The sequence below is a fragment of a genome, unplaced genomic scaffold (genome assembly GCF_019419815.1).
Source record: "Pyrus x bretschneideri cultivar Hongxiangsu unplaced genomic scaffold, Pyrus_bretschneideri_v1 Contig20, whole genome shotgun sequence".
In the NCBI taxonomy this organism is placed as follows: Eukaryota; Viridiplantae; Streptophyta; class Magnoliopsida; order Rosales; family Rosaceae; genus Pyrus; species Pyrus x bretschneideri.
Window position 1 is genome coordinate 3394225 of NW_025999502.1, and position 69769 is coordinate 3463993.

At 37.4% G+C, this 69769-nt stretch overlaps 7 protein-coding genes and 1 pseudogene across 24 annotated transcripts in view; 6 read left to right on the forward strand and 2 right to left on the reverse strand.

Moving 5' to 3' along the window:
- Positions 1–2089: 2089 nt before the first annotated feature.
- LOC103955253 (disease resistance protein RPV1-like) lies at positions 2090–18490 on the forward strand. Of its 18 annotated transcripts, none has more exons than XM_048583860.1 (11): positions 2096–2750; positions 2916–4008; positions 4170–4457; positions 4549–5187; positions 5329–5823; positions 6037–6755; positions 6865–7034; positions 7154–7205; positions 17263–17373; positions 17456–17616; positions 17942–18490. In XM_048583860.1, exons 1-6 carry the CDS (start codon positions 2266–2268, stop codon positions 6670–6672), a joined length of 3636 nt encoding a protein of 1211 aa, XP_048439817.1. In that variant the 5' UTR covers positions 2096–2265; the 3' UTR covers positions 6673–6755; positions 6865–7034; positions 7154–7205; positions 17263–17373; positions 17456–17616; positions 17942–18490. The 18 variants fall into 18 exon arrangements, with proteins under 18 accessions (XP_048439825.1, XP_048439824.1, XP_048439826.1 ...); XM_048583864.1 differs by lacking the exons at positions 17263–17373; positions 17456–17616; positions 17942–18490 and adding exons at positions 7321–7431; positions 7514–7674; positions 7998–8244; XM_048583868.1 differs by having other exon boundaries at positions 2090–2750; positions 4549–5192; positions 5547–5823; positions 6865–7205.
- LOC103931503 (disease resistance protein RPV1-like) lies at positions 12487–16137 on the forward strand. The gene is made up of 5 exons (XM_048583746.1): positions 12487–13096; positions 13252–14344; positions 14506–14793; positions 14885–16018; positions 16129–16137. Exons 1-5 carry the CDS (start codon positions 12609–12611, stop codon positions 16135–16137), a joined length of 3012 nt encoding a protein of 1003 aa, XP_048439703.1. The 5' UTR covers positions 12487–12608.
- LOC125477080 (disease resistance protein RPV1-like) lies at positions 16111–16911 on the forward strand. The gene is made up of 3 exons (XM_048583890.1): positions 16111–16231; positions 16342–16737; positions 16806–16911. The coding sequence occupies exons 1-3, from the start codon at positions 16185–16187 to the stop codon at positions 16843–16845; spliced, it is 483 nt and encodes a 160-aa protein (XP_048439847.1). The 5' UTR covers positions 16111–16184; the 3' UTR covers positions 16846–16911.
- LOC103931502 (protein TPR3) lies at positions 16907–20234 on the forward strand. Its single transcript, XM_048583747.1, has 9 exons — positions 16907–16980; positions 17114–17143; positions 17263–17373; positions 18661–18680; positions 18789–18862; positions 18958–19053; positions 19141–19236; positions 19353–19480; positions 19584–20234. Exons 1-9 carry the CDS (start codon positions 16907–16909, stop codon positions 19849–19851), a joined length of 897 nt encoding a protein of 298 aa, XP_048439704.1. The 3' UTR covers positions 19852–20234.
- A 9903-nt stretch (positions 20235–30137) lies between these two features.
- On the reverse strand, positions 30138–31696 carry LOC103931486 (putative B3 domain-containing protein Os03g0621600). Its single transcript, XM_048583748.1, has 4 exons — positions 31540–31696; positions 31083–31447; positions 30681–30954; positions 30138–30572 (listed from the first exon to the last, which is right to left on the reverse strand). The coding sequence occupies exons 1-4, from the start codon at positions 31694–31696 to the stop codon at positions 30505–30507; spliced, it is 864 nt and encodes a 287-aa protein (XP_048439705.1). The 3' UTR covers positions 30138–30504.
- Positions 31697–31952: 256 nt separating this feature from the next.
- On the reverse strand, positions 31953–33226 carry LOC125477010 (annotated as a pseudogene).
- A 21205-nt stretch (positions 33227–54431) lies between these two features.
- On the forward strand, positions 54432–56213 carry LOC125477012. The gene is made up of 3 exons (XM_048583750.1): positions 54432–55558; positions 55630–56046; positions 56138–56213. The coding sequence occupies exons 1-3, from the start codon at positions 54432–54434 to the stop codon at positions 56211–56213; spliced, it is 1620 nt and encodes a 539-aa protein (XP_048439707.1).
- A 2938-nt stretch (positions 56214–59151) lies between these two features.
- The window catches only part of LOC108865430 (TMV resistance protein N-like), a 12281-nt gene continuing 1663 nt past the window's right edge, over positions 59152–69769 (forward strand). Inside the window, exons 1-7 of the mRNA XM_048583886.1 lie at positions 59152–59226; positions 62222–62757; positions 62895–63987; positions 64149–64436; positions 68226–68298; positions 68794–68873; positions 69400–69526. Coding sequence (XP_048439843.1) covers positions 59167–59226; positions 62222–62757; positions 62895–63987; positions 64149–64436; positions 68226–68298; positions 68794–68873; positions 69400–69526 — 2257 coding nt within the window. The 5' untranslated portion in view covers positions 59152–59166. The remainder of the gene's footprint in view (positions 59227–62221; positions 62758–62894; positions 63988–64148; positions 64437–68225; positions 68299–68793; positions 68874–69399; positions 69527–69769) is intronic.

Sequence of the window (69769 nt, forward strand, 5' to 3'; positions counted from 1 at the left end):
GAAGCACCGTGGACCTGATTGGAGTGTCTTTACCCTACTCTAATTGTTAAATGTTATTAAGCAACTGTATGTGCTCATTACCAAGAATCAAGTTACATTTTTTTTTTCCTATTGATAGAGAAATAGAATCAACAAGGAAAACTTACTTAGGAAATTCAAGAAATTAAGAAACAGCCGGATGAATATCTTTTTGTATTATATTATTGTTGTCATAATGATTTTGGATTCAATCACATGGCGTCCAGAAGTTTGTCTTGGTGATTAGAAATGCCATGGGCGGCGTACCCGCTTTCCTTTTTGCTTAATTTATCTTAAGAATGTTTGCATCCTAATACATAATTTAAATATGTTAATTTGTCCTATTTTCTATAAAATTTTAAGCAATGTGAATGTGAGTTATTCTCAATCTTTAGATGGTGATCATTTCACAACTTTTGCAAACATGGTTACTCAGCCTTTGACATATAGAGTTGAGGATGGGAGGAGCCAGGTGAGCCAGGATCAGGGTTTGTATCATTCTAAATCATTCGTTTAGTTACGAAAAAAAGATATGGTTGCCTAGTCCAGTTTTGTATTTTCAACATCTTAAACATTTTCCTTTGATATCGCTTCGTTTTGATTTGTAAACAAACTATATCTTTATATTGGGTCACAATGTGATGTTTAACGATTTAATTTCTCGGTCTAGCAATTTTTTCAAAAGCTTACTATTCCTGTTACATGCTCAAATATTATGTCTTCTACTTTTCTGTTTTCCCTTTTTTGTGTTTTTCCCCATGCAGTAAGCTGATCAGTTGAAACTATGAGTATAATACTGATGACACAATACAATCTACAAATGAACGTTTTCTTATAGCATGCTTCTCTTCTATTCGAAACTGATTTAAATTCACTTAATTTCTCACACTAAATATCATATCAGCTCGATTTACACAAGAAAATAAAAGATACATTATCTGTGGCATGGTATGTACATCTCATATTTTGCATAGAACAATAAATCAGTTAGTTTCATTGTACATGTCGTATTTTGCATAGAACATAAATCCGTTGGTTTCATTGTCTTCCTTCTGACAATACTACTTATCTCAATATAAGAAAGGAGAAGTATAATATTTCCATTTTATGCAAAGAATTTGTTGTACGCTTCCAAGAATATAAAACACCAATATAGGTTCATTAGGGACACTCAGTATTAAGATAGGGAATTGTTATAGGCTATTTAAAAGTTTTATTTTGCACTCCGAACTTTTTATAATTAGAAAGAAGAATAGACTTATAGGGAGTGTAAAATGAAATTTTTAGAGTGCTAATAACAGTTTCCTTAAGATATCATAATAGATGTAACTGTAGGCATGTTGCTGCCTAATGACAACGACAAAAGTATTGAACTTCTTACAATATGGTCAGTATGGTATTTGCCAAGAAATAACCATGTTAACTCTCAAGTATATACGCCCGTGAAATTTATTGCGTTAGTCTCCTCTTCAGACACAACTAAGTCTGTCTAGGCCCAATTGTGTTCAGGCCCAAAGGATTGAAGAAGTCGGTTCCCAAATGGCCTGATTTGCACCACCTCACGGTGTGTCACATGGGCACTGGTCCCACTGAAGATAATTGAAGAGCTCCAACATCATGAGATTTATTTAGACTCTTGAAAAGCATCCCGGGACATTACCCCTTGTGATGTGTGCCCCAGTTGTACTGTTAGGACTTGGGACCCACTTGTCGTTGTTTTCTTTTGTGCGTTGCATCCACTCGCCCATGCAGAGCAAATCTTTGTCCACCAATTTCTGATACTTTATAATTTTTATACTCTTCCTTTGTTGGATCATTTTCAGATTCTTTCATTTTCATCTATCAAATTCGAAAATCTAAACCATTAAAATTCAGTTGAACAGTTAAATTTATTATAATTTTAAAAATAAACCCTTTCAAGTAAGTTGAATTAAATTTCAATAACCCACGTTCTCAAACTTAAAGGATTATTCCTTGGATTCTTTCCGACCTGGATGGTCCCTTGCTTTTGCTTTTCATTAGTTTCTTCATTTTTCTAAAAGGTGATAAAGACAAGCACCTAGAAAATAGAAACTGCACCTAGAAAATAGAAACGCGTGATCTGGTCGTCATTGACTTCAACAGCTAGAAACGCGTGATGTGGTCGTCATTGACTCATTACTTCCTTTGTAGCTCAATGTGAAGATCAGTGTGAAGATCAATTGAGTGTTTCAGTTCATACATTACTCTTAGATACTAGATCGATTAATGGCTGCCGCTGCATCTTCTTCCTCTGGCTCTCCTTGGAAATACGACGTGTTCCTCAATTTCAGAGGGGAAGACACTCGCAGGTGCTTCGTCAGCCACCTCTACAAAGCCCTGAATCAGAAAGCAATCAGCACCTTCATTGATGCCGAAGGGCTGCGAAAGGGCAACGACCTTTCGCAGCTACTGACGGCGATCCAAGATTCGCGCGTTTCAATCGTAGTTTTTTCTCAAAAATATGCTTCTTCCACATGGTGCTTGAAGGAGCTCGTCCAAATACTGGATTGTATGGATAGAAAGAACCAGATGGTGGTGCCCGTTTTTTACGAAGTGGATCCTTCTCATGTCCGCAAAGCAGAGAGCAGCTTTGCGGAAGCTTTTGCCAAGCATGAAGGCCATTCTAACGCCGACATGGAAGAGGTGCGGAGGTGGAGGTCCGCTCTTACTCGAGCCACCAATTTAACCGGCTGGGATTCGAAAAATTGCGAGTAATTTTTAGCTATAGTAGTTTCATAATTTGGGATTTTTTATATTTTATTTTAACGTTTAGTTTTAATTCTTTGTCCTGTTTTCCTACCAAATGTATGACTATGTATACGGTTTGCGCTTGCTCTTGATCTTACTCTTACAATAATGTTTTTCTTATTCCACAGGGATGATGCCAAGCTCATTGAGGAAATTGTAAAAGATATTTTCCAGAAATTGATCCGCGCCTCGTCAAGTAAAGACGATGACTTGGTTGAAATGGATTCCCACATGCATGAAATGGACTTGCTATTACATCCTGCTCCTGAAATGGACGACATTCGTGTTGTTGGAATATGGGGTATGGGTGGTATAGGCAAAACCACCATAGCTAGAGCTGTTTGTGAGGAAATTGCTTGTCAATTTGAAGCTTGTTGCTTTCTTGACAATGTCAAGGAAGAGTTCTCCACTTGTGGTGCCGTACATATGCAGGAAAAATTTCTCTCTAGAATCTTGAACGAAAAGGTGCAGAGTTTAGGAACATTGGATCGAGGTTACAGAATGATTTTGAAAAGGCTACAGATGAAAAAGGTTTTGATTGTTCTTGATGATGTTGACGACTTATTTCAAATTGAAACCTTACTTGGAAAGCAACATTCATTTGGTGGTGGGAGTAGAATCATTATCACCACTAGAGATAAGCTAGTACTAAGTCGAGCTGATGCGATCTACAGCCCCAAGGTTCTAAGTGGTGATGGAGCTTTGGAACTCTTTAGCCAGTATGCCTTTAGAACAAAGCAACCCAAAAGAGACTATGACCCTCTCTCAAGCCGTGCTGTACGATATGCTCAAGGTCTCCCCTTAGCACTTAAAGTCTTGGGGGCTTTTCTTTATAACAAATCTGTGCAGGAGTGGGAGGAGGTGCTAGAGAAATTAAAGAAAATCCCGCAAAGGGGAATTCATGATGTGTTAAGAACAAGCTTCGATGGACTAGATGATTCTGAGAAGGACATATTTCTGGATATTGCATGTTTCTTTAAAGGAGCGGAAAAAGACAACGCAACAAAGGTTCTGGACAGTTGTGGCTTTTATCCCCATACAGGGCTGAGAGTTCTAATTGATCGAGCTCTTATAACTGTCTCACGGGAAACACTGGAGATGCATGATTTACTAGAGGAAATGGGTCGTGAAATCGTCCGCAAAGAATCTATTAAAGAGCCTGGGAAACGCAGTAGGTTGTGGAATTATGAAGATGTTCATCACGTGCTAACTCAAAATACGGTGCGATATGTTCATGACCTTCTTTTTCATATGTAAATATTTAGAGTAAACAGCTTTAACTTTGATCAAAATACAATTCATAGAAATATGCATTAACTTTATAATGTTAAATAAGATTCAGGATATCTAGAGTCACATAATTTGAACTATTTGTTATCCAGGCTACGGAAGCTGTTGAAAGCATAATCCTTGACCTTTCATTCTCAAAACCAGAAGTGGTATACTTCAGTTCCGAAGCTTTTGTTAAAATGACGAAATTAAGATTGCTCAAAATCCACGGCGACAATGGATATTCATGTGAGAATTTAAAGTTTGTTCTGCATGAGTTAAGAAGTCTCGTATGGAAGCATTTCCCCCTAAAGTCTTTACCGTCCAATTTTATTGCGAAGAATCTTGTTGAGCTTGACATGCAAAATAGTCTCGTTGAACATCTTTGGGAAGGAGCCAAGGTAAAAACTTCACTTGCGTATGTTTCTTTTAAATGGTTTAATTCTTAGATGCCTTACCATATAACTTGTTTTCCTTGATGTGTTATACCAGCCTCTAGAAAATTTGAAAATCATCAACTTAACAAGTTCTCCTCACCTGAAGAAAACTCCTGACTTCACGGAGGCAAAAAATCTTGAGAAAGTAGTTTTTGGAAGTTGTAAAAGTTTATTTGAGGTTCACCCATCCATTTCATATCTCAAAAAACTGGTTCTTTTGGATTTCGAATATTGCGGAAATCTTAAGATTTTTCCAAGCAAGATTGGTATGAAATCTCTTAGAACCCTTAAACTTTCATGTTGCGGCAGCCTCGATAAGTTTCCCGAAGTTTCACATGTTATGCAGGATCTACCAGAGCTTTATTTATATCGTACTGAAATTAAAGAACTGCCCTCGTCAATTAGTAATCTTACGGGGCTTGTTACCTTGAATCTACAAGGTTGCAAAAAATTTAAGAGTCTTCCAAGCAGCATTTCTCACATGAAATCTCTTGAATACCTTGATGTTTCTGGATGCTCAAAGCTTGAGAAGTTTCCAGAAATTTCAGAGGTTATGAAGAATCTATATGAGCTTTATTTGGATGGCACTGCAGTTAAGGAGCTGCCTGCTTCTATTTTAAATCTCACCAGTCTTGTTACTTTGAAGCTGAATGATTGCAGAGAACTTGAGAGTCTTCCAAGCAGCATTTCTCACATGAAATCTCTATCTTATCTTTATTTGGTTGGCACTGCAATTAAGGAGCTGCCTGCTTCTATTTTAAATCTCACCAGTCTTGTTACTTTGAGTCTGAATGATTGCAGAGAACTTGAGAGTCTTCCAATTAGCATTTCTCACATGAAATCTCTTGAATACCTTGATGTTTCTGGATGCTCAAAGCTTGAGAAGTTTCCAGAAATTTCAGAGGTTATGAAGAATCTATTTGAGCTTTATTTGGATGGCACTGCAATTAAGGAGCTGCCTGCTTCTATTTTAAATCTCACCAGTCTTGTTACTTTGAAGCTGAATGATTGCAGAGAACTTGAGAGTCTTCCAAGCAGCATTTCTCACATGAAATCTCTTAAATACCTTTATGTTTCTGGATGCTCAAAGCTTGAGAAGTTTCCAGAAATTTCAGAGGTTATGAAGAAGCTATTTAAGCTTTATTTGGATGGCACTGCAATTAAGGAGCTGCCTGCTTCTAATTTAAATCTCACCAGTCTTGTTACTTTGAGTCTGAATAATTGCAGAGAACTTGAGAGTCTTCCAAGCAGCATTTCTCACATGAAATCTCTTAAATACCTTTATGTTTCTGGATGCTCAAAGCTTGAGAAGTTTCCAGAAATTTCAGAGGTTATGAACAGACTAGTTATGCTCTATTTGGATGGCACTGCAATTAAGGAGCTGCCTGCTTCTATTTTAAATCTCACCAGTCTTGTTATTTTGAAGCTGAATGATTGCAGAGAACTTGAGAGTCTTCCAGGCAGCATTTCTCACATGAAATCTCTTAAATACCTTTATGTTTCTGGATGCTCAAAGCTTGAGAAGTTTCCAGAAATTTCAGAGGTTATGAAGAAGCTATCTGAGCTTTATTTGGAGGGCACTGCAATTAAGGAGCTGCCTGCCTCTATTTTAAATCTCACCAGTCTTGTTACTTTGAAGCTGAATAATTGCAGAGAACTTGAGAGTCTTCCAAGCAGCATTTCTCACATGAAATCTCTTAAATACCTTTATGTTTCTGGATGCTCAAAGCTTGAGAAGTTTCCAGAAATTTCAGAGGTTAGGAAGAAGCTATCTGAGCTTTATTTGGATGGCACTGCAATTAAGGAGCTGCCTGCCTCTATTTTAAATCTCACCAGTGTTGTTACTTTGAGTCTGAATGATTGCAGAGAACTTGAGAGTCTTCCAAGCAGCATTTCTCACATGAAATCTCTTAAATACCTTTATGTTTCTGGATGCTCAAAGCTTGAGAAGTTTCCAGAAATTTCAGAGGTTATGAAGAAGCTATCTGAGCTTTATTTGGATGGCACTGCAATTAAGGAGCTGCCTGCCTCTATTTTAAATCTCACCAGTGTTGTTACTTTGAGTCTGAATGATTGCAGAGAACTTGAGAGTCTTCCAAGCAGCATTTCTCACATGAAATCTCTTAAATACCTTGATGTTTCTGGATGCTCAAAGCTTGAGAAGTTTCCAGAAATTTGAGAGGTTATGAATAATCTATCTGAGCTTTATTTGGATGGCACTGCAATTAAGGAGCTGCCTGCTTGTATTTTAAATCTCACCAGGTAGGGCTGATTTCTGTATTTTTAATTAATGCGTTTTTGTTGGCACAATTGCTAATTATGTACTGATATACTGCGTCATTAATTGCTTTTGTGATGTATATTAGAGCAGGAATCTGGGGTTTTCTTCAATATGAAATATTTTGAGGATGAGGTGCATAATGGCAATTGGGATGAAGTTGAGAAGTACCTCTCCGGGTTCACTAAAATGGAAGATAACAGCTATTCCATGAAAATCTTTTTCGAGATAAGGAAGCAGAAGTATCTCGAGGCATTGGACAAGTAAGCTTACAGTGGTTCAATTTCAATTCATTGATAACTTTCATGGGTTGGATTGCATGGCCGGTCTTGAGGAATTATATGGTTGAATTACGTGTAATGTGACTGTGTGAACTTTATAGGCCTTATCTTTTTCGAGATAAGGAAGCAGAAGTACCTCGAGGCATTGGACAAGTAAGCTTACAGTGGTTCAATTTCAATTCATTGATAACTTTCGTGGGTTGGATTGCATGGCCGATCTTGAGGAATTATATGGTTGAATTATGTGTAATGTGACTGAACTTTATAGGCCTGATTGGTCCCAAGCCGTGGATATTCTAGTAAAGGATTTAAATTTTTTTGCCGCATTCGATGAACTTTTGGAGGAAATCGCTCAGCTCTCAACATTGGAGAACTTTAGGTGTGAGAATTCCATTATATGAATAGTCTCTGTAGAAAACAGTTGTAGCAAATGTACTAAAAAATGGTCTCTTGCATTATAGGGGGAGAATGAACAACTATCCAAGTGTGGAGATTCAAAGTCTGCCAGGGCAATCATGTCGGTTGAACTTAAGAAACTGATTGACCCAAATCCTTTATTCAGTGATAAATTGCAGTTCCCAAACCTAAAGCGTTCGAGGCTATGGACTCTCATTAACCAAGGGTAATTACTCTGAAACCACGACTTCAGTTATATAAGATTAGATGTGCACTTCATCGTAACTTATGGATGTTGCAAATACTGGTCTTGCTTTAATTTTTCCACATGGAATGAGTGCTTTTGTCTTCCGTTGCACTCAAATGACAATTTCATCAAGTTGATAGCACTAGCTAATGAGTTCATCGTTTACGTACATTGTCTATGTGGCTATAAAAAGGTGGTTATGGCTTGAATTCTGTGGAAACAAAAAGAAGTCATTAATATTGTTGCAATGCCTAAATCATGTGCCTGAGTCTTAATTTAGTATATGGTTCATTGCGACATAGCACAGGGGCCTGGTGACAGTTGTACATCACTGCTTGATTCCAGCGTCTGGTGTCAGGATTTTTTTTTTGGGTTCGTAACCAGTGTCATTCCACACACCAGGAACTATTATTTGTGCAAATTATGACCTTTCTGGTTCTGCTGAGAAAGAACTAATTCTCCTCCTGTAAATTGAAGCTTAAATTGGCAGCACGGGCTTTGTAAAAGCCCAAGTCCAAATCCATTAATAAAAACGCTTTATGTGGATCACCCATGTGGACAACCGAACTGTGCGCGGGTACCATCACCTGCAAACAACCCGCTTCTTGGAATCAAACAGGGGGCGGTCAAGATGTTGTCTCTGAGTATGGAGCTTGTGTTCCTGATCTTGCAGTTTCTCGATGAGGGAAACTGCAGAGAGACTATTCATAATTGACTGTTGATTGTTCTCTGTGATGCTTCATTTGGTACCAATGTGGGGATGTAGGGGACGTAGGCCTGCGGGAAGTTGGATCTAGGGAGCGACTAGTTGTAAGGAACTTCAAAGTATGGGATCTTAGTTCATGCTCAATGCTCCTGCAGGTCTTTCCCTTTCTATACTTGTTCATGTGACTTAAAAATTGTGTTGCAGATTTGGTTTTTTTTTTCAATTCTTCTTCTTCTTCTGGGTTGCAGATTTGGTTTTTTTTTTTTTATTTTTTTATTTTTTTTTTTATCTTTTTCTTCTTCTTCTTCTGGGTTGCAAATTCGGTTTTTTTTTTTTTTTTTTGTTCTTCCTCTTTCTTCTTCTTCTTCTGGGTTTTTTTTTTGGGGGTGGGGGGGGAGGGGATTTTTTTTTTTTTTTTTAATAACTTATGTTTTTTTTTAATAACTTTTATTTAATTAATTATTTTAATATTTTTAATAACACGTGGCGTCCAATCATTGTTCATATGGGAGCCACGTTATCACTTAATGGGAGAATTAACCGTTTAACTAACAAATGTACGAGACTATGTTTTTGTGATATGAGAATGTACTTTTTTTTCATTTCATATATTTCGTTCACCGAGATGACATGATTTGATAGTATGTTATGTATTTTTTTTTTTTTTTTTTAAGATTTTGTTGCGAATATTTTACAGTATATATTTTGAATAATTTTCTGGAGAGTAATCCTTAGATTTGAATGGTCTGTCGTTGCAGGATTCCTCTTTAAATGGTCTGTCGTTGAGACACTTTCATTGCAAGGGCAACTGAGAAGCATTCAGAGGCTGCTGCAGCTTACGTTGAGGTTCCTTCATTGTGTTATATTTGGATTTTGTTATTTTAGAAATATTTTTTCAGGAAAAAAGAAACTTGTTTTTTGGGCATTTTTATTTTTCTGAACACGTTTTCGCCATGTTGTCGTGGAATGAAGGCAAGGAAGCAACAACAGATACAAATGGAGCAGCTACAGCTATTGGAGCAGTGCAGTAAATTCTCATATCTGTTTCATCATGTTTTCCTCTCTTCATAACATTCCGAATCTTCAAAATCCTTTCCGATTCGTGTAAGTTTTAATATATGTTTCTATATATGTTTGTTTGATTTTGGTTTCTAGGGTTACAATCTCAATCAACAAGATGCAAAATGAGGAGGGAATCGTCACCGAGCTCTAGATCCCGAGAAAATGGTATACAATCGAATCTAATAGTATGTTATTAGGCAGCAACATGTCTACGAGTTACATCTATTATGTTAAAATGGTTTTGTCTGTTGTTTTACATTCAATTATTTACTGAAATTTTTCTGTACTGAGTATGGTCATTGATTTTAAAGGATTGTCATTCAATACAAGTTTACTTTTTTTTGTATATCAAGATTTTCTGATAAAATGGTAAACAATTTGACAAATAATTTTCATCATTATAGCAGTACGATGCTCATCCACATGATTGAGCATAGTAAAGAAAAAAAAAATTGAATACTTCTCATTGACAATTTTTTTCCAGGTGACATTGGGCCACAACAAAGCCAATTCAATAACCCCAGACCATCTTTCATTGTACAAAAGGTTTGGAATTTGTTTTTAAATAATTGTCCCAATACATTATTTTTTTTCGTTTGTGCTTTGGCAATTTGACTCATTTTATCTTGCCAAAAGATGTTTGTGAGTTTTAAGGGTTCAGGGATCCTCTTCTCTCCAGATTACTGGATCGGGCCTTATTTCCATATGTTGTTGAGTATTGAAAGCTGGTATGCATGAGAAGTTTAAGTAATAATTGCCATAAACAAGGAATCGATTATCTCATCAGCAGTTTCATTTTTATCTAAGAACGAATGTGATACATGTAGGTGTACATAGTTTAAATTGATTGTTAAGATGGCAATTTAATCACTTTTCAATATCCGATATCTCGATCTCCCAGTTCTGATTTTTACTTACTTGAAATGAATAGATTCTAGTCCTCTCATTTAGCAAAATGAGCAGTGGATAGTGCAAACTCCTTTTTCTTACATTCACAACAATATGGGCACTTTTTTTTTAGCAATATAGTGCTTAGCTTAAAGTCAAAATGTTATCCAATTGTATTGAATTTGATCGACTAACCACTGTTCTATTAATAGTTCATTTAATCTTAAGGTCGAAGGAGTAGATCTTGCTCCATGTACTGAGTTAGTATGGGTTACCTAGAAGAGTGCTGCTATGAATGGTTGCTCTCGTGCGATCGACTTTCATACATTAATGCATGGTGAAATTGGCCTAAGGACTTACAAGTCATTTATCTTAAGGACGTTTGCATCCTAATACATACTTTAAATATGTTAATTTGTCCTATTTTCTATAAAATTTTGAGCAATGTGAATGTGGGTTATTCTCAATCTTCAGATGGTGATCATTTCACAACTTTTGCATACATGGCTACTCAGCCTTTGACATACAGAGTTGAGGATGGGAGGAGCCAGTTGAGCCAGGATCGAGGTTTGTATCATTATAAATTATTCGTTTAGTTACGGAAAAAAGATATGGTTGCCTAGTCCAGTTTTGTATTTTCAACATCTTAAACATTTTCCTTTGATATCGCTTCGTTTTGATTTGTAAACAAACTGTTATCTTTATATTGGGTCACAATGTGATGTTTAACGATTTAATTTCTCGGTCTAGCAATTTTTTCAAAAACTTACTATTCCTGTTACATGCTCAAATATTATGTCTTCTACTTTTCTGTTTTCCCTTTTTTGTGTTTTTCCCCATGTAGTAAGCTGATCAGTTGAAACTATGAGTATAATACTGATGACACAATACAATCTACAAATGAATGCTTTCTTATAGCATGCTTCTCTTCTATTCGAAACTGATTTAAATTCACTTAATTTCTCACACTAAATATCATATCAGCTCGATTTACACAAGAAAATAGAAGATACATTATCTGTGGCATGGTATGTACATCTCGTATTTCGCATAGAACAATAAATCCGTTAGTTTCATTGTACATGTCGTATTTTGCATAGAACATAAATCCGTTGGTTTCACTGTCTTCCATTTGACAATACTACTTATCTCAATATAAGAAAGGAGAAGTATAATATTTCAATTTTATGCAAAGAATTTGTTGTATGCTTCCAAGAATATAAAACACCAATATAGGTTCATTAGGGACACTCGGTATTAAGATAGGGAATTGTTATAGGCTCTTTAAAAGTTTTATTTTGCACTCCGAACTTTTTATAATTACAAAAAAAAATAGACTTGTAGGGAGTGTAAAATGAGATTCTTAGAATGCTAATAACAATTTCCTTAAAATATCATAATAGATGTAATTGTAGGCATGTTGCTGCCTAATGACAACGACAAAAGTATTGAACTTCTTACAATATGGTCAGTATGGTATTTGCCAAGAAATAACCATGTTAACTCTCAAGTATATATGCCTGTGAAATTTATTGCGTTAGTCTCCTCTTCAGACACAACTAAGTCCGTCTAGGCCCAATTGTGTTCAGGCCCAAAGGATTGAAGAAGTCGTTCCCAAATGGCCTGATTTGCACTGCCTCACGATGTGTCACATGGGCACTGGTCCCACCGAAGATAATTGAAGAGCTCCAACATCATGAGATTTATTTAGACTCTTGAAAAGCATCCCGGTACATTAGTGTGCCCCAGTTGTACTGTTAGGACTTGGGACCCACTTGTCATTGTTTTCTTTTGCGCGTTGCATCCACTCGCCCATGCGGAGCAAATCTTTGTCCACCAATTTTTGATACTTTATAATTTTTATGCTTTTCCTTTGTTGGATCATTTTCGAATTCTTTCATTTTAATATATCAAGTTTGAAAATCTAAACCATTAAAATTTAGTTAAACGGTTAAATTTATTATAATTTTTAAAATAAACCCTTTCAAGTAAGTTGAATTAAATTTCAATAACCCATATTCTCAAACTTGAAGGATTATTCCTTGGATTCTTTCCTACCTGGATGGTCCCTTGCTTTTGCTTTTCATTAGTTTCTTCATTTTTCTAAAAGGTGATAAAGACATGCACCTAACAAATAGAAACGCGTGATGTGGTCGTCATTGACTCATTACTTCCTTTGTAGCTCAATGTGAAGATCAGTGTGAAGATCAATTGAGTGTTTCAGTTCATACATTACTCTTAGATACTCCATCGATTAATGGCTGCTGCTGCATCTTCTTCTTCCTCTGGCTCTCCTTGGAAATACGACGTGTTCCTTAATTTCAGAGGGGAAGACACTCGCAGGTGCTTCGTCAGCCACCTCTACAAAGCCCTGAATCAGAAAGCAATCAACACCTTCATTGATGCCGAAGGGCTGCGAAAGGGCAACGACCTTTCGCAGCTACTGACGGCGATCCAAGATTCGCGCGTTTCAATCGTAGTTTTTTCTCAAAAATATGCTTCTTCCACATGGTGCTTGAAGGAGCTCGTCCAAATACTGGATTGTATGGATCGAAAGAACCAGATGGTTGTGCCCGTTTTTTACGAAGTGGATCCTTCTGATGTCCGCAAAGCAAAGAGGAGCTTTGAGGAAGCTTTTGCCGAGCTTGAAGGCCATTCTAACACCGACATGGAAGAGGTCCGGAGGTGGAGGTCCGCTCTTAGTCGAGCCACCAATTTATCGGGCTGGGATTCGGGAAATTACGAGTAATATTTAGTTATTGTAGTTTCATAATTTGGGATTTTTTTTAACGTTTAGTTTTAATTCTTTGTCATGTTTTCCTAGCAAATGTATGATTATGTATACGGTTTGCACTTGCTCTTGATCTTACTCTTACAATAATGTTTTTCTTATTCCACAGGGATGATGCCAAGCTCATTGAGGAAATTGTAGAAGATATTTTTCAGAAATTGATCCGCATCTCATCAAGTAAAGACGATGACTTGGTTGAAATGGAATCCCACATGCATGAAATGGACTTGCTATTACATCCTGCTCCTGAAATGGACGACTTTCGTGCTGTTGGAATATGGGGCATGGGTGGTATAGGCAAAACCACCATAGCTAGAGCCGTTTATGAGAAAATTGCTTGTCAATTTGAAGCTTGTTGCTTTCTTGACAATGTCAAGGAAGAGTTCTCCGCTTGTCGTGCCGTACATATGCAGGAAAAACTTCTATCTAGAATCTTGAATGAAAGGGTGCAGAGTTTAGGCACATTGGATCGAGGTTACAGAATGATTTTGCAAAGGCTACAGATGAAAAAGGTTTTGATTGTTCTTGATGATGTTGACGACTTATTTCAAATTGAAACCTTACTTGGAAAGCAACATTCATTTGGTGGTGGGAGTAGAATCATTATCACCACTAGAGATAAGCTAGTACTAAGTCGAGCTGATGCGATCTACAGCCCCAAGGTTCTAAGTGGTGATGGAGCTTTGGAACTCTTTAGCCAGTATGCCTTTAGAACAAAGCAACCCAAAAGAGACTATGACCCTCTCTCAAGCCGTGCTGTACGATATGCTCAAGGTCTCCCCTTAGCACTTAAAGTCTTGGGGGCTTTTCTTTATAACAAATCTGTGCAGGAGTGGGAGGAGGTGCTAGAGAAATTAAAGAAAATCCCGCAAAGGGGAATTCATGATGTGTTAAGAACAAGCTTCGATGGACTAGATGATTCTGAGAAGGACATATTTCTGGATATTGCATGTTTCTTTAAAGGAGCGGAAAAAGACAACTCAACAAAGGTTCTGGACAGTTGTGGCTTTTATCCCCATACTGGGCTAAGAGTTCTAATTGATCGAGCTCTTATAACTGTCTCACGGGAAACACTGAAGATGCATGATTTACTAGAGGAAATGGGTCGGGAAATCGTCCGCCAAGAATCTATTAAAGAGCCTGGGAAACGCAGTAGGTTGTGGAATTATGAAGATGTTCATCACGTGCTAACTCAAAATACGGTGCGATATGTTCATGACCTTCTTTTTCATATGTAAATCTTTAGAGTAAACAGCTTTAACTTTGATCAAAATACAATTCATAGAAACATGCATTAACTTTATAATGTTAAATAAGATTCAGGATATCTACAGTCACATAATTTGAACTATTTGTTATCCAGGCTACGGAAGCTATTGAAAGCATAATCCTTGACCTTTCATTCTCAAAACCAGAAGTGGTATACTTCAGTTCCGAAGCTTTTGTTAAAATGACGAAATTAAGATTGCTCAAAATCCACGGCGACAATGGATATTCATGTGAGAATTTAAAGTTTGTTCTGCATGAGTTAAGAAGTCTCGTATGGAAGCATTTCCCCCTAAAGTCTTTACCGTCCAATTTTATTGCGAAGAATCTTGTTGAGCTTGACATGCAAAATAGTCTCGTTGTACATCTTTGGGAAGGAGCCAAGGTAAAAACTTCACTTGCATATGTTTCTTTTAAATGGCTTAATTCTTAGATGCCTTACCATATAACTTGCTTTCCTCGATGTGTTATACCAGCCTTTGGAAAATTTGAAAATTATCAACTTTACAAGTTCTCCTCACCTGAAGAAAACTCCTGACTTCACGGAGGTGAAAAATCTTGAGAAAGTAGTTTTTCGAAGTTGTACAAGTTTATTTGAGGTTCACCCATCCATTTCATCTCTCAAAAACCTGGTACTTTTGGATTTGGAATATTGCAGAAATCTTAAGATTTTTCCAAGCAAGATTGGTATGAAATCTCTTAGAACCCTTAAACTTTCATGGTGCAAAAACCTCGAAAAGTTTCCCGAAGTTTCAGATGTTATGCAGGATCTACCAGAGCTTTATTTAGTTTGTACTGAAATTAAAGAACTGCCCTCATCAATTAGTAATCTTACCGGGCTTGTTACCTTGAATCTACAAGGTTGCAAGAAATTTAAGAGTCTTCCGAGGCGTATTTCTCACATGAAATCTCTTAAATACCTTGATGTTTCTGGATGCTCAAAGCTTGAGAAGTTTCCAGAAATTTCAGACGTTATGAATAATCTATTTGGGCTTTATTTGGGTGGCACTGCAATTAAGAAGCTGCCTGCTTCTATTTTAAATCTCACCAGTCTTGTTACTTTGAAGCTGAATGATTGCAGAGAACTTGAGAGTCTTCCAAGCAACATTTCTCACATGAAATCTCTTAAATACCTTTATGTTTCTGGATGCTCAAAGCTTGAGAAGTTTCCAGAAATTTCAGAGGTTATGAAGAAGCTATTTGAGCTTTATTTGGATGGCACTGCAATTAAGGAGTTGCCTGCCTCTATTTTAAATCTCACCAGTCTTGTTACTTTGAAGCTGAATGATTGCAGAGAACTTGAGAGTCTTCCAAGCAGCATTTCTCACATGAAATCTCTTAAATACCTTTATGTTTCTGGATGCTCAAAGCTTGAGAAGTTTCCAGAAATTTCAGAGGTTATGAAGAAGCTATTTGAGCTTTATTTGGATGGCACTGCAATTAAGGAGTTGCCTGCCTCTATTTTAAATCTCACCAGTCTTGTTACTTTGAAGCTGAATGATTGCAGAGAACTTAAGAGTCTTCCAAGCAGCATTTCTCACATGAAATCTCTTAAATACCTTTATGTTTCTGAATGCTCAAAGCTTGAGAAGTTTCCAGAAATTTCAGAGGTTATGAAGAATCTATCTGAGCTTTATTTGCGTGGCACTGCAATTAAGGAGTTGCCTGCTTCTATTTTAAATCTCACCAGTCTTGATACTTTGAGTCTGATGGATTGCAGAGAACTTGAGAGTCTTCCAAGCAGCATTTCTCACATGAAATCTCTTAAATACCTTTATGTTTCTGGATGCTCAAAGCTTGAGAAGTTTCCAGAAATTTCAGAGGTTATGAAGAAGCTATTTGTGCTTTATTTGGATGGCACTGCAATTAAGGAGTTGCCTGCCTCTATTTTAAATCTCACCAGTGTTGTTACGTTGAGTCTGAATGACTGCAGAGAACTTGAGAGTCTTCCAAGCAGCATTTCTCACATGAAATCTCTTAAATACCTTGATGTTTCTGGATGCTCAAAGCTTGAGAAGTTTCCAAAAATTTCAGAGGTTATGAAGAATCTATCTGAGCTTTATTTGGATGGCACTGCAATTAAGGAGCTGCCTGCTTCTATTTTAAATCTCACCAGTCTTGTTACTTTGAAGCTGAATGATTGCAGAGAACTTGAGAGTCTTCCAAGCAGCATTTCTCACATGAAATCTCTTAAATACCTTGATGTTTCTGGATGCTCAAAGCTTAAGAGGTTTCCAGAAATTTCAGAGGTTATTAATAATCTATCTGAGTTTTATTTGGATGGCACTGCAATTAAGGAGCTGCCTGCTTCTATTTTAAATCTCACCAGGTAGGGCTGATTTCTGTATTTTTAATTAATGCGTTTTTGTTGGCACAATAGCTAATTATGTATATTAGAGCAGGAATCTGGGGTTTTCTTCAATATAAAATATTTTGAGGATGAGGTGCATAATGGCAATTGGGATGAAGTTGAGAAGTACCTCCCCGGGTTCACTAAAATGGAAGATAACAGCTATTCCAAGAAAATCTTTTTCGAGATAAGGACGCAGAAGTATCTCGAGGCATTGGACAAGTAAGCTTACAGTGGTTCAATTCAATTCATTGATAACTTTCATGGGTTGGATTGCATGGCCGGTCTTGAGGAATTATATGGTTGAATTACGTGTAATGTGACTATGTGAACTTCTTATCTTTTTCGAGATAAGGAAGCAGAAGTACCTCGAGGCATTGGACAAGTAAGCTTACAGTGGTTCAATTTCAATTCATTGATAACTTTCGTGGGTTGGATTGCATGGCCGATCTTGAGGAATTATATGGTTGAATTACGTGTAATGTGACTGTGTGAACTTTATAGGCCTGATCGGTCCCAAGCCGTGGATATTCTAGTAAAGGATTTAAATTTTTTTGCCGCATTCGATGAACTTTTGGAGGAAATCGCTCAGCTCTCAACATTGGAGAACTTTAGGTATGAGAATTCCATTATATGAATAGTCTCTGTAGAAAACAGTTGTAGCAAATGTACTAAAAAATGGTCTCTTGCATTATAGGGGGAGAATGAACAACTATCCAAGTGTGGAGATTCAAAGTCTGCCAGGGCAATCATGTCGGTTGAACTTAAGAAACTGATTGACCCAAATCCCTTATTCAGTGATAAATTGCAGTTCCCAAACCTAAAGCGTTCGAGGCTATGGACTCTCATTAACCAAGGGTAATTACTCTGAAACCACGACTTCAGTTATATAAGATTAGATGTGCACTTCATCGTAACTTATGGATGTTGCAAATACTGGTCTTGCTTTAATTTTTCCACATATGGAATGAGTGCTTTTGTCTTCCGTTGCACTCAAATGACAATTTCATCAAGTTGATAGCACTAGCTAATGAGTTCATCGTTTACGTACATTGTCTATGTGGCTATAAAAAGGTGGTTATGGCTTGAATTCTGTGGAAACAAAAATAAGTCTTTAATATTGTTGCAATGCCTAAATCATGTGCCTGAATCTTAATTTAGTATATGGTTCATTGCTACATAGCACAGGGGCCTGGTGACGGTTGTACATCACTGCTTGATTCCAGCGTCTGGTGTCAGGATTTTTTTTTTTTTGGTTCGTGACCAGTGTCAGAAGTTTCCACACACCAGGAACTATTATTTGTGCAAATTATGGCCTTTCTGGTTCTGCTGAGAAAGAACTAATTCTCCTCCTGTAAATTGAAGCTTAAATTGGCAGCACGGGCTTTGTAAAAGCCCAAGTCCAAATCCATTAATAAAAACGCTTTATGTGGATCACCCATGTGGACAACCGAACTGTGCGCAGGCACCATCACCTGCAAACAACCCGCTTCTTGGAATCAAACAGGGGGCGGTCAAGATGTTGTCTCTGAGTATGGAGCTTGTGTTTCTGATCTTGCAGTTTCTCGATGAGGGAAACTTCAAAGAGACTATTCATAATTGACTGTTGATTGTTCTCTATGTGATGCTTCATTTGGTACCAATGTGGGGGACGTAGGCCTGCGGGAAGTTGGATCTAGGGAGCGACTAGTTGTAAGGAACTTCAAAGTATGGGATCTTAGTTCATGCTCAATGCTCCTGCAGGTCTTTCCCTTTCTATGCTTGTTCATGTGACATAAAAAATTGTGTGCACTGTATTCTTTGTGGATGTATGAGTTGGTTGACTGAAAAGTAAATTTGTCTTTGTGAAACTGGCTGCTGTAGTTAAGGATCCTTGTGTGTCTGTTAACCATGTGATCGGAGCCCTGATGGTGCTTTATTTGGTAAGCTTGAGCATGCTTAGGTAACTCTGGCAAATGTGATATGGCTTTATAAATTTTTAAGGATTGAATTAGATCCTAATTATTGTATCATTTACAATACAATTATAGGTATTGCTTACTCGAGGCACATTGTTCAAATATATTCTTATCATGGGGGTGATGGCGTACGAGAGCACCTAGAGGTATATACAGAAGATGCTGTTTCAATTTTTTACACCTTTTTTTTGTTGTCTCTTAGTTTTCTGTATTAATGGTGACTCTGAAATTACTGTCGTAGATTGATGCACATGTTGGTGGAGTAAATGATCTGTCATTCTCCCATCCCAATGAGCAGCTTTGTGTGATTACCTGTGGGGATGACAAGACCATCAAGGTTCGTTAGTTGCCTAACATGTTTGCTTGTCTCATTGCCATTGGAAGAGCATTTTCTGTTCCTTGCTGATTTCCTTCATAAATTTAGGTGTGGGATGCTACAACCGGTGCAAAACAATATACTTTTGAAGGTCATGAGGCTCCAGTTTATTCTGTCTGCCCACATTATAAGGAAAACATTCAGGTGTTGTGGCATTTTATTTTTATTTTTTCTTTCTTACTAATTACACCTTGTGTTTCTGTCTCTGGTGCCCGTCTGTCCTTGTCTTTTCGTGCTCATTGTTTGCTGCTATGCTTCAGTTTATTTTTTCAATAGCACTGGATGGAAAGATAAAGGCTTGGGAGTATGACAATTTGGGATGTCGAGTTGATTATGATGCGCCTGGTCGCTGGTGCACAACCATGGCTTACAGTGCTGATGGTACCAGGTTAGTATACTTAGCTCAGAGTTTCCTTTTTCCTTTTGCTGGATGGGCAAACTATATAGTTATTTATTTCTTTTTGTTGTTTTTCTTTGGTGGTGGGTTGCAGGCTATTTTCATGTGGGACAAGTAAAGACGGTGAGTCATATATTGTTGAATGGAATGAAAGTGAAGGGGCTGTGAAGAGGACCTATCAAGGCTTTCACAAGCGTTCTTTTGGTGTTGTGCAATTCAATACTATTAAAGACCGGTTTTTGGCTGCTGGTGATGATTTTTTTATTAAATTTTGGGACATGGACAATATTCAACTTCTGACAACTGCTGATGCTGATGGAGGCCTCCCAGTAGGTTCGTTTCCTTTAAGTAAATTGAAATAATAGAATCTTAAATACCAAGCTGCTCATCTTCTTTACCCCTCCTATCCGCCTCAACAAGGATGGCACTCTCTTGGCTGCTTCTGCCAATGAGAATGGGATTAAAGTTTTGGCAAATGCAGATGGAATGCGGTTGTTGTGAACAATTGAGAATCATCTTTCTTACGATGGGTCTGATGGACGATAATTACTCTGATCGATTGCTTCCTGATTGTCTGTGATCACTGCCTGCTGCAATCCCTGTTTATTTGTAACCCCTTTGACTGATATCCTGCACAAATCATATCTGTTAGAATAACTTCCGTATATGTATATTCTGTATACAAAGTCAACTTGTACATTGAGGCTTTATTAGCCTATATAATGAATGAAGATCAGAACCTCAATTCACTGAGTTATGCCATAAACTCCATGATGTAAAATCAATTTTCACAGGCACAAGTGCTGCTGAACAAGGATTTACTGTTTTCTGGTTTTCTACAATTCAGAGCGCGATGAGAACGAAATTGAAGTCCCATCGGCATCTGGAGAAGAATCAATTTTCAATGATCCAACTGCGCCTAATAGCGAATAAGAGTCGCTAATGAGCGACTAAAAGTCGTCGTCAGACAAAGTTGACCAAAAGCACACGGGTGGATCACAACGAAGTCCTTCAGATCAATGTAGAAGTAAAGTTAGAGAACAGAAAAATTTAGAGAGAAAGTGGGAATAAGGGATGAACAAGGAAATGGAGTCTTAAGTATTGAAAACCAAGAAATGACTGGACTTAGTGACCACAAGGAACTTGTCATTGATCTTTACTTACAAGTGAGAGGTTTTAGGTTTTAATTTCGTGAATGACGAATTTGATACCACATTAAGTTGTCATTTGTGTGGTTTAACCGAATTTCTCCTTCCCCTAGTATGAAATATACCGCTATACTAAAAAAAAAGTACGAAAAATCAAACCGATGATAGGGTTTTTGTGGGTGTGGCAGTGGGTCTTCTCTAAGGTTTTTCTTCGCAGACCCTAACAGAGAGAAAAATCATGTTGAAAGAAAATTTTCCATTTTTTATTAAGATAATTAAAATCTAATTTAAATATGGGTTATTGGCCCAAAAAAATAATTCGGTTGACCAAAGTTTTTTATTTTTGGCGAGTCGTCTATTGCTGTTTTAAGAATAGCATTAAAATCAAATATGTTCTGTGACTAAATAAAATGCAAATTACTCTATAGTAAAGCTGAAGTGAAAAATATTGTTCATTAACAGTGTTTTCACGAAAATGCCCTTCGTTTTTTCTGTTATTCCTTGCTTTTTTCTAATGTTGAACATTATGTTCACAAAATTGCCCTCAGTTACCTCTTGGCTGAGTGCTCACACATGTTACAGGTAGGCCTGGCAAACGGGTCGTGTCTATCGTGTTCGTGTCGTTTTCGTGTAACACCTGTTATCTTAACGGGTCGTGTCGTGTCACACCCGTTATCTTAACGGGTCCTTAACAGGTCGTGTCACTTTACCCAACGGGTAAAGTGACCCGACCCGTTATGACCCATTATGACCCGTTAAGAAAAAAATATTTTTTTTTAAATTTGCACATACCACACATTGCCACATAAATATTACTTCAAAACATTAAAACATTTATCGTTCAAGTACTATATCTACACTCGAAAATAAAAGCCTAATAAAAAAAATAATACATACACTACTAATATATTACAAATATTAAATGTGCAAGGATAAAGAGTTTTTGTTTTTAAGATTGCAAGTCTTTCTCAAAAGTTTACACCTCCATTTACAAAATCTTCAATTTACATCGATCATCATGAAATTGTATTCAATTTACACCTACATCTATATAATTATTATAGTTTTTACTTTTTAGGGATATAAAATTATTAAATTAATGTATATAATTATTAATATTATAGTTGATTCATACTTTTATTAAGTATATAAATTATAACATAAGATTTTGTGATATCCACATCCACTAGTGTAAATATTTTAAATTGAAGATCAAATTCATTCTTTGTATTCATATAGGGTCAAGGAGTGTAGCTGTAAAAATTCATCAAAATCAGAGTTAAAATAACCGTTAAATCTTGATTTTTCGTTTATAACCGTCGAAAAGCTTTGTCCCGTTACTTGATCTCTGAATGTTTTTTTTTTTGTGATTTTTTGCTGATGTGATCTCCAAGCATATACAAACAATTTTGACGGTTTGGATCGTTGAAATTAGTTTTGGAGAATTCGTAAAACGATAGATTGACTAACACTTAGAGTTTATTTATACTTTCATTAAGTATAACATAAGATTTTGTGGTATCCACTTGTGTAAATATTTTAAATTGAAGATCGAATTCATTCATTGTATTCATATAGGGTCAAGGAGTGTAGTTATAAAAAATCGTCAAAATCGGAGTTAAAATAACCGTTAAATCGTGATTTTTCGTTTATAACCGTTGAAAAGTTTTGTCCCGTTACTTGATCTCTAAATGTTTTTTTTTGTGATTTTTTGCTGATGTGATCTCCAAGCATATACAAACAATTTTGACGGTTTGGATCGTTGAAATTAGTTTTGGAGAATTCGTAAAACGATAGATTGACTAACACTTAGAGTTTATTTATACTTTCATTAAGTATAACATAAGATTTTGTGGTATCCACTTGTGTAAATATTTTAAATTGAAGATCGAATTCATTCATTGTATTCATATAGGGTCAAGGAGTGTAGTTATAAAAAATCATCAAAATCGGAGTTAAAATAACCGTTAAATCGTGATTTTTCGTTTATAACCGTTGAAAAGTTTTGTCCCGTTACTTGATCTCTGAATGTTTTTTTTTTTGTGATTTTTTGCTGATGTGATCTCCAAGCATATACAAACAATTTTGATGGTTTGGATCGTTGAAATTAGTTTTGGAGAATTCGTATGCCATCAATCAAGTTCCGTGTGTGTGTGTGTGTGTGTGTATGTATATATATATATTTATTAAGTAGATTTAAATCTATTTATTTTATACGTATAAATTATAATTGACTGGTACACGGAATAGTACATACATCACGTGTCACGTGTGTCATTATAAAAATAGTGAGATATGTCATGACAGTCATGTGTGTGATAAAAAGTTAATAACTTAAAAAAAAAAAAAAAATTTCTCACCACTTCTATTAATTTTCATTTTTCCCTCTCTTTTTTGTTTCCTTTTCAACTTTTTCTTATCATTTTCACTTTTCCCTCCAACATCTTTCCCTAATTCCCTCACTTTTTTGTTTCATTTTCAACTTTTCTTAACATTTTCATTTTCCCTCCATTTTTTTTTTCAAAAAGGGAGGCAAGTTGGCAACGGCAAGAAATTGATTATTGAAATTTGAATGGAAAGAAATCACATCAAATTTCAATGGATGCAAAATCATGCAATGCATCATGCATATTAAATTATTAATTAATAATTATTATAGTTTTTATAAAATTTAATATATATATATAATTATTATAGATAGACTTAATATTTTGGGGGTATAATTATTATAGTATATATAATTATTATAAATTTTATAGTTAATTTAATATATATATATATATTTATTATAATTTTTAGGGTTATAAAATTGTAAAATTAATGTATATAATTATTATAGTATTTTTTTAGGGTTATAAAATTATAAAAATAATATTCTGCTTATCGTGTATCGTGTTACCCACGTGTATACCCGAACCAACCCGTTATCTTAACAGGTGCTTATCGGGTTACCCGATAACGACCCGATTCGTTATCGTGTCGATCCAAACACCTGTTAATTTCGTGTCGTGTCGTGTCGGGTTATCGGGTCGTGTCAGAAATTGCCAGGCCTAGTTACAGGGGACAGGTGAAATCTTTATCATCGTGGAAATCGCAAATCTCTTTGATTTCTTTATTTACTTGCGAATTACGTTGACTTTATAAATGTGCTTTCGTTTCATTTTTAGATGAAAAATTGAATTTGTACGGTTGATCATTACCCCAATTAATCTGTTGGCGTCTTAAAAATTAAGAAATGACGTTTAGACCTCTTTAGGTATCTGCCTTGTTTGCCCAATGCCCGCTTAGCCTGCCTCGGTTGCGACTATCACTTATACAAAAAATTGATAACTTTCATTTTGTATTTTATTTTTTCAATAAAATGTAAGAGACTTTTTGAATACTCGAATGAACACTCATTATATATTTGTTCTCATGTTCTCAATATATTTTAATACCTTATAATTTATAGTTCATTTTATTTTGAAATTTATGTCTCCCAATAAAATTATGTATCTTTTTTTTATTTTTATTTTATTTAATTTTTAAATCCAACTAATCTACTCATGTAATTAAATCCACCTAATCTACTCATGCCCCCGCCCAGGCTCCGCTCAACCGCTTAAACGCTAGGTCCCAGTCCGCCGCCCGACTAGCGCCTTGCATCTTTTAGAACATTGCTAAAAATTATAAAGACTTAGTATAAGTTTACACAATGAAAGGAACATAACAAAAATGAAAGTACAGAAAATTTAGGATGTAATAAATAATATCTTAGTGTCTCTGCAACTCTACGGTGAATGAGAATACGAGCATGGACAAAGGCAAAGTTTTAAAGGGCTGTGCAATATAATGGAATGACATTGACTGGGTGTGGTTTTATGGAGTCCTAAATGGATGCTCTGTAGCTTTGGTTGTAGAATCAGAATAGCTTTAGTTGCAAAACCTTAGGAATTGATGTGATTGTAGAAAGATCTAATTTATGTAAGGTTTTGCAATCATTTAAAATGTTTTTTTTTTTTTTTTCAGGAAAAGAAAAAAAAAATTTGTTTGATGATGAAAGACTATGTTTTCGTGATATGAGAATGTACATTTTTTTCATTTCATATATTTTGTTCACCGAGGTGACATGATTTGATAGTATGTTATGTATTTTTTTATTTTTGAAGATTTTGTTGCGAATATTTTACAGTATATCTGTTGAATAATTTTCTGGAGAGTAAACCTTAGATTTGAATGGTCTGTCATTGCAGGATTCCTCTTTAAATGGTCTGTCGTTGAGACACTTTCATTGCAAGGGCAACTGAGAAGCATTCGGAGGCTGCTGCAGCTTACATTGAGGTTGCTTCATTGTGTTGTATTTGGATTTTGTTATTTAGAAATATATTTTCAGGAAAAAAGAAATTTGTTGTTTGTGCATTTTTTTTTTCTTTTTCTAAACACGTTTTCGTCATGTTTTCGTGGAATGAAGGCACAGGAAATTAAGGCAAGGAAGCAGCAACATATACAAATGGAGCAGCTACAGCTATTGGAGCAGCGCAGTAAATTCTCATATCTGTTTCATCATGTCTTCCTCTCTTCATTACATTCCGAATCTTCAAAATCCGTGCCGATTCGTGTAAGTTCTAATATATTTTTCTATGTTTATTTGATTTTGGTTTCCAGGGTTACAATCTCAATCAACAAGATGCAAAACGAGGCGGGAATCATCACCGAGCCCTAGATCCCGAGAAAATGGTATTCAATCGAATCTAATATTGTGTTATTAGGCAACAACATGTCCACATGTTACTGAAGTTTTTCTATGTTAAATATGGTCATTGATTTTAGGAAGGTTTAACAAAATACTCCTGGTACTGTTCACTTTTAACGAAAAACCACATTTATACATTTCTCTTGTACTATTCACTATACCTTTAAAAATGATTTTTCATTAAAAGGGAAGTTTTTTTAGACTTTTCATTAGTTTTTATTTGATTTTAAACGATTGTTATTTCATAGAAGCTTACTTTTCTTTGATATCAAGATTTTCTGGTAAAATGGTAAAAAGTTGATTTGCATTTGACAAACAATTGTCATCATTATAGCATTACAATGCTCATCGACATGATTTAAATAATTGACCCAATACATTATTTTTTTGTTTTGTGCTTTGGCAATTTGACTCGTCTTATCTTGCCAAAAGATGTATGTGAGTTTTAAGAGCATCTTTAAAGGAGATGTCAAAATGTCCACATAAGTTATAACAGTAAAAAAAGATCACACTAATGCTCTCCAACCGAAATGTCAAATCTTATGTGGTGATGACATGGATTGGCAACAAGAGAGTTGCTGTCAAATTTGACAACAACTTCAAAATTAATTATTAATGCTTTTTATTAAATTTTTATTGGTTTAATCATCATTGCAATTAATGTTGTTGTTGACCCCATTCCCTTTTGTTCAATAGAGTGAAAAAAATTTTAGTTGTGACGGAAAAACGGATGATACACCACTTGTTTTTATGTAAGTGGTGGAAAATTTTAAATTTTAAGTTATTAACCTTTTAACACACATATTTCACTATTTACATAGGGACATGTGGTGTATCACCTTGTGTGACGGTCACACTGAAAAATCTCTCTGATCGAGGTAAGGGAACGGTCCCCTCTTGTTAAAAAGAAATGGTGAACAGTCTGGATTTCATAATTATTAAATGTCTTTTATTAAGTTTTTATTAATTTAATCATTTATTTTATAATAAAAAAATAATTTAATTTGACATATCGGGTGGACAATAAAACTTTAAAAGATGTCAAAATGCCACATAGGTTGTCAAATTTAAATTTTATGTTCAAATTTTGACATCCCCTTTGAAGATGCTCTAAGAGTTTAGGGATCCTCTTCTCTCCAGATTACTAGATCGGGCCTTACCTTCATGTGTTGTTGAGTCTATTGAACGTTGGTATTCATGAGAAGTTTAAGTAATAATTGCCATAAAAAGTAGAAGTGATGACTCGCAAGGAATTGATTATCTCATCAGCAGCTTCATTTTTATCTAAGAACGAATTTGATACATATAGGTGTAATAGGTTAAAGTGATTGTTAAGATGACAATTTAATCACTTTTCAATATTTGATATCTCCATCTCCCAGTTCGGATTTTTACTTACTTGAAATGAATAGATTCTAGGCATCTCATTTAGCAAAATGAGCAGTGGATAGTGCAAACGCTTTTTTCTTACCTTCACAACAATATAGGCACTTTTTTTTTTTAGCAATATAATGCTTAGCTTAAAGTCAAAATGTATCCAAATGTATTGAATTTGTTCGACGAACCACTGTTCTATTAATAGTTCATTTAATCTAAGTTCAAAGGGGCAGATCTTGCTCCATATACTGAGTTAGTATATGTTACCTAGAAGAGTGCTGCTATGAATAGTTGCTCTTTGCGATCGACTTTCATACATTAATGCATGGTGAAATTGGCCTAAGGACTTACAAGTCATTTGTTGTCACACCCCGATCTAGACATATGGTCTCATGTAGGAGGTGCAAGGAAAATAATTGAAATAGTGAGACTGAAATTGACAACATTTACAATAACTTAGGTTCCAACAAGAAAGTCCAAAGGAAATACAAGGTAAGAAATAGAGAGCACTCCAAACTTTGAACTCGACTGCTAACCTAAGAACTCCTTGTATCAACTAAGCTCTGTCACCTACACAATCGCCCCTACACCGTGGAAATGGTGCACTGGACAAAGTAACAACTCGAATAAGCTGAGAAGTTCGTGTGAGCGACAATAATCCGACATATGTGATAATCATAAAATATTTTCATCGATCACAGCTTATAAACATCAATCATTAAAGCCTACTTTATAAATCATAATCCAATCACTAAAAATTATGAAGAAGTCACACAAACATTCATTGGCCTTTCTAAATCAAAGGTCCTCAAATTTCTAATTCATAAATGCACTGAAAACTAGCGCTAGAGCGATATAGTTCGGCCGAAACCTACATCTCCTAAGCTTTCACATTCTAGACTTGTTTCAAAGAACCAACGAAGCCAAGGGATGCGAGATTTCGGGCTACTCAACGAAATCCAAATTACTTTGGGTTCTAGATCAATCAACAGAACTGAACGGATACGATTCCGGACCACTCAACATAATCGCACAGTAGGAGGGATTCCTGACCACTCAACAGAATCCGAATAGGATACGATTCTAGACTACTCAACAAAATTGTTACGTACGAGGCATTCTAAACCACTCAACAAAATCCAAACGAAAACATATTAATGGATCCTGAACCACTCAACAGAATCAAATAGAGTAGGGAACCAGACCACTCAACGGAACCCCAGCTAAACCCGATTTTGGAGCACTCAACGGAACCGAGCATAATCCAAGGAAACAATTTCAAACGGCTCAATGAAATAAGACATGACACTTTTGATACATCAATTCCCCATGTCAACAGGTTATCAGTTCTCTACTAACCCTCAAGTTCATAAACATTTCAAATATGCAAGTCAAATCACATTTCATGAAAAATACAGATGGATGGAAAAATATGAAAGCAATAATATTTAGTAGAAAAACACATTTATAAATCCATGTCATATCTACAAAATCTACTAACATGAGGATTTCATGGGTAATCACCATATCACATATATTAAAGTTACTCACATGGAGTCTGCGCTATGGCTCCCTAGCATGCCACTTGTTTGATAAATTAACTGTGACTAATATCTTAAACCGTCGTGCTCAGTATTAGACGTACTTGTGATTTGGGTATTGCCATTTGAGTGCTTTAGCTACTGAGTTCGATCACTTTGAGGGGGAAAAAGCATTTCACGTCTCTCCTGTTATGTCATTTTGTTAGAGGTTCTTTCTTTTTCATAGACGGTAACTAAGGGGCGTTTGTTTGCCCGTCTTAGCTCTCATTGGACTAGACTAGATTAAATATTAATATAGTCCAGTGTTTGTTTCCTTGCGGGACTAGTGTTAATGAGATTAACTAGGACTCATTTTCACTAGAGACATCACTAACCGGTCTTCACAAGTCCCCCCAAAAAGCAGGGGATTAGCTAAGAACTTCGCTTCATTATGCTTGATTCACCTCCTCAACCTCGACTGCGACAGCACATCGCATCATGCTGCTCAATTCACCTCCTTGACCTTGATTTCGACGGCAAAGGCTTCGGGCACAACTTCATCTCCGACACCGAACTCGTCAACTACTTCATCTTCGACGATTACCTCGTCGTCTACATCATATGGGTCGGCCGGATCTGGGTCCTGGGAAGCCTAAAAAGGCTATGACGGGGGTGAGCTGATGAGGATCCAAATATTGTTTTGATTTATTTTTAGTGGGTAATGTTTAATTTTTTTATAGTTCTGATGATATGATGATTGTTTAGCTTAAATTTGAGAGTGGTTTGGTCAATTTTGGATTGCAAAATTGTTTCTTTGCTAAATTCGCCATTGATGTGTGTAGAGCTTTCATTAATACTGAACTAGAGAGAAAAGGAAGAAGTTGAAATTCTCTCTCTGACTCTCATTTGCAATTCTTTTGTTTTTGAGGTTTAAATATATGAGCGTGTCTTATTTCTAGTTCTAGATGAAATCTGTCGGAGTTGAAATATATTTTGATGAAATTGAAATGGTTTATATCTTTGGCTTTTTTCTGGATAAAAGAGAAACACGATCTGCAAATTTCAAAGAAAGAGAGGTGCGGGGCGATGGAACTCGATTATAGAAAGATAATTTTTAGGATTTTGATTTTTGTGTTTTGGTTTTGAATATTTAGAATTGGTTTTATTAGAGAGATGTTTGATTTTGAATATTTACAACTAAATTTTACTGGAAAGACGAGCTCACAACTATGGTTTTTCCACGTTCAGTGTTTTATTTGATTTTGGGTTTAAGTTAGACTATTTGGTTATGTGCTCGATATTCTATAGAAAGAAGGTGTGACAAATGGAGGCAGATTGTCTGCCCTCCTGTTTGGGTGCCCTTCCCATCCCCTCCTATTTTGTGAGATTACGGTTAAGTCACGTCAATATTTTATATTGATTTTTTTGTAGAGATAATAAGACAAAAAATAATATGAATATAAAATGTTGATGTGGCTTAACCGTGACCACACAAATAGGAGGGGATGGGAAGGGCACCCAAATAGGAGGGCAGAGAATCTGCCTCCATGATAAATGGTGAGAGAGAGAAAAGGTTGGTATAAAAAATATCAAATTCCAAAAATATATTTAGTCCGCTTGCTAGTCCGGCACTGTACCAAACGCTTCATTATTCTTATACTGCTTAGTCCATGTTAAGCCAGTCCAACTTAATTCCTGAAGCTAGTCTAGTCCGAGATAATCCGATGTAACAAATGCACAGTAATCCATTATGTAGAAGAATGTGTTATTTTCTATACCACGAACAAGTAATAACGAACCAGAATGGTGCACACTCAAGTAAGCCAAGATGAAAATTAGAGTGTACGGAATATTGATTGTTGGATAGGGACTATCAGAAAACAAGTTTACTACCATCATGATGCCTGTGGTCACTCAAGTTCATGTGCAAGACTCATTACATTGCCTTATATAAGTGGCTCGCAAGTCCAAGGTGACACTGAACCCGTTCCACCTAAGCTAAGGTTAAGCACAAAGACAACATTTCTCATAACTATGGCATCCAAAATGTAGGGTTCAAGTTGAAGTTGAAATTCATAACAACAAAAGGGGTTCTTAGGATGATGCCCTTTATAAGGGTGATCAAAATAACAAGTGGAGGACATGGACATCATTAAATTTGCAGGCCTTTTTTACTCTGCCTTCAATATTCAGATTAATGTTGGGTAGTATTCATGTAGAAATACTCAGCTTCAACAACTACATCCATCCGGCTACTTTCTTATTTTTCGACTTGAACTGATCCTTGAAAATTGATCGAGCTTTCCCTAAAACAAAGACAGAAAAAGGGATAAGAATAACACTCGTATAAGTTATGCAGATGACAGACCTAATGGAGCAGAAAGAAACTCACAACCAACAGAAAACTTGCTCACCTGGTGAAAAGGTGCAATCAGCAGTTTCTCTACCGCGGAAAATGACTACATCAATTAAATGTTCGGTATAATTGATCAACATGAAAACACACACATCACCGATTTCCAAACCATTGTCTTGCACAAATTTCATCCAGCCACTCTGGAATTTCAGTCCATTTTTGCTATATTGGTGTAATTTGACAGGCCAAGTTCTTCCACCCGAAACACGAAGAATCACATTATCATGAGTCCTGTATAGAAGATGTTCCCGGGCAAACTTAGCTTCCAAATTCTGAAATAGAAAGAGAAGCAGGTAAGACTAAATTTTTGGAGTATTTAGAACGTAATTTTATTTAGCTTAATAGTTTTCAATTCATACTAGCAGAAGTTGTACATGATCTGTCTCTCTAGAAAGCTTACCAAAGTATTTGCCTGGATATACGAGGGATGCATAACAACCGTGCAACAAGGGTATTCAGACTTGAAAGCCCTTGCTCTCTGAAGAGCTCTATTTGTTCCGCTTACCGTAAGTGGATTCATCATCCTAGGAACCTGATCAGGTCTTCGTTTTACTAATTCTTTAGTCCAAGACGAGCCACCAAATTTCTTCATGTGGTTTTCTGAAGTGCTAATGGAACCTGCTCTGTTTTTCTTGTGACGCTGTGTTGCAATTGGGGATTTTTTCTTTGTTTTCAGGCATGGTGGAGAATCGTCCAAGATTTCAACACAATCATCATCTTCATCAGTTTCTTCCATTTGGGACATTTCTTTTTCCCCATCAACTTCTGCAAGCACACCGCAAAAGATTAAGGTGACAGATGGTTAATCTCTATGGAAATTCCATCAACTTCAGTTCAGAAATTAATAGACAACTTACCTTGTGACAAGTTGCAACGTGCAGCTTCTATAGTGCGGAAAATAACAACATCCATTAAACCTTCGATGTTGTTAATCAACGCAAATACACACACATCACCAATTTCCAAATGATTGTCTTGCACAAATGTAATCCAACCATTCTGGAGTCGAACCATGTTTTTCTGACGTTTGCTTAATTTGACAGGCCAAGTTCTTCCATCCGATACACGAAGGATGATTTGATGATAATTCCGCTTAAGAAAGTGTTCCTTAGTAAACTTGGCTCCCAAATACTGAAAAGAAAGAGAATCAGGTAATTTGGAGAGGATTTTCGTTGTAATTTGCTCGAGCTTAATTTTCAGTTTCAAAACTAACACACACACACACACATATACAGAGATAAAATTAGCAGAACTTGTACATTATCTCTCTCTATAAAAAGCTTACCACATAATGTGCATGGATATACGAGGGACTAATAACAACCCTTGCTCTCTGAAGGGCTCTATTTGTACCATGTGCCGTAACTGGGTTCATCTTCCTAAGAACTTGAAGAGTTCTTCGGTTCATTATTTTTTTAGTCAAAGACGAGCCACCAAATTTCTTTCTGTGGTTTTCTGCTGTTGAACATGTTCTGTTTTTCTTGTGAGGCTGTAGTGCTATTGGTGATTTCGTATTTATTTTTGAGCATGTTGGAAAATCGTCCAAGATTTCAATGGAATCATCATCTTCATCAGTTTCTTCCACTTGGGACATTGTTTGTTCCCCTTCAACATCTGCAGGCACATCACGGAAGATGAACGTGATGGATAGTTAATCACTATGGCACTTCCATCAATTAATCAGTTCAGAAATTAAAAGACAACGTACCTGGTGGTGAGAATGTATGTGCAGTTTCTGTGGTGCGAAAAATGACAACTTCAAACACAAGTTTAGTGTCATCGATCAACACAAGTACGCACACATCACCAACTTCCAAATTATTGCCTCTTACAAATTCAGTCCAACCATAAGCAAACAAATTTGACGGTCCAGGATGGTTGTCTATAGGGAACTTACCACAGAATGTCCATTGATATAAGTGCGCTTCATGGGAACTATGAAATAAGGGCTGTCAGATTTGAAAGTTGTGGCTCTCCGAAGAGCTACAACAGCTTTTCCTCTTGCATTCGACGCATGCATACTCCCAAGAACTGTTTGAGCTCGTTTTGGAGTGCTGGAGGTGCCTTCACCGTGTCTTTTGTATGCAAACTGAGCTTTGCATGTCAAAGAACACAGTAGGATATTGCAAGTTATAACAGAAAGGCCGAAAGCACAATAAGGTAAAAATTCGAAGCGAAACATATGTTGCGTATTAATGTTCAATTTTTATTTCTGATTTAGATTTTATTGACTTCTCAAACATCATTTCCTAATGTAATCAGTGTATTTTTTTTTTTTTTTGGTTTCTGGTTTTACCAGTTGAACTTGTTCTGTGCTTCTTATGAGGCCGAGGACATGACAATGGAGATTTGTCCCTTGTTTTTCTTGAGCGGGACATGATGTTGTCCAAGACTTCAACACAATCAGAGTCGTCATCATCATCCCAAGAACTATTGTCGGAATCATCATCTTCATCGGTTTCTTCCATCTCGGGCATTGTCAATGGATAGTTGATCTCTGTGAAATCCTTGTCAAATACACGAACGCAAATGTTTAATTTCCTTCGTATCCGAAAACTAACGAATGACAGCAGTCTAGAGAGTAAAACTTCGAGAACTTTGGCCAACCCTCGCCGAACCAGACCTCACCCTCCCATATTCTGAGTTCTATTTTCCATTCTGAACCAGTTGGAAGCTTAAGAAATACTGGATTCGAAAGATCATCTCCATATTTCCTTAAAAATTTGTTTGGAATCCTCTGCACAACACAGAACTTGTCACCAAACTGTTCGTATAGTGAAAACAATTATCTGATCTTTGTGGCTATGAAATATATGGGTACATTAACTGCATCAAATCCCATTAAGTTAGACTCTTCATTGTGAGAGGGGTTAAATATTTTGGTGCCGTTTGATAATCATTTCATTTTCAACTTTCAGAAAACCAAAAACTAACGACTTAAAAGCTAAATTTTGAGAACTAAAAAAAAAAGGAACGTTTGATAACCATTTCGTTTTTTGTTTCAAACTAATCTCCAAAATCAAGCACGGACAATAAATACGAGTACATGCATAAATGTACGCAGGTACAGACTACGGTTAGAGAGAGGTACTCACAATTTTGGTCTTTGTACAAATAGACTTCGGAATAACTACTAGAAAATGGGGAGCTTTAAGATGTGTATTTGAAGAGAAGTCATGAATTTTCTGGTGAAGAGAAGCCATTTTTTGAAGTTCATCAAAAGCTTGAAGATCTGCTTCAAAGCTTTAAAGTTGTCAGCAGATCACTTAGCCCAGCTCGAGTTTATGGACCAGCAAGAAGAAGGTAGACTGGCAAACTAATTAAGTGCTTGAAGAATTAAATGCTCAGTCAACCAACCCAATCGTTATTAATTCAGTTCATAACCTAATGTTTGTTCTTGAAGTCATTGCAGTGCAGTGGTACATGAATGCATCGATGTGTCTGTACATGTATACTCTGACTCTAACTACCAAATCCAAATGCCTCATATTAATGAGAAATATTAATTGGGAACAGGATTACCGAGGTGTCCTAGTACAATGATGTCTTACGATACCCAAATCCCCCATTATTAACGAGAAATATTAATTGGGAACAGGATTACCGCTACTGGGTGTCCTAGTTCAATAATATCATACCAAGTTTAAGTTTTTATTTAGGAAAACTAATGAAAATGGCTTGAAAACTTTCAGTTTTAATTAAAATGACAAAAAGGTGATGTAAGTAAATAGTATGAGGAGTGACTTTTTAAAGTAAAAATGTTCTTAATGTTAAAAGTGAACAGTACCATGAGTGTTTTGTTAAGACTCCCTTATTATCTACGTGACATGATTTTATTGGATCAAGACTTCACGTGTCGTTAAACTCATCATGTGCAAGTTGCTCTCCATTTAACACATTTTGGTCTTGCAAACTAGAGTGTGCAACCTAAACCTTTGGTGAATATACTTATGAATGTTAACTAAGCTGCTAAATTCAGCAGCTTCCGCCTCCACTTTTTTGTAGGTTTTTTATGGGATAAAGCAACAAACTTAGAGCTATTTTTTGACACCCCAAAAAGTATTTGCACTTTAAATTTATAAAAACATCCAAGAAAATTTGTATAGGAAGTAGTGCTGAATATGACAGGCTAGAGTGCTAATAGTAGCAACCTTTTAGATATAGAACTAATATATTTCCTTGAATTCATTATAGGTACAGGTCTGTGGTTATATACACTTTGAATACAATCCTAATATGGTAAATACAATCATACTTGAATGACTGAATCAATCCTAATCAAATAGAATAGGAAAGACAGCATAGCATATATCATAGTTGACTTTCATATGATTGTGCAGTTGATGGAGAAGATTATGTTGTTGACGAACTGATCTCCTTTAATGTAGGAGATTCCTTAACACGCCCCCGCAAGACGGTGGCACCATCGGAGACACCGATCTTGGAACGAAGGAGATGGAAATGTGAACGTGGCAAGGATTTGGTGAGAGCATCAACAAGCTGATCAGTAGTGGAGACATGAGAGACTTGAAGAAGACCACGAGTGACACGATCCCGTACAAACTGAAAATCAATATCAATATGTTTCATACGGGAATGGAGGACAGGATTAGCACAATAGAACATGGCTCCAATGTTATCACAAGAAACAACCGGTGTTGTGGGGAGAGAAATGCCAAGTTCACGCAGTAAGGACTGAATCCATATGAGTTCAGTAGTGGTGGCAGCAATGGCCCGATATTCGGCTTCGGTGGAGGAGCGAGAGACAGACCGCTGCTTACGGGAGCTCCAAGAGATGAGATTTCCACCGAGATAGACAACATAACCAGTCGTAGACTTGCGATCATCACGATCACCAGCCCAGTCAGCATCGGAAAAGGCATAAAGACGATGAGAGGGGCGACGACAAAGATGAAGGCCAAAGGAAATGGTACCCTTCAAGTAGCGAAGAAGACGCTTGAGTGCCTGCCAGTGTGTCTCAGAAGGAGAATGCATGAATTGAGAGAGCTTATTGACTGTGAAGGAGATGTCAGGGCGTGTAAGGCTTAGGTATTGAAGACTACTAACAAGACGACGGTAGGAGGTGGCATCCGTTAGGGAGGAGCCATCATGGAGCATGAGTGAGGTAGTGGTGGAAAGAGGCGTATTGACAGCCTTTGCACCATCCATCTTGGCATTGACAAGAAGATCATGAATGTACTTGTGCTGAGAGATGAATAGGCCAGTGGCTGTGGGAAGGACTTCAACACCAAGAAAGTAATGTAATGAGCCCAAGTCCTTGATGGAGAATCGAGTTGCCAACAGGTGGATGAACTTTGCTACAAGTGAGGAATCGTTGCCTGTAATAAGAAGATCATCAACATAAACCAAAAAATAAATTACAGCAGTCCCATTTTTCAAGAGAAAGAGTGAGGCATCAGAGATGGCATTGACAAAGCCATGGGAGAGCAGAAATGAGTGTAATTCCTTGTACCATGCCCGGGGAGCCTGTTTGAGGCCATAGAGGGCTTTCCTTAATTTACACACATGAGATGGATGAGCAGAGTCAACAAAACCAGGTGGTTGGACCATATAGACATTTTCACGGAGTGTGCCATGAAGGAAAGCATTGTTAACGTCTAACTGACGAATTGGCCACCCATGAGTCACGGCAAGATGCAAAACAATGCGTATGGTAGTAGGTTTGATCACCGGACTGAAAGTATCTGAAAAATCAACACCAGGACGTTGGTGAAAACCCTTGGCAACTAAGCGTGCCTTGTACCTATCAATAGTGCCATCAGGATGTCGTTTGATACGAAACACCCACTTACAACCAATAAGATTTTGAGAGGGAAGGGAAGGAACGAGCTCCCATGTACCATTGTGAATTAACGCATTGAACTCATTGGACATTGCTTGCCGCCAATGGGGATCCTTGACGGCCTGGGAAACACATGTTGGTTCATTTGAGGAGAGAATGGGATGTTTAGTAGCAGTCATAGCATACCGAGGATTGGGTTTGTGGATGCCTGCTTTGGCACGGGTGATCATGGAATGATCGGGGAGTATATGAGAGACCGGGGGGGGTTTGGGGGAGTGTGGGTCAGGGGATGGAAAAGTGACAACAGTTCTATGAGGGTTTCGAGTGTATGTACGAACGGGGTTGAGAGGAGGAGTTGGCTGGACGTTATCAGTTTGGGGTGGAGAATGGGGTGATGGGAATATAGTTGTGGTAGAGGTAAGGGCCAAGGCGTGATGATTGGGTGACGGTACGAGAGGAGTGATAGCAGCAGCAAGAGGGGCCGGGGCAGCGGATGGTGACGGTTCTGAGACAGGGGCAGATTCTAATGATGATGATGATGTGACGTGTGGTGGCAGCGAAGAAGAAACAATCAACTCAACAGGCCTGGTGGGTAAGTGTACAGGAACATGAGTAACTGGAGAAAGAGAGGATACCCAAGTGTGAGAGTTATCAACAGTGACATGGGGAGTGGAGGAAGGGAGGTTGGCAAGAGGAAAAGTGGACTCATCGAATTGAACATGCCGAGAGATAAAAAGTTTGTTGGAGGAAAGATCAAGACACTGAAAAGCACTTTGATTAGATGAGTAACCAAGGAAGAGACATGGACGGGAACGAGGAAGTAATTTATTGGAATTGTAAGGACGTAACCAAGGAAAACACGAGCACCAAATGTACGAAAACGAGAGTAGTTGGGTTGTTCATCAAAGAGTTTAGTGAAGGGGGAGAGATTATGAAGAAGCGGAGTGGGCATGCGGTTGATAAGATAGGCAACTGTTTTAAAAGCATAAGACCAATAGGTGAGAGGTAAAGAAGCTTGATGAAGAAGTGTGAGACCAGTTTCAACAATATGACGATGTCGTCGTTCAGCGACTCCATTGTGTTGAGGAGTGTGAGGTGGGGTAAGAAGATGGTTGATGCCATTGGATGAGAGAAAATGTTGGAGTTTGATGAATTCGCCCCCACCATCAGTGTATAATCTAGTTATTTTTCTTTTGAAGTAATTTTCGACAAGTGCTTTGAAGGTGACAAAAGTGGAAAACACATCAGATTTCTTTTTGAGAGGGTAGAGCCATATGTATTTTGTAAAATGGTCAACAAAGATAACATAGTAGGAAAAACCATCAATGGAAGAGTATGAAGCAGGGCTCCAAACATCACTATAAAGGAGGTCTAATGCACCATGACTGGTGAGAGACGAAGTACCAAACGGGAGACGATGACTTTTATTACATAGACATGAATGACAAACAGACTCGAACAGCTTGGAAGACATATTAATGGAAGACATACGAAGGACTTGTTGGAGAGTTTGATGGCTGGGGTGACTAAGACGACGATGCCAGAGGTTGGGAGAGACCACCACACCCACCATAGCTTGTGGTTGAGAAAGCGATTTGGGAGACCACTACACATCATCCTTATTCGGGCCTCGAAGAAGAACCGCCCCCGTGCTCAGATCCTTGACATGAAAGAAATCAGGAAAAAGTTCAATAGAGGTATTGTTTTGTTTATTAAATTTAGAAATAGAAATAATGTCTTTTTTCATAGAAGGAACACATAGAACATTTGATAAGCTGAAAGATTGGGAGGATGAGGAGGGTAAAGTGGTTGAACCGACATGAGTGATACCCAAACCTGAACCATTACCAATAATTATTTCATCAGGACCATCATATATAGAGGCACCAGAGAGAGTGTTGACATTGGAGGTAACATGATGAGAGGCACCGGAATCAAGCAACCATGTTGGAGAAGAGGTGGACCGGCCATGGGTGGTAGGATTGGCCATTAGCGGACTGGGAGGTCCAGATTGGAGTTGAGGGCAGCGTTTGGCACTATGACCTTGAGTGCCACACCATTGACAGAAACCACAATAACCTGTGTTGTTCATGATGGTAGAGCGGCGACCATTGTCCGTGAAAGATTGTTGGGTGGGCTTGTAGGAACTGCGAGAATTGGTGGCAATGGAAGATGTGTGGGGGTGCTCAAAGGAACCACGAGAAGAATTGCGAGAGGCAAAGGATCCACGGTTGGAGCTGGAGTTGTGAGTGTTGGAAATGTGCCCTAAAACCAATCATATGATGATACTTTACGGACATTTCAAACTAATGTAGTTCATTTCAAACTAATGTAGTTTAAATGTAAAGGGCAAACATTATTGTTTGAGCCGTCTCATATAAATGTTATATGCTTAAACGATAAGTCCAAGGAATATGTGATTGGGAGAATGCGATCTAAAGAAGTTAGATTCATGAGACCATTCTTTCGTAGACACATCCTAAACGTTCCTGATCATAGGATTGCCAATTGGGCATTGGCAGTCCGTTAAGATCAGTACGTGCTATGTCTTCTCTCGGGGAGAGTGACTAGTCTCGAGTCATTGGTGTGTGTGACATCAAGACAAGTACGTAGGTGCTCAATAGAGAATGAGTTCACTGAACACGATCAACGAAGAGTTCTCATATTCATGTCACATGAGAACTCATGGTTGGGATAATGCAAATTAGTCTTTTGACCTGAGGCATCACAGTTGTCTTGTGGTTAGGTCCTTAATCTTTGATTATGTCAACGTCACTCTATCAGGGTGTCCACGGCATCGTTGGGGTTAAGCCACTTAGCCATGGAGGCAAGTGAATGCGCAACAAGGGATCTCTAACCTTCAAACTGTTTGAGGGAGAATACTCTATGATATGATTTAGAATCTCTGGCCAGAGTATGAATGAGATGTTGGAATGCGTTCCAGATCACATTCAAGGTAATCATATAAGTACAAGATTCACATTGGATAGTAGACATGAATAAACTATCAAACCAAACAATGTGGTCAAGAGTATTGTATTAGAGAAAGACCGTATTGCATTTGTAATCCTAAACTGAATAGGTTCTCCACCTCTTCTGATTAGCTTGGGTAACCATGATATGCTGCTAGGTGTCACTCATGGTTTGTGGAAGCCCTAAAAGTGTATTATCACTAACGGGAGAATTGAAAGTAAGTTTCAATTCACAATCGATTTGAAAGAGTTTGAATCGCCCACTGCTGATGCGAGAATTTTACGCGCACAAATTAAACCCTCTTTTTGACAATTGTAGTATAAGTATAAGTAGGGATCGTTCTGGACCGGGGATTAGGAGGGATTGTTAATCACTTGGATTTTGACTCAAAAACGTAAAAACAATATAAAACACTAAACTAGACTCAAAGAATGTGAAACTAAACGTTAAAACATTAAGACAAACCAAAAGACTCAAAATGCTTTAAAAACACAAACTAAATTGATTTCTAACTAATTTGACAATAAAGTAAAGGGGGGATTGTGTTTGGACGAGATTAAATTAAATGGACAAATTGTAATTAAAGGCAAAACGTAAATATGAATGAGATGAAAATATGGATGATGGAATAGCCAAGGGGTTCTTCTCCACACATGTTACACTTGCATACAAGATTGATTCTCAGTTGGTCTTTCGATAAATTATGATTTCTCAACACCCCGGGTTAATTAGGTCCGCTTAAATTAACCGTCAAGTTTTCCTTAAGTTAATGAATTGGATGACATCATACGACAACCCAAAGCATTCTTCAAAAGTTCCTTACATGACATCATAATAAAGATACAATCAAAGATCATTACGTTCAATGAAAACTATAAGTGTTGACGAGGCATTCGTTACTATGATTGCATGAAACTTATGCCAAGAATTTGTTTAACGCGATTGTTTATAAGCAACCTCCACTACTTGTGAATATAAGTTCATAACGATTAGGTGAAATTCACTTATATTCTAGCGTCATATTCATGCATGAAAATTAAGCGCGCATTCTTAATAAACATACATAAATAAGTTATCAATCAAACAGTTAAACAAATTGAATCCACAACTTATGAAATTCCAACGAAAGTTAATCAATTCATATTGCAAACATAAACATAGTTTCGAATCACCCCCTGGCTAAAGGGGGTTTAGTTCCTCATAACTTTGAAATCAAAGAAACACCTAAACATTCCAACAACTCAACTTGAATTGTATGAACGTTTAGGCACTCTTCTCTTCCGTACAAAACAAAGAGAATTGAATTTAAACATTGAAATCAAAGAAACACCTAAACATTCCAACAACTCAAACTTGAATTGTATGAACGTTTAGGCCCTCTTATCTTCCTCTTTATTGTAGCATAAGGTCTAGGGATAGTTGGTTGGGGGGATGGAAGTGTGGAATGGAGTGGGGAGTGATGGAAATGGAAGATGGTTTTTGGATTCTAAGGGAGAGAAACTCACGGCTAGAGAGAAAGAATGGATGTGTTTGTGTATGAAATGAGATGATTTTTGAATGAATGAATGCAATGGTATTTATAGGAGGAGTGGAGATGTATATGGCTATTTGTTTAAGGTGTTTGTGGTTGCAATGATGAAGAATTGCATGTGGAAATAAAAGGCAAAAATGTGGTGAAATGATGAAGTAGGAAGGTGGAAATGCATGTGAGATGTTGGAAAGGAAATGGGAATATGAGTAGGCCATGGCATGGGAGTTGTTTTGTTGGTGTAAATGTGCCATGGTTGCAATGATGAAGAATAAAGGGTGCATGTGGGGTGGAATTGAATGAATGCAAAGTGAATGAATAATGAAATGAGTTAAAGAGGGAGAATGTGGTGAAATGATGAAGTAGGAAGGTGGAAATGCATGTGACTTGTTTGTGGAATAAAGAATGAATGGTGGAATGATGAAGAGTTGCATAAAGAATGCATGTAGGGTTAGCTAGGTTGGCTTTGTTTGGGTGCATGTGTGTTAATGGTGGTTTTGCATGTGAATTGATGGATTGTTTTTGATGGAATGGATGGTTCTTTGCATGGCTTTTGAAGTGATTGTGGGCTTTGGAATTGGAAGGAAATGCATGGCCTTGGGGTTGGTTTAAGAGAGAATGGGCTAGGCCCTTTGTTTTATGTCCAAAATGAATACAAGGCCTTCAAATTCGTCCAACACTTTGGCTCCAATCATATGCTATCCATTCCAAGCCCAATTTTGCTCCAAAATGCTCCAAAATGCATCTTTTTGCTTCCTTAGCCATATGAACCTAAAAACACACGAAAATGGCTTAAACTACTAAAACAACTATGAATTAACAACATAGATGCACGAAAACAAGCTAAGTAAGTCGCCTAAATATGCTCCTATCAAACTCCCCCACACTTATCTTTTGCTAGTCCTCGAGCAAAACAGAATAAAAACAAATAAACAAAACGACACTAAACACGTAAAACACAACCTACACCTTCCAACAATCGTTTCAGGGATTTCCAATGCACATGACAAGTTAAAAATTATTATTCCCACAGAATTTAGCCATCTTTACCCTTAAGTACATTCTTAATCATAGTCACCACATACTAGTTCACAATTAAGCATTTAAAACCATGTTTTGAATGTAGTAACATGCCTTAGAGAATTTTCTCAATTCCTTACAAGATATGCACTCAATTTTCACTCAGATTTTCTAACTACACACCCTAATCTAGTCATATGTGAGAAGATTGATGTAAACATGAAAACGAACACTCACATATATGTATCACAAAGAACGCAATTTCTGGAGTTAATAATCAAGTTTAGATATGATCTCATGAATAGAATGCTACTACTTAGATGCGAGAACCAGTGACACCATATGCTCATACCAAGTTCAAACTCCACAAATTGAAACACATAACACTCAAGATTGAAGTCACGGGTTGTAATGGGGCTTGGGGTGTGTGGATAACAAAGAAGGGATATGGAAAACAAAGGTTCTTAAAGAAATAGTGAGCAAGGCAATTGATTCAACTTAGAATTCACTTTTGAATGAAAACTCAACTTTGGAACAAAAAGGGAGACAATTTAGGGCCAGAATTGGTGTTTTGAGCCCTTTCTTCAATCACTCATTCTTTCATTTTTCAAGCTCTTTTTTTTTTTTTTTTTTTTTTTTTTTCTTTCTTTTTTTGATTTTCTTTTCTGTTGAAACTCAAAACATACTTAAGAACAAGCATTCCTTCCCCCACACTCATTTTCTTGCATAATGTAACTCAAAAGGAATTCATTTAAGTTATGCTCACTATCTTTTAAAAACAAGGGTGTGGATTGTCCTAAACTAGGCTAGGTGAGGATAATGTGGGTTGACAAAGAATAAAGGCTAAACAAAGCTCAATGGGGGTAAAACTTACAACATATACGAAATATGGGAAGTGAGGTTATTTGGCTATGGTGGCAATTACACAACTTCATCTTGAATATGTTATGTAAATCAATAACATGCTTTGAATGAAATGGGCATGAGTTCTAGCATTTGGAACTATATGATGAAACGCCTTCTAAGTAGTAACCAAGCAAAGAATAATGAGATCATGCAACAACTTTAGAAAACAAGAAATCACAGATTATACTCTCCAAAGAACGTTATAGGCTCAAGTCTCTCAGGTTTGTAGCGTTTGTTTGAGTTCCTTCCTTCAAGCATGTTACATAACTAATTTTTTTCTTTTATGATTGCATGTGAAGTCATACATTATAACCATAACCAAGCATATACCAAGAGTAAATCAAACTTTTCTCCATGTTTATAACTCTTTTCAACAGTCATACAATTAGAAACCAAATCCTTATCATTGTGTTGGAAGGTGACCTACGACACAAAAACGACTCAAAACACTCTTTTTAGGCTTTTCAAAACATGTTTTTCAAATTTTTATGTGATTTTCGAATTTTTAAGTCAAAACACACTAAACACACTTAAAAACAGCAATAAACAACATTTGAAGTTATGGTGGATAAAACCCTACGAATTTGCATCAAAACACTTTAGTAACTCCCCCACACTTAAAACAAACATTGTCCTCAATGTTAAAAACCATACTAAACACAAGCAAACATAAAAATAGCAACTAAACATACTAAACATAGAAGAATGTATCTAACAAAGAGAAGAGTTTAGAGATGCAAATCTGGTTATGGAGTTTTCGTTCCATCTTCTCCTTGGTGATTGCAGTGAGGCTTGGATCTTTGTGATTCCACAGGCTTACTCTTGAACTGCGCTGCTCCATCGTTGATTTTCCTTTGTGCTACTCTTGAACTGGGCAGCAGGCTTCCTTTGGTCTCCCCCGAAGGTCTGAGCTTCCTTCTCTTATCTGTTTCCTTGTTCAATCTCTCCAATTCGTATTGAAGAGGGTTAGAGGATAGCTCAGCAAAGCTAGGTAAGCAACCAGGGAATAGAGTCTAGATAGACTCCAAGTGCCGGCTGATTGCTTCTTTCACTTTGCTATGCGATTATTAACAAAGACAAAGGAAAAGACAGGGAAAGAGCATGATATGAGATACCTTTGCTTTTGACCTTGATGATATGAGATACCTTTGCTTTTGAAGAAGCGGTGAATGAATCAGCACATGTATTTGTTGTGCTGCTTCCTCCTGGGTCATCTGTACTCCAGGCATCTGGTATCATCTTTGGGGAAGAAGAAAGAATTGAGTGTTTCGAAAGGCTTTGCTGGGAGTGTGCCCTCAGAGGTGAGAAAGAGTTGGGCATTTTCTTCAGGTTTGCCTTGCCATAAAAGATGAAAGTCGACAAATATAGGGATTTCCTAATAACAAGTGGTGGTACTGTTCTCTTACCCTTGTCGACAAACGTTTTGATCCCGCAAATCCGGCTTTTTGAAATAGTGACGACTCTTCGATCTTTGAAGACGCCTCTTCGATTTCTGAGCAGGCGCTTTCTGAAAAGCAGAGAAAGCGTCGCCGAACTTTGCGCTTGTCGGCTAAAGACGTGTAGCTGCGATGATGGCCTCCACGTGTTGAACGCGTTTTCTGAAAAGCTGAGGGGGCGTCGCCGAACTTTACGCCTCAAATTCCGGCTTTTTGAATCGGTGGACGCGTTGCCTTGGCTTTTTATAGAGGTATCGATCACTGCCAACTTACACACTCTGAAGATTTCTCATTCTGAAAATTCGTCTCCGGTCCTTTGAAAATCTACTCCGTCCACCCCTTCTCTTTGAACACTTTTGAAAAATGGCAAACCCATCGAACCTTAGCTTAGAATTGAGTCTCCGTAGTGATATGGGCGTGCCGCGTCAAGGTAACGTATGGCGCCCTTCTTTCTTATCTTCTAACGGTCCTCTTACAGGTGAAGACTTTGTGATGCAGGACGCCACAACAGCTACGATAGTAGCTCGGAACCTCCTCACTCCCAGAGATAGTCAGCTGCTTTCAGGACGGTCCGATGAGTTGGCCGTTCAAGAGTCCCTGGCTCTCAGCGTTCAGTGCGCTGGTTCTGTGTCAAACATGGGCCAACGCCTCCTTGCTCGCTCCCGTCAAGTTGAATCATTGATGGCGGAGGTGGAAAACCTGAAGCAAGAGATAAAACAACTTAAGCACGAGAATAGAACTTTGCACGTGCTTGCAAATAATTATTCATCAGGCATGAAGAGGAAGCTTGATGAGATGCAAGAATCTCAAGGTCGGTTGCAAAGTGACAGGCAACGGCTTGCGTCTTTCTTCCAGGGGCACCTTTTTCCTGGGTCATCCAGCGTTCCGCCAAGTATTGGGGCCTGGAATGCTCTATATCCGATGCCTTCCGCTCCTATGCCTCTCGCTCCGATGCCTCTTGCTCCGATGCCTCCTACTTCGATGCCTTCCGCTTCTAGAGTTTTGCCTCGTGGTGGGTCTTCACGCAAACAAAAACAACCTTTGTGAAGCTCCATTTGTTAGATACATTTGTAATTTCTCGAAAATTAATGAAAAAGCTTTGTTTTATTCACTGTATTGGGTTGCCTCCCAAGTAGCGCTTTCTTTTACGTCTTGTAGCCGGACGAGCAACTTCTTTCCTCACTTAGGACCCACGACATGGAATTTATCTTTGAATGGTGGGTGGTACTTGAGATGATCCGGTAATGGTTTAAATTCTAGAGTGGGTGCCTGGATCATTAACAACATATCAGTATAAAAGAAAATTGAAATTCGGGGAGGTGGCTTACCTGTGTGCTCCGTCATAAACTCAAGAATAAACACCACTCCTTGGAAAGTTTCAGGGATATTGGACTTGGCCAGATTGCATGTGATGGTTATGACTTGTCCAATGTCGTCAAATTCAACTTCTTTGGGAATTGTTGTCTCAAGTATATCATCTTTGATGAATTCTAGACATTCCCCAGTCACATCTTGCTCTTGATTCTTTGGAAAGGATTCGAAGATGCCTTTCTCACCCTCTTCTTCCTTGGATTGCATGATCCTGCAAGGAATAGGGATATTAGGTGGAATGGGGTTAGAACTAATTGAATTTGGAACAACCTTACTTGAATTAGATGGCGTAGGAGCAATAGGTGCCTCCGGCAAAGGTGTTTCCACTCTTGCCGTGGGTTGGGTGTATTCCTCTTCCTTGTGATTTGATTTTGATGGTTGAGGGTCCGTTCCAACCTCCTTGTCACTTCTCAACATGATTTCCTTGGCAGTTTCAAATTCTCCCTTCGGATTTGCAATGGTTGAACTAGGGAGTTCGCCTTGCTCTCTAATCTGTCCAAGGAATTCAGAAATCTGCCCTATTTGTTTCTTCATATCCATCATCTCCTTCTCGTTATTTGCTATCCGGTTGTTTTGATTTTGCAACCCCTGCGAAATAGAGGTTAGTAATTGCATAGCTTGATCACTTTCCAAGGACGTACCTGAATGAGATGATGCCGAAGGTTATTGGGCAGGTTGTGGTGGCTGCATAGGCGTTGAATAGAACTCCTCATATGGCTGCCAATATCCTTCTTGTTGAGCCTCATTGTCTTGATTTTGTGAGCCCTGCACCAAACAAATTAATTCATTAAGCTTTTGATTATAATCTATTGACGAATTTGAGTTTGGTTGGGCATATTGAATATGAGGTGGCTCCCAATATCTTTCTTGTTGAACATTTTGAGGTTCCCACCACATAGAAGTTGAATGATCACTCCAATCCGAATTGTAAGTATTGGAAAACACGTTATTCCTTGATTGAAGATCAAATATATCAACGTTTTGCATTTGGGACCTTTCCATGAGTTGTGACAAAAGATAAGCATTATCAAGTGCCATGTTTTGCTTCTAAAATCAATGGTATAAAACTAAAAATATATACACACAAACGAAAATAAAACAATCCAAGAGATTAGCAAAGTTGCTAATCCCCGGCAACGGCGCCAAAATTTGATGCGAGAATTTTACGCGCACAAATTAAACCCTCTTTTTGACAATTGTAGTATAAGTATAAGTAGGGATCGTTCTGGACCGGGGATTAGGAGGGATTGTTAATCACTTGGATTTTGACTCAAAAACGTAAAAACAATATAAAACACTAAACTAGACTCAAAGAATGTGAAACTAAACGTTAAAACATTAAGACAAACCAAAAGACTCAAAATGCTTTAAAAACACAAACTAAATTGATTTCTAACTAATTTGACAATAAAGTAAAGGGGGGATTGTGTTTGGACGAGATTAAATTAAATGGACAAATTGTAATTAAAGGCAAAACGTAAATATGAATGAGATGAAAATATGGATGATGGAATAGCCAAGGGGTTCTTCTCCACACATGTTACACTTGCATACAAGATTGATTCTCAGTTGGTCTTTCGATAAATTATGATTTCTCAACACCCCGGGTTAATTAGGTCCGCTTAAATTAACCGTCAAGTTTTCCTTAAGTTAATGAATTGGATGACATCATACGACAACCCAAAGCATTCTTCAAAAGTTCCTTACATGACATCATAATAAAGATACAATCAAAGATCATTACGTTCAATGAAAACTATAAGTGTTGACGAGGCATTCGTTACTATGATTGCATGAAACTTATGCCAAGAATTTGTTTAACGCGATTGTTTATAAGCAACCTCCACTACTTGTGAATATAAGTTCATAACGATTAGGTGAAATTCACTTATATTCTAGCGTCATATTCATGCATGAAAATTAAGCGCGCATTCTTAATAAACATACATAAATAAGTTATCAATCAAACAGTTAAACAAATTGAATCCACAACTTATGAAATTCCAACGAAAGTTAATCAATTCATATTGCAAACATAAACATAGTTTCGAATCACCCCCTGGCTAAAGGGGGTTTAGTTCCTCATAACTTTGAAATCAAAGAAACACCTAAACATTCCAACAACTCAACTTGAATTGTATGAACGTTTAGGCACTCTTCTCTTCCGTACAAAACAAAGAGAATTGAATTTAAACATTGAAATCAAAGAAACACCTAAACATTCCAACAACTCAAACTTGAATTGTATGAACGTTTAGGCCCTCTTATCTTCCTCTTTATTGTAGCATAAGGTCTAGGGATAGTTGGTTGGGGGGATGGAAGTGTGGAATGGAGTGGGGAGTGATGGAAATGGAAGATGGTTTTTGGATTCTAAGGGAGAGAAACTCACGGCTAGAGAGAAAGAATGGATGTGTTTGTGTATGAAATGAGATGATTTTTGAATGAATGAATGCAATGGTATTTATAGGAGGAGTGGAGATGTATATGGCTATTTGTTTAAGGTGTTTGTGGTTGCAATGATGAAGAATTGCATGTGGAAATAAAAGGCAAAAATGTGGTGAAATGATGAAGTAGGAAGGTGGAAATGCATGTGAGATGTTGGAAAGGAAATGGGAATATGAGTAGGCCATGGCATGGGAGTTGTTTTGTTGGTGTAAATGTGCCATGGTTGCAATGATGAAGAATAAAGGGTGCATGTGGGGTGGAATTGAATGAATGCAAAGTGAATGAATAATGAAATGAGTTAAAGAGGGAGAATGTGGTGAAATGATGAAGTAGGAAGGTGGAAATGCATGTGACTTGTTTGTGGAATAAAGAATGAATGGTGGAATGATGAAGAGTTGCATAAAGAATGCATGTAGGGTTAGCTAGGTTGGCTTTGTTTGGGTGCATGTGTGTTAATGGTGGTTTTGCATGTGAATTGATGGATTGTTTTTGATGGAATGGATGGTTCTTTGCATGGCTTTTGAAGTGATTGTGGGCTTTGGAATTGGAAGGAAATGCATGGCCTTGGGGTTGGTTTAAGAGAGAATGGGCTAGGCCCTTTGTTTTATGTCCAAAATGAATACAAGGCCTTCAAATTCGTCCAACACTTTGGCTCCAATCATATGCTATCCATTCCAAGCCCAATTTTGCTCCAAAATGCTCCAAAATGCATCTTTTTGCTTCCTTAGCCATATGAACCTAAAAACACACGAAAATGGCTTAAACTACTAAAACAACTATGAATTAACAACATAGATGCACGAAAACAAGCTAAGTAAGTCGCCTAAATATGCTCCTATCAACTGCCTCGCTAAAAGGAACCTAATGGATCGTACACCGTGTAAGGTAGAGTTTGAAGAAACAACGGAGATGAGTAAGAATAATTAAATGGTTTAATTATTTATCTAAGGCTAGGATTAATTAATATGTTAATTAATCAAACGAATAAGTTCGTTAAAGACCTCGGGTTAGTTTTGGGCCGCAAGGCCCAATGGGATTTGAATGTCAAGCCCATTAACTCAAGTTGTATGACAACTTGAATAAAACAAAGGGCTTGAAAGCCCAATAAACCTATAGGCTAGCCATGTGTAAAAGAATAGGGCTTTTGGTCCATTAGGTCACTTATTTGAAGAGACTATATAAAGGACTTTATAGCCTAAAATTTACTAAGGGTTATTTTTGGGGGAAAGGATGAGAACACAAGCTCTCCTTTCTCTCTAAAATTTCGGCCAATCTAGAGGGGAATAGCTAGCAATCTTACTTCCTCTAGGTCACTCATTTCTTCTACAATATACCTTGGTGTGGAGACTTAGAGGTTCTCAATTTTGGGAACTTGGAGAAACCTTTTCATCCATCCAAATCCATGGATCTAAGATGCAAGGAATGAAGGCCCTCTCTTTGGGTGATTAGCCTTTGCTTATGCAAAGAGGAATCTACAAAGGTATTGATTTCTCAACTCACTTTGTTTTGAGTTGAGTCTTGATTCACCTATCTACTAGGCTTTGAATTTCATGGGTAAATGTTTTGTTTTAAGTGCATACAAGCATGATTCCGCCTTTAATTGTTAATTGCATGCTATTGATGTTGCTTAAATGAACATGTTTTTCACAAATTTTCCTTCAGTGAGAGCGGTAGCCACGGTTTGAGGTGTGGAAGCGAGATGTCTGAGTGACATTGGCAGTGATTACTGGGGCGGTAACAATGGTATCATCACGCTTGAGAGCAGCTTCATGTTCAACTAGTTTGTCATGCAGGTTTTCAAAAGAGATGGAAGTATTGCGGGAACGAACTACCGCAACAATTTCCTTGAAGTCAGAGCCAACACCATTAAGAATGTAGAGGAGGAGATCGTCATCAGAGAGGGGTACATCAATGATGGCAAGCTCATCTGCAATAACACGGACTTCTTGCAGATACTCAGAGACAGGCTTATTCTCACGACGCAGGAGAGTAAGGCGTTCTTTGAGACCAAGAACACGGGCACGGGCTTTGCTAGCAAAGAGATGGAGAAGCTTGTCCCAAGCCTCCTTGGATGTCTTGGCAGAGGCAATAAGGGAGATGACCTGTGGGGAGACGGAAGCAAGAATCGCATGAAGGAGGAGTTGATCTTGCCGAATCCAAAAGGTGCGAAGCACGGTTTGCGTCGTTGATGGGCAGAGATGAGAACCATCCACATAACCCATGAGGTCGTAGCCATAAAGAAGGGCAGTGAACTGAGCACGCCAGGATGGGTAATTGGTGGGTGTGAGTTTCACAGGTAGTTGGGCTGTAGCGTTGATGGTGATCAAGGTGGGAGTAGGGGAGTTGAGGTCTGGTAGAGGGTTGGGTGTAGCGGCGTCAGTGGCCATGGATGAAGACGGGAAAGAGAGGGATCAACAAAAAATTGCTCGTTGGAGTTTTTGGGCTCGTGATACCATATAGAACTAATATATTTCCTTGAATTCATTATAGGTACAGGTCTGTGGTTATATACACTTTGAATACAATCCTAATACGGTAAATACAATCATACTTGAATGACTGAATCAATCCTAATCAAATAGAATAGGAAAGACAGCATAGCATATATCATAGTTGACTTTCATATGATTGTGCAGTTGATGGAGAAGATTATGTTGTTGACGAACTGATCTCCTTTGATGTAGGAGATTCCTTAACATTAGAAAGAGTGCGGCTATACACACTCGCCAATCGTATTTTTTCACGATCTTAATCATAAAATTTGTAAGCAGCTTTAGTGCCGTTACACTTGCTTTGCCCTTGTCCTCCAAAAACCCACTTCCAGCAGTCCATTTGGTGAAGGGCAATTGGTGGGCCAATACATGCCTGTCCAAAAGCCGAGTAGCTTGAGCTCGGCCTTGTGTCAGTGGGCAAGGCTGATGTCAATATAGTGTTAGCCACACCTTTTTTTTAATTTTTTTTGGGGTTTGACTCGTGATGGGAGATGGTGGGCTGACTGTTGCTGCTGTCATGGGCCCCCAAGCTATCAAAGCAACTCAGCTCCCCAACAACTATACACGTGGTATTTTATGGGCAGTTGGATTTGGAACGGTCTTAAGATTCAAAGGTCAAAATTAATCTTGTTCAAAATTTTATTTAATAATTTAAAATTTCAAATAAAGGTTTTTAAAAAAATAGAGAAATATTATATATTTTTCTATGGACACCCAAGCATCTTCTTCACTACCATATCAAAAATCTAACGCATCCGCTAGTTATTAAATAACTTAATTATGCTTTAAATTAAAAAAAATATTCATTTGTAAATATGAATCGTCTTGCCCTTGCCTTTAACTCAAAGGGTGGACTTACACAAAGGTAATCACTTTTCAAAGGCCAATTTACATGCCCTTACCCTTTCCCTCTTAAGGGCAAGTCCACCAGTTGCCCAAGTGACAAGGCAATTGGATTGAATTGCCTTTGGCTTCAAAAAAGTGGTCCACCGGTGCAAAAAATGGAGGGCAATTGGGCCAAGGGCTTGTGCTCTTTCAGCTACCCCTGCAACTTCTGTCTGGCTTACGCTCGCTGGCTACAGGAGACGACAGAGTGGGGCCCACCCACTTGCACAGCCCAGAGCCAAATAACTCATTTTTCCTTCAACTTGTGCCCTTGGATTTCCAACAGTATAAAAAGTTGCAAAATTTTATGTGGCTACCAAGTGGCACAATCTGGGGCATCCAATTAAATAATTTTGATTTTGAACAGCCAAGATTATTCTAAAGGTAAAAAAAAAAAACCCAAATTTTTTTTTTTCTATAAGTACCCAACCATGATCTTCATTCCTTGTATTTGAAATATATTATAGAAATCAGACAATCAATTTATTTTCATGAAACAAACTCATCAAAGCATAAAAAATAAAAAAAAATATTTTTTTGAATAGTGCCTTGCCCTTGCTGTTCACAAACGGGTTGACTTCTCAAAGGGCAATTACTATTAAAAATAAAAAATAAAAAAAAATAAAAAAGACGAAAGGCTCAATGGTATTTGAACTTCCACGTTGCAATTGACATGCGAAGCCGCGTAAACTTTGCCCCCCCCTGAAAACTTTGTCTGCCCATATTCACAAAGAAGCCATTCGCACATCCCCAGCCCACCCCACAACCCAGACTAGCCAAAAGGGTATCTCGTGCAATTACCATGAACTTAAAGGTCAAGGTAATCTTAGCTTTCACCAAATAGTAACCGGGATACGAAGGCTAAACTCTCAGTTTGTCAATCATGACGCTTCTGGTTCCTGGCGGTGGTGGGTGCGTACGACTACGAGTAGGCCACTCGTCGCAGCCGGCACACGTTATTTACCTTTGCTACAGTGTCCCCAAGGACCCCAACCAAAGGCGACAAAGTGGACTGGGTGGAAGCAACTTTAGGCTTCTTTGAAAATAACACGTGGCCCATCATGTTGTTGGACGGTAGACCTGGCATTTTAGACTCAACCCGTTAATCGGATCCAATCCGACCAATTAAAATGATTATTTGGATGAGTGTTTAACGGATCAGATGGTTAACTGATCAACCCGTTAAATAACGGATTATTTTGAATGAACCTGCAAAACCCGTTAACATCCATTATTGAAAGTTTTTGTGTAATTTCAATATTCAATAATGAAACCCTCACTGTCTCGCATGTTCTGGCTCCCGTTCTCTCTCGTCTCCCTCATCTTCTTCCTCAGAATTTACCACTCTCTCTAGTCTTCTGCTGCAGTATCTTCAGCTACCTGTAATCTCAACTGTACCAGAAACTTCCTCTCCTCCAAAGTCCAAACCCCGCTTCAATTCCATCTCTGGCTCTCCCCGCCCCTTCCCCGCCAAATCTCTATCATCAACAATCGTTTCCATGGCGCCCCAAAAGAAGGTAATTACGTTCACTCTTGCTCTGTAACTTCTGTTTGGCTGCCAAGAAAGTCCACCCCCATCTGTGAAATTCCTAAGAATTATATTAGAGCACCACTTAATAGTTTATGCGACGATGTAATAGATCTTGGTCCTAAGTTGAATTTTGTAAATTGCTGAATTATTTACCACTGATCTTGAATAACTGTTTGTAATTATCCTTTCACATTTGGGTCTTTTCTCCAATCACTTTTGTTTATTGTGGTAGTTGCCATGCTACTTCTCAGATACTTTCACATTTCAACTATGATGCATGGAACGGGTAACAGCCAACGTATCCCGTATCTGACACGCAGGGATACGGATACGCATAGGATACGTGTGGATACGAGCCCGATATGTATCGGAATGAAGGGATACGTTATTTATTAATGAGATACGCGTATCATACTGTCGAGATACGCGTATCACACTTTTCGGATACGTTTTCAACTAAATCAGAGGATAATCCAACTAAATCAGAGGATAATCAGAAGAAAAAAAATAAAAAATAAATCAAGAAATCCGCATAGAATCGTGATTGATTCCAATTAGCTAAACTGAAACGATTGTTTGGCTAAAACCCAAAACGATTTTGGGTATAAAATAATGATTTACCTATTTTTCTTCACTTGAACCTCATAAATCAGAATTCAGAAATCAGACTTGTCGTCTGCAACTGCTCTGTCATCTCCGTCCAACTGCTTCGTCGTCTCCGTCCAACTGCTTCGTCGTCTCCATAGTCTCCGTCTGCAACTGCTGATAAGAGCTTTCGACTTCGTTTTCACTATGGTAATTTTGAAGCTCAATCTGGTTCCCAGAAGCAGAACCCGGATCTGCAGCTGAAAGGAAAGCTGCTTTCCTGTTTTTAATTTCGAAGTTAAAAGGCTATTGCTTTGACTGATTCAATGTGTAGATTGGAAAAAGGGCTTTTGCTTTTTGTATATAATATATTAAATTAATATAGTAGTCGAATGAATGCAGCTTCGTGGCACTGTCCGTGTAAGCACTCAAAGCTTTTGCTTATATTCTTTTGCTTTTTGTATATAATATAATAAAAAGGACCTCCATATATCCTTACGCCAACATTTTTCTATTGGAATAGCCTTTCATGATATTTAGATTATAATACATTGTTCTAGATATTATTGTACTTTCATGATATTTAGCTTAATCTGTTATGTAAATTGGGAATACAGTGTTCTAGATATTTAGATTATAATATTTTATGTATATGCTTTCATGATGCATTTTTTATTTCTTAAGTTAATATAAATTTTTCATGTATTAGTCTTTGTCTATACGATTATACGATGAATTGACTTTTATTGTTTATATGTTTGTTAATTTAGGAAAATGAATCACCCTGATAATCATGTGAATGATAATGCTAATCTGGATGAGATTGTTGAAAATTATAATGCTCCGCTGTGGAAGTATGTCAAAAAGCTCGAAAAAGTGGGAAATAGAGGAGGAGGAAATACTAAATTTGAGTGCAATTATTGTCAAAAAACTTATAAAGGATCCTACTCTAGGGTCAAGTTTCATTTGTTAAAAATGTCTGGAAATGGGATCGCGCCTTGCAACAAGGTTACTGATGAAACTCTTGCGGAAATGAATAAGTTAGTTCGAGAGTGTGAATACAAGTTGAAGAGTTCTGCTCCTAAACATGTTTCGTTGCCCAATACTGGTTCATTCTGTTATGATCTACCTGAAGCAAATCTTGATCCAAAGAAGAGAAAGGGAATAAGTGGGCCTCTCAGTAAAGCTTTTAACAAGGAGGCTCGAGATCAATGTGATGCCGAAGTTGCAAGGATGTTTTATACAGGTGGCTTATCATTTAACCTTGCAAGAAATCCGCACTATCGGAACTCATATGTTCGTGCTTCTACACTTCCAGGGTATGTTCCACCAGGTTACAACGCACTGAGAACTACTCTTCTGCAACAAGAGAAGAGTCACATTGAGCGGTGCCTCCAACCAATCAAGCGCACATGGAGCACTAAAGGTGTAAGTGTTTGCAGTGATGGGTGGACAGATGCTCAAAGGAGACCACTTATTAATATTATGGCAGCTTGTGAAAGTGGGCCAATGTTCTTGAGAGCAATTAATTGTGAAGGTGAATACAAAGACAAGCATTGTATTGCCAACTTTCTTACAGAAGCTATTAAAGAAATTGGTCATGAAAATTTTGTTCAAGTGATCACTGATAATGCCCCTGTTTGTAAAGCTGCTGGGTTACTTATTGAGGCCCACTATCCCCATATCTTTTGGACACCCTATGTTGTTCACACTCTTAATCTTGCTTTGAAGAGTGTATGTACTCTGAAACAAACAGAAGTTTCCTACGATGACTGCAATTGGATTTCAACTATTGCTAGTGATGCTTGGTCCATAAAAAATTTTATTATGAACCATAGCATGAGATTGTCCATGTTTAATGAACATTGCAAACTAAAGTTACTTTCCATTGCCGAAACAAGGTTTGTTTTCTCCACTTTTTTTTTTTTTTCCTTATTTAATTATAAGTTGTCCTAATTTTTAAATTTTTCAGATTTGGTTCCACACTTGTGATGCTTAGAAGATTGAAGGAAATAAAGGAAGGTTTACAACAAATGGTGATTAGCCCGAATTGGGCTTTGTACAAAGAAGATGATTTGGTTAAAGCAATGATGGTGAAGCAAAAGATATTGGATGAGGATTTTTGGGAGAAGATTGATTATATTCTTTTCTTTACAGCTCCAATATATGAGGTTATTAGAATGGCTAACACAGATAAACCTTGTCTTCACTTGGTGTATGAGTGGTGGGATGCTATGATTGAAAAGGTGAAAGCTGCTATATACAGGAATGAGCGCAAGGCATTACATGAAAAATGCAGCTTTTTTGATGCGGTGTATCGCATTTTATTGGAGCGATGGACTAAAAGTAGCACACCACTTCATTGTTTGGCACATTCATTAAATCCAAGGTAATGATTTTGCTAACTTACTTATAAATTCTTCTAGATTAATTTTTAGCTTTATGAGTACATTTTTAAACTGTTATTTCTTTTATTTTAGGTATTATAGTTCAGAATGGCTCCAAGAAGACCCTAGTCGTCTTGCTCCACACCGAGATGTTGAACTTACAATTTAAAGGAAAAAGTGCTTTGAGAGATACTTTTCCAATGAGGAAATTAGAAGAAATATCAATGTGGAGTATGCCTCTTTCTCTATGTGCTTGAATGACTTTGGAGCTATTGATTCTATGAATGATAGATTTCATTTGGAACCAGTGATGTGGTGGATTGTCCATGGAGCTTCTACACCTAGTCTCCAATCCATAGCATTGAAGCTACTTGGACAACCTTGTTCCACCTCTTGTTGTGAAAGAAATTGGAGCACTTATAGTTTTGTTCACTCTTTAAGAAGGAACAAGATTACACCACAAAAAGCTGAGGATTTGGTATTTGTGCATAATAATCTTCGTCTTTTATCAAGGAATAGCTCAACCTACAAGGAAGGTATTACTCAATTGTGGGATGTTGGAGGAGATGGCTTTGAAAACTTGGGTGAAGAAAGTGTCGGGATGCTTGAAATAGCTAACCTTTCACTTGATGAACCGTCATTGGAGACTACTTTAGTTACTGGAGGAGACATCATGAATGTGGAAGTTGAATGAGACTTTGCTTTTTTTAATTTTCGTTTGGATTTTCATTTTAATTTTTCAAGTTTGAAGACTAATTGCTTGTTGGATGGACTATCTTTCTAACTGTTAGGAGTTTATTGAAATAAATTTAAACTTGAGTAATAAATTTGAATGTTTATTTTATAATATTTTAGATATATTTATTTATTTATATATATTTTTAATTACCGTATCCTTGACGTATCGTGTCTTCATTTTTAGAAATTTGACGTGTCCCCGTGTCGTATCGTATCGTATCGCCGTATCCGTGTCCGTGTCCATGCATCCTAGCATTTCAACCTAAAATAATGCATTATTGATAATTGAATAGTCATTGTTATAATATATTGTCTTTGTCCTTTCGTGTTTGTTTCTTTTCTCTTTTGCTCTCTTTCATTGCACCTTCCCGCGCGGCTGTATGTCGTTTCTCAAGTCCATATGCAAACATTATTATCTGGAAAAATTTATGTTTCTATATTTTTGATTGCTAAGATAACAGTGATTGCATACAATGAAATCACAATTATAGAGAAATTGAAAGTTGTAATCAAGAAATTGCAGTTTACTCTGCTATAGGCATGAACACTTGTGAGACGATCAACAAGCAATTGAAGTCAATTCCTTTCAATGTAATTGTGACAGAACAACCAATCGATGTGATAAACTGTGAGGTAAAACACATCTTGCACCAGATGCCGGGCTCGCTCCACCATCGTAACATGATATTGTCCACTTTGGGCCTCGACCACGCCCTCACGGTTTTGTTTTTGGGAACTCACAAGCAACTTCCTAGTGGGTCACCCCATCATGGGATTGCTCTCGCACGAACTCGCTTAACTTCGGAGTTCCTACGGAACCCGAAACCAGTGAGCTCCCAAAAGGCATCGTGCTAGGTAGAGATGAGAATATACATATAAGGCTCACTCCCCTGGGCGATGTGAGATGTCACAATCCACCCCCCTTAAGGGCCCGACATCCTCGTCGGCACAATATGGCCAGGGTTAGGCTCTGATACCAATTGTCACATCCCGACCCAGGACGGATCACTTCATGGACCCGCTCCACCACCATAGCACGATATTGTCCGCTTTGGGCCCTGACCACGCCCCACGGTTTTGTTTCTGGGAACTCACGAGCAACTTCCCAATGGGTCACCCATCATGGGATTGATCTCGCACGAACTCGCTTAACTTTGGAGTTCCTACGGAACCCGAAGCTAGTGAGCTCTCAAAAGCCCTCGTGCTAGGTAGATATGAGAATATACATATAAGGCTCACTCTCCTGGGCGATGTGGGATATCACACCCACACTGTTCCTTTATTTTATCGTCAGAAAATAAACGCTTGGTGGAAGAATCAGATCTTTTGACACGATAAAACTAATTGACTCACGAACGTCCTCCAATTGGAATCACTCCAAAATGTATCCACTTGATCACGTTTTGCTCAAGAGGAAATCAAATGTACATTGAAAATATAAATCCAAGTATCAAAATTCACCAAAATAAACAATAAATTATAATTAAGAATAGGGTAAAATATATTGTATAAAATCGATTCATCAATATGCCTCCATGAAATTCCTAAGAATTATATTAGAGCACCACTTAATCGTTTATACAACAATCTACTAGATTATGGTCCTAAGCTTGAATCTTGTAAATGGCTGAATCATTTACCGCCGATCTTGAATAACAGTTTTTAATTATCCTTTCATATTTTGGTCCATTCTCTAATCACTTTTGTTTGTTCTATGGTTGTCATAGAACGATATATACGTTAGTTTCACTATCTTCCATACTACAATACTACTTATCTCAATATAAGAAAAGAGAAGTATAATATTTCCATTTTATGCGAAGAATTTGTTGTCCGCTTCCAAGAATATAAAACACCAATGTAGGTTCATTAGGGCAACTCAGTATTAAGATATCATTTTGTCCTCCTTTCTTATATTGAGCAATCTAAACCACTGGAGTAACTTATGTGATTACATTTAGGGATGAGCTATTCATGCACCCTTTTTACTTCTCACACATCCTCTTAATTTTTGGCAGTTGGATCGAATGAATTGAAAAAAGATCAAAAGACATAAATTAATAAGCAGTGTGTGAGAAGTAAAAATAGATGTGTAGATATCACACCCCTACATTGATGTTTGGCTTGTTACACGATGTGATCATGTGATGATGCTTCATTTCTTTCTTTACTATTTGTATCTTGTCAACGTAGTGTCTTTTGTTAAGATCATATACGAAGTAGTAATTTTGTTGCTGGTATGTTGAACTGCAATTTTAGTTTCAATCTTTTGTCAATTGTGTAGAGATTTTTGTTAGTTCCACCACATGGATATGAGACCACTAAAATGCGGTTATTCTTGAATCTGTCTGCTGCGATGTTTTTTCAGCCGCGGAGCTCGATGAATGCGCAACCGACGTGGAGAGAGTCGATTGTGCCTTCTGCAGCGACGATCGTTGCTCCTGGTAAAGATTTCTGCACACTCATGCGCACATATGCGAAAGACTTTTTTTATCGCGCTATACGCCTCTTAAGATGTTTTAAATGTGTTTAAAAATATAGAAAATAATATTTAATAAACAACTGATTGAATCACATTATTATGCGTGTGGAAATGCCTTTTTTATAACCAGAACTACACGTCTCTTAAGATGTTTTGAAGGTGTTTAAAAATAGATAAAATAATATTTAATAAACAACTTATTGAATTACATTATTGCTGGCTCATTGTGAGGTATTAATTAAAAAAATAATGTACAAAAAAATTAGGGTTAATATCAGTTTACTACCCTGAAATTTTTTGGTTTTCAATATTTAGTAAATGAAGTTTTTTTCTATCCCATAATGGTACCTAAAGTCATAATTTTGGGACACTTTTCTAGATCCATTAAGGTTTCAGCTATTAACTGGTGATAAGGCACCAACATGAACAATAACTGGGCGCAACGTGTCAAAATGTGCCCACCCATATATTAAAAAATTAAAAAATTAATTAAATTTAAAAAAAAATTAAAATTAAAAAATCTGGCGTCGTTTTCTACCTCACTTCACCCACCGCTCCCACCCAACCCTCCCTTCATTCTCTCCTCTGCGCCCATCCAATTCTGACTCATCCCTCACAATTGTTCTCGATTAACCCTAATTTTGGCAAACTATAGAGGCGTCGATCCCCTAAATAGTAAATACCATTGCAGAAAGGATCGATTTTACAACCTGGCGCAAGAGCTCGTAACTAGAAGGTGGAGCAACTTCACATAGCTTAGAGCGATGTCACGCCCAGCCCATCCTCTTCCTTGAATGGTAACCCCAACCGCAAGTCGTAGAACTAGACCAGGTTTGATGAGCCACCTAAGACCGTTGCCATGCCTGCTTTTAAGCCCACTATGAAGCCCTTGAGTAATCGTAAGCGGTTCTTGCAGTCGATCTCTCCGTGCATCCTTGCCCAGTACCTCTCCAAAGGTGGAGTTGTGGGGGATGAGTTGGAATTGGGTGGGCTCAGAGGAAAGAATGGAGGGAGGTTTGGGTGGGAGCGCATGTGAGGTGAGGTAGAAGACGATGCCCAGATTTATTTAGTTTAGTTTTTTTTATATTAGTTTATTAATTTATCAATTTTTTAAATATTTGGGTGGGTTCATATTGACACGTGGCGCTTAGCTATTGTTCACGTGAATGTCACATCACCAGTTAACAGTTAATTTAATAGCAACCGGATGTATGAAAATGTTCCAAAATTATGACTTTAGGTATCACTCTAGGATGAAAAAAATTCATATACCAAATATTGAAAACTAAAAAATTTCAAGATAGTAAACTGAGATTAAATAAAAAAATTAATTATAAAAAATACTTTTTATATGATAAAATTATCTTTATATTATATGATGCATTATTTTGAATTATTTTTGAATATTTTTTGTTTGAAGAACATTTTTGTCAAATTATTATTTATGAAGCCCATGACCCCAAATGGGGCCTTCGCACTTTATATATAGAATGGGATAATCCCAGAATTATCACCTTAGTGAAAATCAGATTTCTAAACTATTTTTTTTTCAAAAAAATCAGTCCCTGAATTATAAAAATATGCCAATTACATCTCTAATGTTATATTCGAAGCTACTATATTCAATTTTCTGTGAATTTAAGTTACGTTACTTGTATGTGATACACATTGGAGGGTAGATTAGTAGTTTTTCATAAAGAAATAGTGTATAGAGTTAAGTTTGGAGGATTAATTGGTAGTTTTTCATAAAGAAATAGTGTAAGTTAATTTTTAAGGGTAAATTAGACATTAAATTCGCAACCTATATAAAATGTTAAAGGCTTATAAACGAGAAAATGATGATATTACACTCTAAAGTGTGTTAAGTGACTTAAATTGATGAAAGATTGGATAAAATAGTTTTGAATATAATTGTAGGGACGGAATAGCAATTTTTAATGAATTTAGGGACTTATTTTACTAAAAAAATAATTCAGTAACTTAATTTTTATTGAGATGATAATTCAAGAATTAAGTCGATACTTCACCCTTTAGAATACTATAGAGTCCTATAGAATACTATAGAATATACAGAAGATAGATGTAACCAACTGGCCTGGTTTGCGCCGCCTCATGGTGTGTCACATCACACATAGGCACTGGTCCCACCCAAAGAAAATTGAACCGCTCCAACATCATGAGATCTATTTCTGTAGACTCTTGATAAGCATTCCGTGACATTACCCCTTGTAATGTGTGCCCCAATTGTACTGTTGGGACTTGGTGCCCATTTGTATGTGATACATATTAGAAAGTAGATAAATAATGTATGGAGTTAAGTTCGGAGGATAAATTGATAGTTTTTCATAAAGAAATAATGTAAGTTAACTTTTAAGGTTAAATTAGACATTAAATTCACAACTTACCTAAGATGTTAAGAGCTTATAGACGAGAAAATGATGGTATTACACTCTAAAGTGTGTCAAGTGACTTAAATTGACAAAAGATTGGATCAAATAGGTTTGAATATAATTGTATAGATGAAATTACCAATTTTTAATGAATTTAGGAATTTATTTTATTGAAAAAATAATTTAAAAATCTAATTTATGAGAAGATAATTCAGGGATTAAGTTGGTACTACATCCTATAGAATACTATAGAACCCTATTGAATACTATAGAACATACGGAAGATAATTCAGGGATTAACTTGGTACCTACTTGTCACTGTTTTTTTTCTTTTTTTGCGCGTTGCATCCACCGGCTTATGCGGAGCAAATCTTGGGTCCACCAATTTCTGATACTTTATCATTTTTATACTTTTGCTTTGTGTAGTGGCCCTTTATGCTTTTGCTTTTCAGTTTCTTCTATTTTCCAATACACGTCATTTGGTCATCATTGAGTCATTGACTCCATTGACTTGAACAGATAGAAACGCGTGAGCCGGTCGTCATTGACTCGTTACTTCCTTTGTAGCTCCAATTTGAAGATCAATTGAGTGTTTCAGTTCTTACGGAATTACTCTTAGAACTCGATCTATTAATGGCTGCTGCATCTGCATCTTCTTCTTCCTCTAGCTCTCCTTGGAAATACGACGTGTTCATCAATTTCAGAGGGGAGGACACTCGTAGGAGCTTCGTCAGCCACCTCTACGAAGCCCTGAATGAGAAAACAATCCACACCTTCATCGATGCCGAAGGGCTCCGAAAGGGCAACGACCTGTCGCAGCTACTGACGGCGATCCAAGATTCGCGCGTTTCAATCGTAGTTTTTTCTCAAAAATATGCTTCTTCCACATGGTGCTTGAAGGAGCTCGTCAAAATACTAGAATGTATGGATAGAAAGGAACAGATGGTGGTGCCTGTTTTTTACGAAGTGGATCCTTCTGATGTCCGCAAAGCTTTTGCCGAGCATGAGGGCCATTCTAACACCGACATGGAAGAGGTGCGGAGGTGGAGGTCCGCTCTTAGTCGAGCCACCGAATTATCCGGCTGGGTTTCGAAAAATTGCGAGTAATATTTAGTTATTGCACTTTCATAATCTGGGATTTTTTAAATTCTTTGTCCTGTTTTCCTAGCCAATGTATTACTATACGGTTTGCACTTGCTCTTGCCCTTACTCTTACAATTATGTTTTTCATATTCCACAGGAATGATGTCAAGCTCATTAAGGAAATTGTAAACGATATTTTTCAGAAATTGATCCGCACCTCGTCAAGTAAAGACGATAACTTGGTTGAAATGGATTCCCGCATGCATGAAATGGACTTGCTATTACAACCCTCTCCTGAAATGGACGACGTTCGTGTTGTTGGAATATGGGGTATGGGTGGTATAGGCAAAACCACCATAGCTAGAGCTGTTTATGAGAAAATTGCTTGTCAATATGAAGCTTGTTGCATTCTTTACAATGTCAAGGAAGGGTTCTCCACTTGTGACGCCGTACATATGCGGGAAAAGCTTCTATCTGGAATCTTGAACGAAAAGGTGCAGAGTTCAGGCACTTTGGATCAAGGTTACAGAATGATACTAAGAAAGCTACAGATGAAAAAGGTTTTGATTGTTCTTGATGATGTTGACAACGTATTTCAAATTGAAACCTTAATTGGAAAGCAACGTTCATTTGGTGGTGGGAGTAGAATCATTATCACAACTAGAGATAAGCTAGTTCTAAGTCCAGCTGATGCGATCTACAGCCCCAAGGTTCTAAGTGGTGATGGAGCTTTGGAACTCTTTAGCCAGTATGCCTTCAGAACAAAGCAACCCAAAAGAGACTATGACAATCTCTCAACCCGTGCTGTACGATATGCTCAAGGTCTCCCTTTAGCACTTAAAGTCTTGGGGGCTTTTCTTTATGACAAATCTGTGCAGGAGTGGGAAGATGTGCTAAAGAAATTAAAGAAAATCCCGCATAGGGGAATTCATGATGTGCTAAGAACAAGCTTCGATGGACTAGATGATTCTGAGAAGGCCATATTTTTGGATATTGCATGTTTCTTTAAAGGAGCGGAAAAAGACAACGCAACAATGGTTCTGGACAGTTGTGGCTTTTATCCCCATACTGGGCTAAGAGTTCTAATTGATCGAGCTCTTATAACTGTCTCATCGGAAATATTGGAGATGCATGATTTACTAGAGGAAATGGGTCGGGAAATTGTCCACCAAGAATCTATTAAAGAGCCTGGGAAACGCAGTAGGTTGTGGAATTATGAAGATGTTCATCATGTGCTAACTCAAAATACGGTGCGATATGTTCATGGCCTTCTTTTTCATATGTAAATCTTTAGAGTAAACAGCTTTAACTTTGATCAAAATACAATTCATAGAAACATGCATTAACTTTATAATGTTAAATAAGATTCAAGATATCTACAATCACATAATTTTAATTGTTTGTTATCCAGGCTACGGAAGCTGTTGAAAGCATAATCCTTGACCTTTCATTCTCAAAACCAAAAGTGGTATACTTCAGTTCCGAAGCTTTTGTTAAAATGACGAAATTAAGATTGCTCAAAATCCACGGCCACAATGGATATTCATGTGAGAATTTAAAGTTTCTTCTGCATGAGTTAAGAAGTCTCGTATGGAAGCATTTCCCCCTAAAGTCTTTACCGTCCAATTTTATTGCAAAGAATCTTGTTGAGCTTGACATGCAAAATAGTCTCATTGAACATCTTTGGGAAGGAGCCAAGGTAAAAACTTCACTTGCATATGTTTCTTTTAAATGGTTTAATTCTTAGATGCCTTACCATATAACTTGCTTTCCTCAATGTGTTATACCAGCCTTTGGAAAATTTGAAAATTATCAACTTAACAAGTTCTCCTCACCTGAAGAAAACTCCTGACTTCACGGAGGCAAAAAATCTTGAGAAAGTAGTTTTTCGAAGTTGTACAAGTTTATTTGAGGTTCACCCATCCATTTCATCTCTCAAAAACCTGGTTGTTTTGGATTTGGAATATTGCAGAAATCTTAAGATTTTTCCAAGCAAGATTGGTATGAAATCTCTTAGAACCCTTAAACTTTCATGGTGCAAAAACCTCGATAAGTTTCCCGAAGTCTCAGATGTTATGCAGGATCTACCAGAGCTTTATTTAGTTTGTACTGAAATTAAAGAACTGCCCTCATCAATTAGTAATCTTACGGGGCTTGTTACCTTGAATCTACAAGGTTGCAAAAAATTTAAGAGTCTTCCGAGGCGTATTTCTCACATGAAATCTCTTAAATACCTTGATGTTTCTGGATGCTCAAAGCTTGAGAAGTTTCCAGAAATTTTAGAGGTTATGAATAATCTATTTGGGCTTTATTTGGGTGGCACTGCAATTAAGGAGTTGCCTGCTTCTATTTCAAATCTCACCAATCTTGTTACTTTGAAGCTGAATGATTGTAGAGAACTTGAGGGTCTTCCAAGCAGCATTTCTCACATGAAATCTCTTAAATACCTTGATGTTTCTGGATGCTCAAAGCTTGAGAAGCTTCCAGAAATTTCAGAGGTTATGAAGAATCTATCTGAGCTTTATTTGGATGACACTGCAATTAAGGAGCTGCCTGCTTCTATTTTCAATCTCACCAGTCTTGTAACTTTGAATCTGAATGATTGCAAAGAACTTGAGAGTCTTCCGAGCAGCATTTCTCACATGAAATCTCTTAAATACCTTTATTTTTCTAGATGCTCAAAGCTTGAGAAGTTTCCAGAAATTTCAGAGGTTATGAATAATCTATTTGGGCTTTATTTGGGTGGCACTGCAATTAAGGAGTTGCCTGCTTCTATTTCAAATCTCACCAATCTTGTTACTTTGAAGCTGAATGATTGTAGAGAACTTGAGAGTCTTCCAAGCAGCATTTCTCACATGAAATCTCTTAAATACCTTTATGTTTCTGGATGCTCAAAGCTTGAGAAGTTTCCAGAAATTTCAGAGGTTATGAAGAAGCTATTTAAGCTTAATTTGGATGGCACTGCAATTAAGGAGCTGTCTACTTCTATTTTAAATCTCACCAGTCTTGTTACTTTGAAGCTGAATGATTGCAGAGAACTTGAGAGTCTTCCAAGCAGCATTTCTCACATGAAATCTCTTAAATACCTTGATGTTTCTGGATGCTCAAAGCTTGAGAAGTTTCCAGAAATTTCAGAGGTTATGAAGAATCTATCTGAGCTTTATTTGGATGACACTGCAATTAAGAAGCTGCCTGCTTCTATTTTAAATCTCACCAGTCTTGTTACTTTGAATCTGAATGATTGCAGAGAACTTGAGAGTCTTCCAAGCAGCATTTCTCACATGAAATCTCTTAAATACCTTTATGTTTCTGGATGCTCAAAGCTTGAGAAGTTTCCAGAAATTTCAGAGGCTGCAATTAAGGAGCTGCCTGCTTCTATTTTAAATCTCACCAGTCTTGTTACTTGGAAGCTGAATGATTGCAGAGAACTTGAGAGTCTTCCAAGCAGCATTTCTCACATGAAATCTCTTAAATACCTTGATGTTTCTGGATGCTCAAAGCTTGAGAAGTTTCCAGAAATTTCAGAGGTTATGAAGAAGCTATTTAAGCTTTATTTGGATGGCACTGCAATTAAGGAGCTGCCTGCTTCTATTTTAAATCTCACCAGTCTTGTTACTTTGAAGCTAAATGATTGCAGAGAACTTGAGAGTCTTCCAAACAGCATTTCTCAGATGAAATCTCTTAAATACCTTGATGTTTCTGGATGCTCAAAGCTTGAGAAGTTTCCAGAAATTTCAGAGGTTATGAAGAATCTATCTGAGCTTTATTTGGATGACACTGCAATTAAGGAGTTGCCTGCTTCTATTTTAAATCTCACCAGTCTTGTTACTTTGAATCTGAATGATTGCAGAGAACTTGAGAGTCTTCCAAACAGCATTTCTCCCATGAAATCTCTTAAATACCTTGATGTTTCTGGATGCTCAAAGCTTGAGAAGTTTCCAGAAATTTCAGAGGTTATGAAGAATCTATCTGAGCTTTATTTGGGTGGCACTGCAATTAAGGAGCTGCCTGCTTCTATTTTAAATCTCACTAGTCTTGTTACTTTGAATCTGAATGATTGCAGAGAACTTGAGAGTCTTCCAAGCAGCATTTCTCACATGAAATCTCTTGAATACCTTTATGGTTCTGGATGCTCAAAGCTTGAGAAGTTTCCAGAAATTTCAGAGGTTATGAAGAATCTATCTGAGCTTTATTTGGGTGGCACTGCAATTAAGGAGCTGCCTGCTTCTATTTTAAATCTCACCAGTCTTGTTACTTTGAATCTGAATGATTGCAGAGAACTTGAGAGTCTTCCAAGCAACATTTCTCACATGAATTCTCTTGAATACCTTTATGTTTCTGGATGCTCAAAGCTTGAGAAGTTTCCAGAAATTTCAGAGGTTATGAACAAACTATTTATGCTTTATTTGGATGGCACTGCAATAAAGGAGCTGCCTGCATCTATTTTAAATCTCACCAGTCTTGTTACTTTGAAGCTGAATGATTGCAGAGAACTTGAGAGTCTTCCAAGCAGTATTTCTCACATGAAATCTCTTGAATACCTTTATGTTTCTAGATGCCCAAAGCTTGAGAAGTTTCCAGAAATTTCAAAGGTTATGAAGAAGCTATCTTTCCTTTATTTGGATGGCACTGCAATTAAGGAGCTGCCTGCCTCTATTTCAAATATCACCAGTCTTGTTACTTTGAGTCTGAATGATTGCAGAGAACTTGAGAGTCTTCCAAGCACCATTGCTCGCATGAAATCTCTTGAATACCTTTATGTTTCTGGATGCTCAAATCTTGAGAAGTTTCCAGAAGTTTTCAGAAATTTCAGGATGCACAAATCTCAAGATTCTGCCAAGCAGCATCTGTCGACTCTAGTCCCTTAGATATGTTTGTCTTTCTGGTTGCACAAAGTTTGAGGTCTTTCCAAGCATTGAAGAAATTATGGAAGGATTAAGAGAGCTTCACTTGGATTGAACATCTATCAAAGAACTTTCCCTGTCAATTGAACATCTTCTAGGGCTGGTGTTATTAAATCTGAGAAACTGCAAAAACCTTGTTCATCTTCTGGACAATATCTGTAATTTGGGATGCTTTAGAGATCTCAATCTCTGCGGGTGCTCAAACCTTTCTAAGTTGGCTGTGAACTTGGAGAATTTAGAATTCTTGTGGGACGCTGGAGTAGAAATGGTTGAGCACAGGGATCCTATTCTATTATTTTAACTTGTAAATTGTAACACGTAATATACATACTCCCAATCCCTGTTTTACTTTTGGACACGCTTCAGATGTTTAACGCAGCGGATATAGAGAAACGTGGGCACTGTTTTCACAATGTTCTCTGTTCTTCTTGGTGTGCTCTGCTTCCTTGATGTGTCTTGAATTTCTTGTAATATAGGACTGTCTTGCTCATAAATTCTTCTGGAGAAAATAATTACCATACAGAAACAATTTTGAGAGCCTGCTTGCACAAATGAATAACAAATCTCAAATTGGAAGCTTGCAGGAAACTGCAATTGATACAAGAGCTTTCACCAAGTATAACTTACATGCGCCTGATTTCACATCTTTGGAAACAGGTACAACTTTCAACACCATGATGAACTCCCTGAGCCGAAAATACACATGTCAATACCATGATAATGAAGAGTGCTTTCTGAATTTTGGTCACAATGGTTAACTGTGCTAGTGAAGAGAAAGTTACATGTAACTGGAATGTTGATGTAGCGGTGCACAAAACTTATAATGTGTCGCGTTGTGTTTTTAATTTTTAATTTCCACATGGATTTCGTGTTATTGAGTTTGGGACACCGATCACCCTGGCATCCCCAATACACGTAAGTTCTTCATGTGTTGGCATGCCAAGTCCATACTTGCAGATCACCGAGAATCAGTTTCATTCATATTTTCTAGCTGTTGCCACAATAAGTACATTGGTAATTGCTGGCACCAACCTGTATTTTCAATTTGCAAAATTACCTGGCCACAACAATTATATCAGTTTCTACCATATTTTGTTTTTGTTTTAGTCTACTGAAGTAAGGTGCTGACCATGTACAATTGCTCTGCTGAAGAAGAAATTGCAAGATGGAAAGCTACAGCAGAGGAAGAAGCTGCTGTGGGCACAGGTGTAGAACAAGAATTTGTAGCACAGGTAATTTTGCAAGCTTGGCATGAATCTACTGATTAAAACAAAACCAAAATTTGAATTTCTTAGAAAACTCATATGCATTCAATTTTCAAAATAAAGAATTGGGCTTGAAGTCAGATTTCGTTGTATGAACTTTTGATTTGGTAGATTTTCTTAACGGATTTGATCAGAGTTGTGAACTTGGTAAATTTATGTTGTTGATAGAATGCCTATGGCTTTTCATGGTTCATTCCTTTAATAACTCTTCTGGTGATGATGTGAAGATATATGGTTATTTAATCTAAATTAATAGGTGAATATCTTTGTCCTGCAACTTTTCCTTTCAGCTCAATTAAACAATTTGTTCACAGCATGCTATCGTGCTTTGTCTATCCTTTGGTATGAAGCTGAAAATTGCAGTGTCTTTATCCTTTTGATTCACCCACTGTAAGCCTACTTAGCTCCAGCTGAAGCCCTTCAAATCAAACTGTCTGCAACTTGAAGTTTACTTCTATTTTTAGAAATGTTTATTCATTTTTATTATTTTCAGCTGAAATCAATAGAAACGAACTTCAATTTGATGATGGAATGCAGGGAAAATGCAGGGGAGAGCCTTCTCTCGCTCTCAAAGCCGGCGAATCACGTCGCACCACCAGTGTTCCTCCGCTTTACTGAAGGTAAGCGAGTCATCCTACTCTAAATTTCAAAAATTTGGGGGGTTTTGTTTCCTTTCCAATACCAATCAGGTAATCAATCTGTACGAATGGATTTGATAGATTGAAGCACCGTGGATCTGATTGGAGTGCCTTTGTCCTTTAAATTTCTATAGAATATAAATCTAATGTCATGGATCTCTTATATAATATAAACTTGATCTTTTGATTCAGTTTCAATGAAGCCAATAACCTCCACCTAATTTT

Excerpts from the sequence above, each read along its gene's own strand:
- LOC103955253 (XM_048583862.1), top strand. The coding sequence starts at position 2,266 with ATGGCTGCCGCTGCATCTTCTTCCTCTGGCTCTCCTTGGAAATACGAC. Across the intron at positions 4,009-4,169 it reads ACGTGCTAACTCAAAATACG|GCTACGGAAGCTGTTGAAAG; the intron begins GTGCGATATGTT and ends TTTGTTATCCAG. Across the intron at positions 5,824-6,036 it reads AGTTTCCAGAAATTTCAGAG|GTTATGAAGAAGCTATCTGA; the intron begins GTTATGAACAGA and ends GAAATTTCAGAG.
- LOC103931503 (XM_048583746.1), top strand. The coding sequence starts at position 12,609 with ATGGCTGCTGCTGCATCTTCTTCTTCCTCTGGCTCTCCTTGGAAATAC. Across the intron at positions 13,097-13,251 it reads TGGGATTCGGGAAATTACGA|GGATGATGCCAAGCTCATTG; the intron begins GTAATATTTAGT and ends CTTATTCCACAG. Across the intron at positions 14,794-14,884 it reads ATCTTTGGGAAGGAGCCAAG|CCTTTGGAAAATTTGAAAAT; the intron begins GTAAAAACTTCA and ends GTGTTATACCAG.
- LOC125477080 (XM_048583890.1), top strand. The coding sequence starts at position 16,185 with ATGTTTCTGGATGCTCAAAGCTTGAGAAGTTTCCAGAAATTTCAGAG. Across the intron at positions 16,232-16,341 it reads AGTTTCCAGAAATTTCAGAG|AGAACTTGAGAGTCTTCCAA; the intron begins GTTATGAAGAAG and ends GAATGACTGCAG. Across the intron at positions 16,738-16,805 it reads TCTATTTTAAATCTCACCAG|AGCAGGAATCTGGGGTTTTC; the intron begins GTAGGGCTGATT and ends TATGTATATTAG.
- LOC103931502 (XM_048583747.1), top strand. The coding sequence starts at position 16,907 with ATGGAAGATAACAGCTATTCCAAGAAAATCTTTTTCGAGATAAGGACG. Across the intron at positions 17,144-17,262 it reads TACCTCGAGGCATTGGACAA|GCCTGATCGGTCCCAAGCCG; the intron begins GTAAGCTTACAG and ends TGAACTTTATAG. Across the intron at positions 19,481-19,583 it reads TACAGTGCTGATGGTACCAG|GCTATTTTCATGTGGGACAA; the intron begins GTTAGTATACTT and ends GGTGGGTTGCAG.
- LOC103931486 (XM_048583748.1), bottom strand. The coding sequence starts at position 31,696 with ATGGTTCGACTCCAGAATGGTTGGATTACATTTGTGCAAGACAATCAT. Across the intron at positions 31,448-31,539 it reads ACGTTGCAACTTGTCACAAG|AAGTTGATGGGGAAAAAGAA; the intron begins GTAAGTTGTCTA and ends GTGTGCTTGCAG. Across the intron at positions 30,573-30,680 it reads TGATTGCACCTTTTCACCAG|GGAAAGCTCGATCAATTTTC; the intron begins GTGAGCAAGTTT and ends TCTTTGTTTTAG.
- LOC125477012 (XM_048583750.1), top strand. The coding sequence starts at position 54,432 with ATGAATCACCCTGATAATCATGTGAATGATAATGCTAATCTGGATGAG. Across the intron at positions 55,559-55,629 it reads CTTTCCATTGCCGAAACAAG|ATTTGGTTCCACACTTGTGA; the intron begins GTTTGTTTTCTC and ends TAAATTTTTCAG. Across the intron at positions 56,047-56,137 it reads GCACATTCATTAAATCCAAG|GTATTATAGTTCAGAATGGC; the intron begins GTAATGATTTTG and ends CTTTTATTTTAG.